General features: G+C 48.8%; 4 protein-coding genes across 5 annotated transcripts; 2 read left to right on the top strand and 2 right to left on the bottom strand.

Moving 5' to 3' along the window:
• Positions 1-15,898: 15,898 nt before the first annotated feature.
• On the bottom strand, positions 15,899-25,944 carry LOC135666255 (uncharacterized). Of its 2 annotated transcripts, XM_065177823.1 has the most exons (6): positions 25,815-25,944; positions 25,298-25,443; positions 23,045-23,401; positions 22,609-22,740; positions 22,231-22,290; positions 15,899-16,049 (listed from the first exon to the last, which is right to left on the bottom strand). In XM_065177823.1, the coding sequence occupies exons 3-6, from the start codon at positions 23,231-23,233 to the stop codon at positions 16,038-16,040; spliced, it is 393 nt and encodes a 130-aa protein (XP_065033895.1). In that variant the 5' UTR covers positions 23,234-23,401; positions 25,298-25,443; positions 25,815-25,944; the 3' UTR covers positions 15,899-16,037. The 2 variants fall into 2 exon arrangements, 1 of the variants encoding a protein (XP_065033895.1); XR_010509727.1 differs by lacking the exons at positions 15,899-16,049; positions 22,231-22,290; positions 22,609-22,740; positions 25,298-25,443; positions 25,815-25,944 and adding an exon at positions 22,828-22,962 and having other exon boundaries at positions 23,045-23,627.
• A 3,970-nt stretch (positions 25,945-29,914) lies between these two features.
• LOC135666280 (uncharacterized) lies at positions 29,915-51,222 on the top strand. The gene is made up of 2 exons (XM_065177846.1): positions 29,915-31,220; positions 51,176-51,222. Exons 1-2 carry the CDS (start codon positions 29,915-29,917, stop codon positions 51,220-51,222), a joined length of 1,353 nt encoding a protein of 450 aa, XP_065033918.1.
• A 6,800-nt stretch (positions 51,223-58,022) lies between these two features.
• LOC135666279 (uncharacterized) lies at positions 58,023-58,991 on the bottom strand. Its single transcript, XM_065177844.1, has 2 exons — positions 58,791-58,991; positions 58,023-58,722 (listed from the first exon to the last, which is right to left on the bottom strand). The coding sequence occupies exons 1-2, from the start codon at positions 58,989-58,991 to the stop codon at positions 58,054-58,056; spliced, it is 870 nt and encodes a 289-aa protein (XP_065033916.1). The 3' UTR covers positions 58,023-58,053.
• A 2,775-nt stretch (positions 58,992-61,766) lies between these two features.
• Positions 61,767-63,865, top strand: LOC135666278 (probable leucine-rich repeat receptor-like protein kinase At1g35710). The gene has a single exon (XM_065177843.1). It carries the CDS (start codon positions 61,767-61,769, stop codon positions 63,735-63,737), a length of 1,971 nt encoding a protein of 656 aa, XP_065033915.1. The 3' UTR covers positions 63,738-63,865.
• The last annotated feature ends 7,268 nt before the right edge of the window (positions 63,866-71,133 follow it).

The following is a 71,133-nucleotide window of genomic DNA, read 5'->3' as shown; positions in this document are numbered from 1 at the left end:
AGCCCATTCTTAACATTTAAGCAAGAGTTACGCTATCCTGAAAAATTTATCAACAAACGGGGTGAGCATAAAGAGCTCAGCAAGTGACTAACATATCCATATCAAAATAGTACAATTTCCAAAGAGATACAGTTTCAAAACACAAAGCAGAATATACGATTTCGTAGACATAATATCATTAGGAGCAGAATCACAATTGTCCTTTTAATCATACATATTTGGTTCCTGACAGATGGGGCATAGAGTAATTGGAGCATATCAGAAACAAAGGAAACATATCGGAGCTTATCAATGGCATATAAAATGTTCCAAAACACATCAACGACATATGGAACATTACGAAGCAAACTCAACAGTGAAGGAAACATTTCAGAGCATATCAAACTCATATGTCGTACAGAAGCTCAAACGTCGTCCTTGACGTTGCAATCATATCATACTTATCCAGAGCAGGAACAGAAATAACTCACCAAGACTCTGGATGTCATATCAAACATATAGAGGGTGTAGTGGGATCTCAGTCAGAATGTGATTCATCCATTTCTGAATGACCACCTGACAAAAGTCTCCCACGTCTGGGAGCTCCATCCACCCACGTCTAGGTGAAGTCAAAGGGGGCCGGCAGAGCATCGCAGGCTCTAAGCAATATCCCACATAGCGGGACCCCACATAGCGGGCAAATAAGCGCATACCAGAATATCCCACATAGCGGGACCCCACATAGCAGGCAAATCAGCGCATACCCTTTACCATTTCTGGCAAAGGTCCAGACAATCCCACACACCAGAGTACAAGAAGGCAGTTTCAACAAATTGCAGCATATAACGGAAGCACACGCGGAACAACCAAACGTACATGTGCCTTTTCAAAAACAATGTGATGCGAGGAACAAATCTCTCACAAAAGTATTCATTTTAGGGAAAGAATTGAAAGCAAGAGTGTACAGGGATTCCAAGCAATCATAACCAGCTCAATTCCAATAAGAAGGTTAGGCGAATTCAAGTATCCAAAGGAAATGGAACAGAATACGCGAAATCGACCAAAGCTCGATTTCGGACAGAATTCCAGTGGCACATCAAACAAATATTTCAGAATAACAAATATGCTCCAATACCCATAAGAAGGCTATGGTTGAACCATATATCAGTCTATATTCGGATGGAACAGATTTCATATGAAACAGGGCTCCCAACACAGAGTTACCTCTGATTTGGTAACATAAGGTCAAAATCACAATCACTGGTTTGCAGACTTTATAGGATCGGATTCAACAGACGATAGGGTGAGCAATTGAACTCCAAAATTTTCAAACTATATGTCAAAAGAGAGAATTTCAAGTCTAGTTTCAAATAAAATCAGTTTGGTACAAATCAGAATTTTCAACAGGGAGTTATAGGCGTTTTAGTTTCGAAAGGTCAGAAATCTTGAACTCTGTTTTACAGCGTCTATAGGCTCTTTTGAAACAAATTTTTGGGTAAGTATTCGGTGTCCAAAATCTACAAAATCGGTGTCAAAAGAAAGACATACGAGTCTAATTTCAAACAAAAATAGTTCCTGCCTGAATTCTCATTCTGTACTAAAACTTAGGACCGAAACAGTGCTTAGGGGTCAGTTTACCGAAAACTTTCAGAATCCATAGTTCTATGTCCAAAGAGGAACATATCAGTTTCTAAATAAAAATCTTCCAATTTATTTTGAATCAACATAAAAACAGAGTCAAATACTTATGTAGGATGGGGTTAGAACACTTGCCTTTGCAAATTTTGACCCGAAGTAACAAGATTAAAGCAAAAACCCTAAAAGCCCCAAATTTTCTTTCTCTTCTCCTTCTTCTTCTTCTTCTTCTTCTTCTTCTTTTCTTTCCCTGATCACCCACGAGCTGCCTCCTCTGCTTCCTTAACAACGAAGGCAGAGAGGCTTAAGCGGTGGAATTTGTCATTTGGTGCATTTTGCAGTTTAGTCCTTGTTTTTATCATATTCACGATTAGGTCCTTAGGGTTTACATATAGGTCCTCAGATTCTTTCTTCTTTTTTTTTTGAACAGATCTCCCAAATCTTACAAATAGGTTACCTCTAATTCATACTCTATTTCTTTTGTCAATTAAAATAGATGCTTACATTATCACCAAAAGTTCATACGAACATTCGGAAATGAGAGGTGTTACACATCTGCCCGAGACCACTACCTCAGCGTGGATCGCTTGAGTCGTGCTCCTCAGTTGCTTATTGCCCGAGACTGCGACCTTTACGCGGCCTGCCCACTTGAGTCACGCTCCTCGGCTTCATCTGCCCGGGACCACTACCTCAGCGTGGATCACCTGAGTCGTGCTCCTCGACTGCTTGCTGCCCGAGACCGCGACCTCTGCGCGGCTTGCCCGCCTGAGTCGCGCCCCTCGGCTACTTGTTGCCCGAGACCGCGACCTCTGCGCGGCTTGCCCACCTGAGTCGCGCTCCTCGGCTTCATCTGCCCGAAACCACTACCTCAGCGTGGATCGCTTGAGTCGTGTTCCTCGGCTGCTTGTTGCCCGAGACCGCGACCTCTGCGCGGCCTGCCCGCCTGAGTCGCGCTCCTCGGCTTCATATGCCTAAGACCACTCCCTCAGCGTGGATCGCCTGAGTCGTGCTCCTCGGCTGCTTGTTGCCCGAGACCGCGACCTCTGCGTGGCTTGCCCACCTGAGTCGCGCTCCTCGGCTTCATCTGCCCGAAACCACTACCTCAGCATGGATCGCCTGAGTCGTGCTCCTCGGTTGCTTGTTGCCCGAGAATGCGACCTGCCCGCCTGAGTCACACTCCTCTGCTTCATCTGCCCGAGACCACTACCTCAGTGTGGATCGCCTGAGTCGTGCTCCTCGGCTGCTTGTTGCCCGAGACCGCGACCTCTGCGCGGCCTGCCCGCTTGAGTCGCGCTCCTCGGCTTCATCTGCCCGAGACCACTACCTAAGCGTGGATCGCTTGAGTCGTGCTCCTCGGCTGCTTGCTGCCCGAGACCACGACTTCTGCGTGGCTTGCCCACCTGAGTCGTGCCCCTCGGCTGCTTGTTGCCCGAGACCATGACCTCTGCGCGGCTTGCCCGCCTGAGTCACGCTCCTCGGCCTCATCTGCCCGAAACCACTACCTCAGCGTGGATTGCCTGAGTTGTGCTCCTCGCCTACTTGTTGCCCGAGACCGCGACCTCTGCGCGGCCTGCCCGCTTGAGTCGCGCTCCTTGGCTTCATCTGCCTGAGCCCACTACCGCAGCGTGGATCGCCCGAGTCGTGCTCCTCGGCTTCATCTGCCCGAAACCACTACCTCAGCGTGGATCACTTGAGTCGTGCTCCTCGGCTGCTTGTTGCCCGAGACCGCGACCTTTGCGCTGTTATGATCGAGAGCACTAAGAGGGGGGGGTGAATTAGTGCAGCGGAAATCTTACAGCGATTAAAAACCAAAAGCTGCGTTCGTTCAATAAAAACTATTATGATGCAAAAGCTAATTCTCAGTTTGTATCTAAGTGCAGTTTGCGTCTAAGCGCAGATTGCGTCTAAGCGCAGTTTGCGTCTAAACACAGTTTGCGTCTAAGCGCAGTTTGCGTCTAAACACAGTTTGCGTCTAAGCGCAGTTTTGCGTCTAAGCGCAGTTTACGTCTAAACTCAGATTTACGTCTAAACGCAGTTTTACGTCTAAACGCAGATTTACGTCTAAACGCAGTTTTACGTCTAAACGCAGATTTACGTCTAAACTCAGATTTACGTCTAAACGCTGTTTTACGTCTAGACGCAGATTTACGTCTAAACTTTGAAACTCGTTTGTATACTCGCAGAAGGCAGTATGCAGTTGAAATCAAGACGTAAACGTGAACTGAGAACTGATGATTGTGAGAGGAAAGCCGATTTACGTCTAAATGCAGTTTTACGTCTAAATGTTGAAACTCGTTTGTAAAATTGTAGAGGACAGTTTGCAGTTATCAATAGGATCAAAATGTAAGTGTAAACTGCAAAGAAACTCTTTCGTAAAAGCACGGAAGACAGTTCTGCAGAATCAAACGTAAACGTAAACTGTAATGTACGAAAATACGAATTTACGTCTGAATGCAGATTCGGAAGAACAGCACTTAGAACTTGTTCGTGAAAGCGCAGAGAGCAGTAGTAATGAAGGAGGTTTGCAGTAATGATAAAGTGCTCAAAAATAAACGCAAACCAGAGATTTAGAGTGGTTCGGTCAGCCTTGACCTACTCCACTTTTGGCTTCCTCCACCGACGAGGTTGCCGACGTCAACTAGGGGCCTTCCTTCAATAGGCGAAGGCCAACTACCCTCTTACAGATTCACTCCTTTTGACGGGCTTAGGAGACAACCCTTTCAGATGTTTTCTCTCCTCTCTTTACAACTCAAACTTGAAGAACAGAAGGAGGAGGAAAACTAGCAGTTTTGAGCTCTAAGAACCACTGAAAAGATCAAGATTTCGGGTAAGTTCTTTTGCTTTTCAGTGCTGAATGGGTGGGGTATTTATAGGCCCCAACCCAATTCAAATTTCGAGCTCAAAACGATCAAATCCCGGAATTCCGGGATCATGCGGTTGCACCTCTTGACTGGAGAGGTTGCACCGCCTGGCAGAGCTCGAAGACCGAGCTCAGGCGGTGCCACCTCTCTGTCAGGGAGGTTGCACCTCTCTGCCAGAGCTCGAAGACCGAGCTCAGGCGGTGCATCTCCTGGCCAGAGAGGTTGCACCTCTCTTCCAGAGCTCGATGACCGAGCTCGGTGATTGCATTGCCTGGCAGAGCTCGAAACTTGAGCTCTGGCGGTGCTACCTCTTGACAGAGGAGGTTGCACCGCCCAGTCTCGCTTGGAGACTGAGCCCTGGGCGGTTGCACCGCCTGGCTGGAGCGGTTGCACCTCCCAGTCTCGCTGGAAGACATAGCCTGGGCGGTGCTACCTCCAACCCTGGCGGTGGCACCTCTTTCACTATTCCAGCTCACTTGGTTTGGCTCCAAACTTGGTCCAAACCAGTCCGAACTTGGGCCTAATTGGCCCCTACTTGGGTTATAGGATTAACACCTAATCCTAACCCTAATTAACGTGCTAACTATGAATTTAAAGACATTTTCTAAGCTATTACAAAGTCCGCAAGTCAAGACTTCTTTTGGCGAGCTTCCGGCAAACTTCCGGCGGTCTTCCGATGAACTCTCGGAAACCATTCTGCGGACTCCCGGCAAGCTCCTAGACTTCACGATTTGTTCTTAGCGAGTTCCAACGAGCTTCTTCGGCAAGCTCCGATCTTTCTCGGCGAGCTCTGCGAACTCCCAACGAATCTTCGGACTTCCGTCGAACTCTCGAACTCGCAACAAATCCTTCGCGCTTGACTCCGACACTTTGTTTCGCTTTATGTCTTCATCGTTATCATAGTTAATCCTGCACAATTAAAACAAAACTTCGATCGAGACAATTAATCCTAAGCAATTAACCAAGTTGTCCGGCATGTCATTGGTCCCTCGACGCTTCGTCTGATTCTTCGGCGCATCGTCCTCTCCTGCGGCCTATTGCCCAATCGGCCAGTTGACTCCGCAACTCCGATATCCTTGGCACAATACCCGCTCTTCTTGGCCCGAAGCCTTCTGTCGATACGTCGACCGATCCACCGGCCCGACGTCCAATCTTCTGACATGTTCCTCCGGCACAACATGATTTTCCTGCTTTAATTGTCTCATCCTGATCAAAGCATCCTGCGTCACTCAAAACGCAGATTAAATCATAAACATATATCAAGTAGTTTCATCATCAAAATACGAGATTCAACAATCTCCCCCTTTTTGATGATGACAACCACTTGATGACGGAGTTAAACTTAACTCCCGGAGTTTAAACAAACTCCCCCTATCAATATGCCATATTGATAGAACCTTGAATTCAAACTGAATTCAAGTCATTGCAATATTCATCATGAATACTTGCAACACGTCAACATGAACATATGCATAAACTTATGCATCACATGTCATGTCATCAACATACTTCTCCCCCTTTGTCATCAACAAAAAGGAGAAGTATCACAATCAAGTGTGTGTGATATTGGTTCATCTCATTGCATGAAAATCATAATATCAAGTTTTATCATCATGCAAGTTTGCTAATATCAAATATCAACATGAAAAATTGCGATGTAAGCTTTTGATATCATAATGCAAACATTTCAAGTGTTTATCAATTATAGCAGTTCATCATATGGTAAGATATCAACGCGTAAAATTACGATACAAGTTCTTGATATCTTAACGCATGATGAAAACATGGCATAATACAAGTTTGGCAATCATAGCATCAATTCATATATCTCTTAATGATGCAAGCATTGCAAATATGGCAATCATATCAATTCATATATCTCTTGATGATGCAAGCCTAGCATCAGTGTTCATAGCATCAATTCATATATTTCTCCCCCTTTGTCATCAACAAAACGGAGAACGATATAAGCAAATTTTAAGCATAAGTGCTTGTTGTTATGTATGTGAAATAAATCCTTGCAAGTAAAAACACTTTCATCCATATTCATCAAATCCATTTCTCAAATATTTTTCACATGATGTGTGTATGAGAGATGTATTTGCTAGTTAATTTCATATGTCAAAAATTAATGATATGAACTAAACTTGATATGGCATATGCTTGTTAAGTTTGGAAGAGAGTGAACTTGATATGTTAGACTCAAGAGAATCCGAAAATGAAATTTGACTCTTTCTTCCATTCGAACAAGGTTTTGCTATAGATATTCAATTACAATCATGAAGGTAAAGCATGCTTGTTATCATGGAAGTTTTGTATTCAAGCACATAATTTTCAACATGTAATTGTGTAAAATCATTATGCCAATCAAGTGATTCGATCATTCAATCAAGAAGGTTCGAAAAATAATTTTAACACGTTCAATCATTAGGACGTATTTTTGCCATAGTTTTTCAAATACAATCATAAAGATAAGACATGCTCATCATCATGGTAGTATGATAGCAAGTTTACCATATACAAGCTAGCAAAAAAAATTTCTACATTTTAAGGCCCGCAAGCTAGCAATTTTGAGATGTTCAAGAAACCAACTCTTGCTTCTTGATATATGCAAATTTGTCAAGTTTTGCTAGATGTGCAAGTTAGCATTTTTGCCTCTTGAGATAGGCAAGACAGCACATTTGCTTCTTTTGAGATAGCAACTTTTCGCTTCTCTTTAGACTACGAGCTAGCAATTTTTACGATGTACAAGTTTCACAATATACAAGCTAGCAAAAAGCTTCGAAAGCAAATGCAAGATAACTTTCTTGTGTAGGCTCATGATTATTGCTTCCTATTGTAATGTGCAAGTTGCAAGTCTTGCTTCTTGAGATATTCAAGATGGTGAAGTTCAAGAAGACAACTTTTGCTTCTTGAAATAAGCAAGTTAGCAATCTTTGCTACTTACGATAGGCAAGCTAGCAATCAAGTTTTTGCATCTTCTTGACTTGTGCAAACTAGCTATCTCCCCCTTTGTCATTGTCAACAAGGGAAAAACCCTTTACATCAATTTCTAAATCATGACAAAGGTAAGTAATCATTCTTATTTGTGCATCATTATAGTTTCAATGCACAAATTCATTAACATTACATTTCAAAAGATTTTATGCACGATACCGAAAAAATCAATAATCATCATGAGCATATCAAACATGATATTCAAGCATTCATGATATATCATTTTGGCAACATGATCATAGATATTCAAACGATGGTATCTAGAATTCATTACATCCTATTATGCATGATTATTAACTCCTCATTTGTATTTCATGCATTATTTCATTTCATCTCATAAGGAATATCAAGAAGAGTTATTGGATGATGAGATAAATATTTTATGAATACACATAATATCATAAGTGTTTCATGTATTCATATTATCACATGAAGCATATTATCATTTTTAAGATTCATAACATGAATAACGTTATATCTATTTCATCAAAATCAATTTCGAGATTCACATAATATCATGAAATCATTAATCTCGATAAGATGGGAAAAGCATTTTCTTTTTAAGTGATTCTTTTAACACATCATAAAAACAAGAAAAACTCATTCATAATTCAAGTGATTTACAAGATATTATAAATGAATTTATCACTTGTATTTCACCAAAATCGAGAACTCTAGAGATAGAAAATGATTGAAGCATTTAATCTGATTGAAGCATGATTCATATTTAAAGTGTAGCATTTGTCAAATCTGAAATCATCAACTATAACTTTAATATTTTCATTGCAACATTAAGCAAGGTTTCATTGAACATAATTTTGAATGATTCTTATAAATGCCTAAAACTTCTTTAGTTTTAATTTATATGATTGACTTTATAATAGCATGCTCAAATCTTTATTCTTATGTCAAAACCATATATCATATTTAATAAACAAAGACAATGAAAAATATCAAGCCTTCCAGACAAAAGCCATGTATCGTCATTGAAAAGCAATATGAAAATTATCAAAATATACATTCTTGCTTCTCAAGCACATAAATAAGATTAATCTCACTAGGTGTAAAATCATTAGATTTCTATCTTGCATTAACATAAGACATGCAATTTTCATTATCATTTTCAAAATTACAAGCATGATCATATTTTTGCATTTTTATTATTAAATTATTAAAAATATAATTTTCAAGAAAGAAAAAAAAGAAAAAAGAAAAATGCGTCATGAAAAGCATCATGTAATTTCGAAGTAAATTAAAGGCATTTTGATTACCTTAGCGTTGTAGGCTGTTAAGGCGTAGTTTGCCGCCTTGCTTTTGTTGACTTTCTCTTCTTCGGAGAAGCTCGATTCATCCCAATTTTTGTTCTTCTTCTTGCGTTTAAAGCAAGTAGTTCGATTCTTTTTGCTTTTTGATTTTCGTTTCATTTGTAGTTTAAGTTCACCATCACTTGAGCTTATGCTCGAGTGGTCTTCAAATGTTCTATGTCCCAAATCCTTCCTGTTCTTTGAAAGGTTGTTTTGTTCATCATTGTCCTCATCACTTGAGTCATCGCTCAAGTGGCATTCATTTGTCCAGAGTTCCAAATCCTTCCTGTTCTTTGGAAGGTGATTGTGTTCAACATGTTCATCATGTGCATTGTGCACCATTTCATATGTGATTAATGAACCAATTAGTTCTTCAAGTGGAAATTGGTTCAAGTTTTTCGATTCTTGAATAGCAGTTACTTTTGAATCCCAAGTTTTAGAAAGTGAGCGCAAAACTTTGTTAACGAGTTCAAAATCCGAAAAGCTTTTACCAAGTGATTTTAAACCATTGACGACATCCGTAAAACGGGTGTACATGTCAACAACGGTTTCGCTTGGTTTCATATGAAAAAGCTCGAAATCATGCAGTAAAATATTAACTTTCGAGTCTTTGACTCTACTAGTTCCCTCGTGCGTGATTTCAAGAGTGCGCCAAATATCGAAAGCCGTTTCGCACAAAGAAACCCGATTGAACTCATTTTTGTCCAAAGCGCAAAATAAGGCATTCATAGCCTTTGCGTTTAAAGAAAAATACTTCTTCTCCAAATCCGACCATTCGTTCGTCGGTTTAGAGGGAAGTTGAAAGCTGTTTTCAACGATATTCCATAAATCCAGATTTAGAGAAATCAAGAAAACTCTCATTCGAGTTTTCCAATAAGTATAGTCCAATCCGTTAAAGAATGGTGGACGAAAGACCGACAAGCCCTCTTGAAGAGCCATTTCTCTCGGGTGTAAATCCGAAATGAGAAATACCCCGCTCTGATACCAATTGTTAGGATCGAGAGCACTAAGAGGGGGGGGTGAATTAGTGCAGCGGAAATCTTACAGCGATTAAAAACCAAAAGCTGCGTTCGTTCAATAAAAACTATTATGATGCAAAAGCTAATTCTCAGTTTGTATCTAAGTGCAGTTTGCGTCTAAGCGCAGATTGCGTCTAAGCGCAGTTTGCGTCTAAACACAGTTTGCGTCTAAGCGCAGTTTGCGTCTAAACACAGTTTGCGTCTAAGCGCAGTTTTGCGTCTAAGCGCAGTTTACGTCTAAACTCAGATTTACGTCTAAACACAGTTTTACGTCTAAACGCAGATTTACGTCTAAACGCAGTTTTACGTCTAAACGCAGATTTACGTCTAAACTCAGATTTACGTCTAAACGCTGTTTTACGTCTAGACGCAGATTTACGTCTAAACTTTGAAACTCGTTTGTATACTCGCAGAAGGCAGTATGCAGTTGAAATCAAGACGTAAACGTGAACTGAGAACTGATGATTGTGAGAGGAAAGCCGATTTACGTCTAAATGCAGTTTTACGTCTAAATGTTGAAACTCGTTCGTAAAATTGTAGAGGACAGTTTGCAGTTATCAATAGGATCAAAATGTAAGTGTAAACTACAAAGAAACTCTTTCGTAAAAGCACGGAAGACAGTTCTGCAGAATCAAACGTAAACGTAAACTGTAATGTACGAAAATACGAATTTACGTCTGAATGCAGATTCGGAAGAACAGCACTTAGAACTTGTTCGTGAAAGCGCAGAGAGCAGTAGTAATGAAGGAGGTTTGCAGTAATGATAAAGTGCTCAAAAATAAACGCAAACCAGAGATTTAGAGTGGTTCGGTCAGCCTTGACCTACTCCACTTTTGGCTTCCTCCACCGACGAGGTTGCCGACGTCAACTAGGGGCCTTCCTTCAATAGGCGAAGGCCAACTACCCTCTTACAGATTCACTCCTTTTGACGGGCTTAGGAGACAACCCTTTCAGATGTTTTCTCTCCTCTCTTTACAACTCAAACTTGAAGAACAGAAGGAGGAGGAAAACTAGCAGTTTTGAGCTCTAAGAACCACTGAAAAGATCAAGATTTCGGGTAAGTTCTTTTGCTTTTCAGTGCTGAATGGGTGGGGTATTTATAGGCCCCAACCCAATTCAAATTTCGAGCTCAAAACGATCAAATCCCGGAATTCCGGGATCATGCGGTTGCACCTCTTGACTGGAGAGGTTGCACCGCCTGGCAGAGCTCGAAGACCGAGCTCAGGCGGTGCCACCTCTCTGTCAGGGAGGTTGCACCTCTCTGCCAGAGCTCGAAGACCGAGCTCAGGCGGTGCATCTCCTGGCCAGAGAGGTTGCACCTCTCTTCCAGAGCTCGATGACCGAGCTCGGTGATTGCATTGCCTGGCAGAGCTCGAAACTTGAGCTCTGGCGGTGCTACCTCTTGACAGAGGAGGTTGCACCGCCCAGTCTCGCTTGGAGACTGAGCCCTGGGCGGTTGCACCGCCTGGCTGGAGCGGTTGCACCTCCCAGTCTCGCTGGAAGACATAGCCTGGGCGGTGCTACCTCCAACCCTGGCGGTGGCACCTCTTTCACTATTCCAGCTCACTTGGTTTGGCTCCAAACTTGGTCCAAACCAGTCCGAACTTGGGCCTAATTGGCCCCTACTTGGGTTATAGGATTAACACCTAATCCTAACCCTAATTAACGTGCTAACTATGAATTTAAAGACATTTTCTAAGCTATTACAAAGTCCGCAAGTCAAGACTTCTTTTGGCGAGCTTCCGGCAAACTTCCGGCGGTCTTCCGATGAACTCTCGGAAACCATTCTGCGGACTCCCGGCAAGCTCCTAGACTTCACGATTTGTTCTTAGCGAGTTCCAACGAGCTTCTTCGGCAAGCTCCGATCTTTCTCGGCGAGCTCCGCGAACTCCCAACGAATCTTCGGACTTCCGTCGAACTCTCGAACTCGCAACAAATCCTTCGCGCTTGACTCCGACACTTTGTTTCGCTTTATGTCTTCATAGTTATCATAGTTAATCCTGCACAATTAAAACAAAACTTCGATCGAGACAATTAATCCTAAGCAATTAACCAAGTTGTCCGGCATGTCATTGGTCCCTCGACGCTTCGTCTGATTCTTCGGCGCATCGTCCTCTCCTGCGGCCTATTGCCCAATCGGCCAGTTGACTCCGCAACTCCGATATCCTTGGCACAATACCCGCTCTTCTTGGCCCGAAGCCTTCTGTCGATACGTCGACCGATCCACCGGCCCGACGTCCAATCTTCTGACATGTTCCTCCGGCACAACATGATTTTCCTGCTTTAATTGTCTCATCCTGATCAAAGCATCATGCGTCACTCAAAACGCAGATTAAATCATAAACATATATCAAGTAGTTTCATCATCAAAATACGAGATTCAACATGCGCGGCCTGCCCGCCTGAGTCGGGCTCCTCGGCTTCATCTGCCCGAGACCACTACCTAAGCGTGGATCGCTTGAGTCGTGCTCCTCGGCTCCATGCCGCCCGAGACCACACCTGCGCGGCCAGCCCGCCTGTGTCGTGCTCCTCGACTCCATAACGCCTGAGACCACACCTGCGCGGCCAACTCGCCTGCGTCATGCTCCTCGGCTCCAAGCAGCCCGAGTCCCATCTCTGCGCAGCCTGCTTGCCCGAGCATGTACCTCGACTGCACGTCGCTCGAGACTACCGCGGCACGCCTAGCCCGCCTTACTCTCTAAACTTGGGTCATACCCCAGGTAACGGATCGGCAACCGCACGATAAGAACAAATACAGAAAGCTGAAGCCATGCCTCAGACCCCCGTTATAACAACCAACGCATAGCTTCTTTCGGGGGGGGAATATGATGAGGGTAAAAATGGCGATCAGTCTCAGGACAACGTCAACTGCTCCAAATGACGTCACGCACCTCGGAACTGATCAGAACGTCGACCGAGGCACATTAACATCCTGCAAAAGCCAAGTCCAACACGCTACGCTACCGCTTCTATCAGACGCTGAGCTAAGCTCCTCGGCCACAACCGGCCCGAGGTCGCCTCTGCGCGGCCTACCCGCCTGAGCTAAGCTCCTTGGCCATAGCCGGTCCGAGGCCTCCTTCCGAGTTAAGCTCCTTGACCGCAACCAGTCCGAGGCCGCCTCCCGAGTTAAGCTCCTCGACCGCATCAAGTCCGAGGCCACCTCTGCGCAGCCTGCCCGTCTGAGTCGCGCTCCTCGGCTGCATCTGCCCGAGACCACTACCTCAGCATGGATCGCTTGAGTCGTGCTCCCCGGTTGCTTGTTGCCCGAGACTGCAACCTTTGCGTGGCCTGCCCACTTGAGTCGCGCTCCTCGACTTCATCTGCCCGGGACCACTACCTCAGCGTGGATCGCCTGAGTCGTGCTCCTCGACTGCTTGCTGCCCGAGACCGCGACCTCTGCGCGGCTTGCCCGCCTGAGTCGCGCCCCTCGACTGCTTGTTGCCCGAGACCGCAACCTCTGCACGACTTGTCCACCTGAGTCGCGCTCCTCGGCTTCATCTGCTCGAAACCCCTACCTCAGCGTGGATCGCTTGAGTCGTGCTCCTCGGCTGCTTGTTGCCCGAGACCGCGACCTCTGCGCGGCCTGCCCGCCTGAGTCGCGCTCCTCGGCTTCATATGCCTGAGACCACTACCTCAGCGTGGATCGCCTGAGTCGTGCTCCTCGACTGCTTGCTGCCCGAGACCGCGACCTCTGCGCGGCTTGCCCGCCTGAGTCGCGCCCCTCGGCTGCTTGTTGCCCGAGACCGCGACCTCTGCGTGGCTTGCCCACCTGAGTCGCGCTCCTCGGCTTCATCTGCCCGAAACCACTACCTCAGCGTGGATCGCTTGAGTCATGCTCCTCGGCTGCTTGTTGCCCGAGACCGCGACCTCTGCGAGGCCTGCCCGCCTGAGTCGTGCTCCTCGGCTGCTTGTTGCCCGAGATCGCGACCTCTACGTGGCTTGCCCGCCTGAGTCGCGCTCCTCGGCTTCATCTGCCCGAAACCACTACCTCAGCGTGGATCGCCTGAGTCGTGCTCCTCGGCTGCTTGTTGCCCTAGATCGCGACCTGCCTGCCTGAGTCACGCTCCTCTGCTTCATCTGCCCGAGACCACTACCTCAGTTTGGATCGCCTGAGTCGTGCTCCTCGGTTGCTTGTTGCCTGAGACCGCGACCTCTGCGCGGCCTGCCCGCCTGAGTCGCGCTCCTCGGCTTCATCTGCCCGAGACCACTACCTAAGCGTGGATCGCTTGAGTCGTGCTCCTCGGCTGCTTGCTGCCCAAGACCACGACCTCTACGTGGCTTGCCTGCCTGAGTCGCGCCCCTCGGCTGCTTGTTGCCCGAGACCGTGACCTCTGCGCGGCTTGCCCGCCTAAGTCGCGCTCCTCGGCCTCATCTGCCCAAAACCACTACCTCAGCGTGGATCGCCTGAGTCGTGCTCCTCAGCTGCTTGTTGCCCGAGACCGCGACCTCTGCGCGGCCTGCCCGCTTGAGTCGCGCTCCTCGGCTTCATCTGCTCGAGCCCACTACCACAGCGTGGATCGCTTGAGTCGTGCTCCTCGGCTTCATCTGCCCGAGACCACTACCTAAGCGTGGATCGCCTGAGTCGTGCTCCTCGGCTCCATGCCGCCCGAGACCACACCTGCGCGGCCAGCCCGCCTGCGTCGTGCTCCTCGACTCCATGCCGCCCGAGACCACACCTGCGCGGCCAACTCGCCTGCGTCATGCTCCTCGGCTCCAAGCAACCCGAGTCCCATCTCTACGCAGCCTGCTTGCGCGAGCATGTACCTCGACTGCACGTCGCTCGAGACTACCGCGGCACGCCTAGCCCGCCTTACTCTCTAAACTTGGGTCATACCCCAGGTAACGGATCGGCAACCGCACGATAAGAACGAATACAGAAAGCTGAAGCCATGCCTCAGACCCCCGTTATAACGACCGACGCATAGCTTCTTTCGGGGGGGGGGGGGAATATGATGAGGGTAAAAATGGCGATCAGTCTCAGGACAACGTCAACTGCTCCAAATGATGTCACGCGCCTCGGAACTTATCAGAACGTCGATCGAGGCACATTAACATCCTGCAAAAGCCAAGTCCAACACGCTATGCCATCGCTGCTATCAGATGCTACCAGGAGTACGGTCCCGCTCCCGGCGAGCGAGCACATCAAGCAACGATAACCTTCCTTATAAAATTCTCGCACTAAGCAGAAGGAAATAAGAGGGAGGAAGATGAGACAAACATCCCACTATACCTCGACTAACTTGATTGTCGGAGGGGTCGGGCCGCACTCTCCCGACCCGACATGTGTGCAGGTACGAAGGCGGAGCCCTCCACCAAACGCCCAGGAGCCGAGCCCCCTTCCCGAAGGAAACAGCGACCCGTCGACGCTCGGACCACCCAAGCGCGATCGCCTCGGTAGCCCCCAGGGTCATCCAACGCGACCCACGATCATTCGGACTCGAACCAAACCGCATCGGCCCCGAGGCCACGGCTTAAAATTGTTTACACTAACACTTGGTTAGGTTCAATTTGAACACCTCTACCATTTATGGCTTGCACAATATTTTTCTAATAATATATTTACAAATATGTGTACCAAATCTAAATCTATGTTTATATAAGAGGACCTCGATAAAATGAATATTCTTTATGTTTTTATTTTCATCACAAGTAAATTTGATTAGGTTTTGCACTAATCTCCAATCTCCATCCGATGTTTAAGAGCGGCAGAAGTCGTGAGATTGTTAAGAAGAACCGTTTAATTCAAAATTATATATCATGGTCTACATCGACTCAAAATATTTATCATGGTATTAAGTTTCAATTATATATTGATACGATATTTAAGCTTTTTTTTCACTTAAGTTCAGTTTACGATCATTCAAACAAAAATCCTATTTATCATGTCATATCGTGACAAATCTGAATTTTAATGTCACTCTAGTGTTTAACTGGTTGACAGCGTTGCTTTTGCATTAGAGAAACCGTCGAAGAAAGGCTGCTGCTTTGAACGACATAGAAACAAGAATACCAATGCACAACTTTATGGCATCGTGTTTTGCTGCGTCTAACTGTGCCCTTAATGCAAGGATTTCCTGGAAAATTTACAAAGATACACCAAATATAGACATACTAAACCAAAAACTACGGACAGAATTATCAGTAATTTTTTTTCTCCTTGATCTAGGAAACTTACCCTGTCGAGTTTGGTAATAAGTTCTGTGGTTTCTGCACTTTGTTTCGCTAACTCGTCACGTAACTCGTCACATATGCACCTAAACAATTAGAAAAAAGAAGTTAAAAGTAAAGCTACTACATTCATCCGGTACAGTACATTAAAAATGAAAGCTACTTGCAATAAGCACATACATAATCATTGATCGATGCTACTGATGGTAGTCCTATTTGTTTGTTCCAGGCATAACAAAGGTGATAAAAAATGAACAAACTCAAATGAAACATTGGATCAACATTAGCACAGTGATCTAGCAACACTCAGACCAGAACGTCATGATGATAAATCAGAATTCAAATCAACATGAACTCTGGTTTTTTGTTACCTACAATTTGAACACCTCTACCATTTATGGCTTAAAATTCCATGCTTTGATGACCAAGCTTGTTGAAACTGCTAATTTCAAATATGGCATGATAAAGTTCAACATGTTCACAAGTACTTTAGGGTGTCTTCATCAAAAATTTCTGAAAAGTTCCTTTGGGAAGAATATTCATGGAAATGATTGCAAATGCATGCGATATGTCTAATCATAAAAGGTCTGTTAACTTCAAAGTGATTATCTGATCAAATAAGTGTTTAGTAAAACAACTTCTTAACAAATATCGGTAGCAGCAAAGCTACTGACATTGGTGGAAATGGCAGTGGAAAAAATACACACTAATTGTTCAATTTTTTCAAGCTAGAAAAGTATCAGTTCTGGAAGTCTGCCATAAATTTTTCATGCATTATGCGTCATTTGCAATATTAGCAGTTCTGGAAGTCTGCCATAAACATAGCTAGAAACACTTGTGGGTGCAATATTTGCTATACTAACAAAAAAGATGCTTGTTGATGCTACCACACAGACTTGTGATCAAATCTATCCAAACTAAATCAATAACTTAAACATAGATTGAAGTTTCTAGACTCATTTTAAACTATTCTCACAGTGGATGTACCGAAAACTCATGCCCAGTTTGTCAATTCACAATACAAATAACTAATATATAGTGAGCATTCAATTACTTAAACTGATATGAAAAAGGTCTCCTGTGATATTTCCGGATATATGAGAATTGAAATGTAGCAAAACAAGAAAAAGTGAAGTTATAGGAATCAAATAAAGGGGAAATAGAAAACTGACATGGGCTTCCCCATTACAGACTCATTGTCTTTTCTTTTCTCCGCTCATGTTTCCGGATAGGCCATGGAAACTTGCCAACCGATTAGGAATATCAACTTCTATTCTCCGCTCATGTTGAATTTTTTTGAAGAATTAACCAGATTCAGATATTTAAAAAGTAGTTAAAATTGCCATCTTTTGAAAATGCCTAATGATAATTCTAGTGCTAACCTTAGATTCCTTTATCCCTGTATAATTTTTAGCTAATTAAAAGCTCTCTACAACTACAAGTATGCACATAATCTCTGACACTGACGGAAAAGCATTTTAACAATGACACACTACGGAAAATAAAAATAAAAAAAGTATTTCTGATGAGCCCGCTCATTTTCATCATCTATTACCTTGCTTCCAAGGATTGAAAGCATATAGTGCTATTGCCCTACAGCCCGACGTACTTCTTTGTGATACAATTGAACGGTGTGTCACGGACAAACTTCGAAACAGGATGTTTGATGTAATGCTTACGTATGTCCGTGTCTTTCTATTTGTTTATGCTTTGCACAGCATATAGATGGACAACCAAAGGTTTAATAGTCTCATTTTAGTTGGGTTTGGTGGCCTCTTTAGGCTTGTAAATAAAGGTTGTGTCATGTAGACACGTGTGAGAGATTATTCGATCTGTAATGAACCATTTTACCCTTTTGTTGTGCAACTGTTCTGAGCTTATAAAGTCTATTTGTAATTTGCATTGTATATGAAGTGTTTTTCGGAAATGTTTGCTTGTGGATTCCGAGTGAGGCGTTTACTCTAACCCGTTTTCTCTTTTGTGGGTCCTAATGGATCATGGGAGGTTTCGGGGAGACTGACCTTTGCGGACGGACACGCAAGGGTGCCGCACGACTTAGGCAAAACTAGCTAAGTCTGTGACAGATGGTATCAGACCGGGACAAGCACCCATATAAACACCTGACATACAAATCTGGGGGACCAAGTGGGGTTGCGTTGAGGGCAGTCAGCACACGCGCGACCGTTTGGGAGAAAACGGGCATGGAGATGTAGGAAAAAGGAGTCGCTCGGAGGAGCGAGCATCTGAGACTGGCATTCGGAGGAATGACAAACCCTTCGCGCAAGAGGCACCACGAGGACAAGCAAGCTGGGAAGAATGTGAAGCGCACAAAGGTTCGAATGGCTGAGTTCGAGCTACGGCTCAACGTTGACAACAACACTTGATGGTGCTCAAGGCAAGTGAGGCGCTTGGTAAAGGATGAGACAATGCAAGGTGGAAAGAGTTGCTCAGCGATCGAAAGAGCTGTGCAAAGCTCACAGAGGTGAGAGGAATTGCTAACTCAAAGAATTCGGTGCTCATGTAAGGGCTTGCATGCGGATGATGGAATGTTCGTGGCCATCCCAAGGCGACCGAAACTCGGTGCCAAGGAGCATTGAAACTTTCTCTTCGGCATGTGAAGGATACGTCCGTGGAAGGCTAAAGTGTGCAGCAAGTTCAGCATGTTGCTAGGGCTTGAGTGATGCAGCGGGGGCTGTATTGACGTAGAGTCGCAATCTAGCAAGTGCGTTTGCAGGAGGCGGAACAATGCACAGTTTGTTCAGCAAATCGGAGTAGTCTAAGGGGATGGTGGTCTCCGAAACGAAGAGAGATGTTGCTACAATATGACAGTTATTTAGAAGGGATAGATCTCGGTTATCCGGAGGGAGAATCATGTGCAACAGATCGCACATGTTGAGGAGGAGTACCTCAAAAACAACAACTCCACGAAGCTCAATGGATCGAGCGAGCGATGAGGAGTCGTTGAATGATCTCACTTAAGAGAATGCATTGGTGGATGCATTGCGAGATCAAGTGAGAGAGCGATCTAAAGCAACATAAATGAAAGCACACTTGGGAGTAGATATGATGATCAGACTCAAGGAAGGGCTGACCCGAGGAATGGTGGGCGTGAGGGCCACCATCAACTCAATGCAAAACGAGGAGCGGAGCAACTTGGGTGTAACTTGGCGAAGTACCCAAGCCGTATGAAGTGAGCCGGCATAAAAGATGGAACATGGAGCGGAGGCACAAAGCTTTCCTTGGACAGAGGTCAAGGACATGAACTCTTGCAAAGGCAAGAGTAGGATTATGTTGTTCCATAGGTCATTCATTCTGACGGAGCGGACTCATCTTGTATGGTGCCAAAGACGAAAAAAGTTTATGGGCACATGCACCTTATCTCAGAGAAGCATTTGATGGAGGAACTAAGGCAACTCAACTTGCGGAGGCGAAGTTGGGTTCAGAATGCCTTGGCACGGGGCAAGAGGATGCGGAGGCAGGTAGTCTTGAAGAATATGCCACAGTGATGCCATTCAAGTTACTTGAAGGAAGCGATGTGCAGCGGAGATTGTGCTTGTAGGGGCAGAGGCCCAGAATCCAGACAATGGTGCACTAATTATAGCGAAGTTGGTGGACTTCGGGAGCTACTAGGCGATGGATTGTCCTAGAGCGATGCTTCAACTAAGTGTGACCCAAGAGCGGGTGGATGAAGGTCGATTGTCAAAGGAGCGAACAAAAACGAAAGTGGAGACCCTGCGATGTATTGGCAGAGGCTACACATAGAGGGTTCACAATTCAAGTTCATCCCACAATGATCAGAATGCAATGGAGATGTCACCAGGAGGCGACATGGTGCAGCGGATCGTGGTGGAAGTAGTTCGTGGCAATGCGATTCACACGACACAGTCCCGTGAGGGACTTTATCATACGGAGGTATGATCGGGAGCTACTGGGAGCTCCACTTCGGTGAACAACACGACGGTAAGAAGAGCTATGGATACAAGGAGTGAAGGCCATGGTACCGTAGAGGCAGGTCTTCCGTGCGTGCATCGAATTTTGAATCGGATGGTCATTAGCATATGGAGGCTGTGTACCACCGAGGGAAAAGTTCGAATGCAAGTACCAGTGAGTCCCATTGGGGGGACTTGATCATGCAGAGGTATGATCGAAACAACTGGAGAGTTGGACTGCTCCAGAGTCATATTCGCTTAAGGGAGCCCGACAAGCCAAAGGACAAGGTCGAGTAAGCGAACGTTGCTACCAAGGAAGCTAAGGAGAACATAATCGGTGCAAATCCTACAACATGATGGCAAAAGCCATGCATGAGAGTTGCAGTCTGTCTTTCCATCAACCAAAAGGGATCTGCTTGGAGAACACAGAAGTGTTGAAGCAGGGAGTCGAAAGGGGCGAGGAAGCGACGATGAGTCCAGAGGGACTTAGCTACCAAAAATCAAGTATCAGTTAGAATGGAGGTGGACTCGGTGAAAAACCACATAAACATATCTACTGATCGTGAAGAAAATGGATGCAGATGCGAGGCGACGGATAGTAGGGCCATGGGCATGGTAGCGCCATGGTATCGCAGAGGCGGGACTTCCGTGAAAGTCATTGATCCCTTGCTCTCATGGAGGGAGAGCGCTTGGCCGTGAAAGGGGCCGAGGAGGTAGAGCATGCAGAGGCTAACTCCAAGTACCGAGATAAGGCTGAAGGGCAGAGGCCAAGGAACTTCGTAAGACCGGTGTCAATGAGCTTCTCATCGAGATAGCCGAAAGTAAAGGACTTCGGGTCATATAAGAGTGCAAGACTAAGGAACGAAGCAGGCAATACGCGGTACTGTACCTTTGCTACTCAGTGGAGTAGGCGGCAGGGTTGATGGAGAAGATGATACAATCCCAGAGGCGACCAAAACTATTAGAGACTTACTCCATGTTGGGGGTGAAAACTTCCTATATTCTAGAAGTTCGATGGTATTGAGAAGGTGAGTCACAGTAGTTAACTCAATGCAAGGAGTGCAAACACTTTGAGTGCTTCAGACGTGTGAGCAAAGAACATGCGAAGGCTAGTAACCAGCTCGATGCATGAAGTACAACAGTTGAGGAGGTGGGCGAAGTCAAGTAACCTTTGCCTTCTCAACTCTTAAGAGAATGGGCGAAACCGAGTACTCCAATTCTCTTATCTATCCAGCAGAGGAGCTCTGCACAGGTTCAAAGACCCTTCGAAGATAACGGAAGACAATAGTTGTCAAATCCTTACCAACGGTGATCAGTACTACTAAGAACAGATTATCCGCTTCATTTCCCAACAGAATGTCATCGAAAGCAAAAGTGATGCGAATATACTTGGAAGTGACAACTAAGTTAATGAAGAGTCAATGGACAAATTTTATGGAGGAAGGGACCCAAAACTTCAGAAAGTTTGGAGGCGATGCTCGTTAAAGCTCCAATAAGCATCCACCCAGTTCAAGCAGCATGAGGCATTTGAGAGACTAGCGCATAGTAAGGATGGTCTTTTCCTTCATCTGAAGGATCCGTAGGAATCAACAAGGATCAACACAACTCAGCCAACCCCACACCAGAGTCAAAGTCATTGGCAAGTTGAAACAGCATATCATATCAAAAGTTCGACTACTCAACAACAACAACGGAGAGCAACTGGGAGCCAAGAGGCGCATTGCAGCTAGAGCGGAAGATTGAAACCTCAACATAGGCGAGGAGTTGTAGTGTCCACAAAGGCTTCGACGAGGACGTCGAAGGGATGAGTGGGGGAGATTGTCACGGACAAACTTCGAAACAGGATGTTTGATATAATGCTTATGTATGTCCGTGTCTTTTTATTTGTTTATGCTTTGCACAGCATATAGAGAGACAACCAAAGGCCTAATAGTCCCATTTTAGTTGGGTTTGGTGGCCTCTTTAGGCTTGTAAATAAAGGTTGTGTCATGTGGACACGTGTGAGAGATTATTCGGTCTGTAATGTACCATTTTATCCCTTTGTTGTGCAACTGTTCTAAGCTTGTAAAGTCTATTTGTAATTTGAATTGTCTATGAAGTGTTTTTCGGAAATGTTTACTTGTGAATCCCGAGTGAGACGTTTACTCTAACCCGTTTTCTCTTTTGTGGGTCCTAACGGATTATGGGAGGCTTCGGGGAGGCTGACTTTTGCGGACGGACACGCAAGGGTGCCGCACGACCAAGGATTGAAAGCATATAGTGCTATTGCCCTACTGCCCGACGTACTTCTTTGTGATACAACTGAATAGTGGGTGAGATGCAATCAAGTGGAGCAAACCTGCGAGCCCTTCATTTCCAACTTGAATTTCCAGATATTAGAATCTTGAATCATCTCACTCTGTGTTAAACATCACACACAACAAAATGTCAGCAAATGTGAACTACAAAGCAACAAAACCTAATAATACTCGAGAAACATAAAAAGAGGTCAAACCCTCTGCATCTCGGGCTTGGACACAAAGGACTGGGCGACACTCTCCAAGCTCTCATTCAAAACCTCCGTGATGGTCGATGTGATGGCCTCTGCTTGCTTCGACGGGACCCCTTCCTTCTCCAACCTCCAGACCTACACAAGCAAATACACAAATGTCAGCAAATGTGAACTACAAAGCAACAAAACCTAATAATACTCAAGAAACATAAAAAGAGGTCAAACCCTCTGCATCTCGGGCTTGGACACAAAGGACTGGGCGACGCTCTCCAAGCTCTCATTCAAAACCTCCGTGATGGTCGATGTGATGGCCTCTGCTTGCTTCGACGGGACCCCTTCCTTCTCCAACCTCCTGACCTACACAAGCAAAAACACAAATGTCAGCAAATGTGAACTACAAAGCAACAAAACCTAATAATACTCAAGAAACATAAAAAAAGGTCAGACCCTCTGCATCTCGGGCTTGGACACAAAGGACTGGGCGACACTCTCCAAGCTCTCATTCAAAACCTCCGTGATGGTCGATGCGATGGCCTCCGCTTGCTTCGACGGGGCCCCTTCCTTCTCCAACCTCCTGACCTACACAAGCAAAAACACAAACACCTGTAGCGCAACCGAGACCCCCTCCCATCAATCAAACACCGACAAGGTAGCGCAGTACCAGAGCGAGCGTGTCGATAAGGCAAGCCCTACTCCCGTTGCTCTTGACGAGTTGCGAAGAGAAGCGCTGCAGCAGCGACAAATTGGACCGAGGGCACCCGACTTGCGCCGCCGGCAGCCGCATCAGCGACCAGCAACGAAACCCTAACGCGGCGGCGCCTCTACTGCAGGTGATAGCCGCCGCAGACATCTGGATCGCGAAGTGAGAACTCGTCCGTCCGATTCGAGATCGAGGGGGATGAAAACGAAAAAAGGAATTATATTGTCGCGCCCGCTATCGACAGCCTTTCTTCTTCCTGTTGCTTAGGCCGCGAAGAGAAGGGTTTGATTTGGCTTCGAGGCCCCCTTGGCGCGATTGCTATGATGACGAAGACCGCGGAGCAGAGAGTTGGCAAGGCAAGCATCATAAGTTCATGTTCATAGCATCACACGTCTAATAATATTATTGTCATCCTTTTTTAGCTTATAATAAAAAATAATAATGCTGTCACAGTTGAACAAAGAAACTAATTAAAATAAAACATATTTCTCTATTATAATTAATTGATTGTATAAAATATTATGATCATATCTAATAAACATAATACAATAATTATCAACATGAATTGTAAAAAATGCGGTCATATCTAATAAAATTTTATTTTATTGGATTGTAAAAAATATTACCCTCATCTCTTATAAATATAAACAATAATTATCTACATATGGATCTTAGCAGATTTTAATAATTTTTAATATTAGTAAGATTGATGTAAATACTCTTAACTCGTCACTTAAATCTAACACTTTTTCAACAATTTTCATATAATTCATTTATCTTTCCCATCTTTCCTTTCTTCTTCTCGACTTAATTGAAACATAAATCATGATCAACCAAGTCCTCTTAGGTGTTTACATAAAAATAAGAAATATCTTATGAAAATATCATGGAATAAGGATTGATCATATTCATGGGGATTATGTAAATATCTCATTCAAAGTTCGAAACAATTATGACTTTTTCCGAGATTGGAGACGGTTACTAATTCATGATCTGACATGACATGATCAGAATGAAAACTTCATTCTCGATTCTGCGAGAATTTTTATTAAAGCGTTTCACTAGATGATTAGGGAACATATGTAAGAGATAATTTTAAAATATTCAAAATTCTTAATGTGAGGTTGTAAGTAACAAAAAAAAAAAAAGTTACAAATAGTAATCTCCAAAGATAAGAGTATGAGTGGTAATTGAGGGGTTCTATTTAGTAAAATTATATTTTATGTTTTAAAAATAATTATATAAAGTAAGTGATTACCAATAGCAAAAAAAAAAAAAAATAGCAATCTCCATCTTTTATTATCATTAAATTTATTTATTTATTTATTATTTTTAATTTAAACTTCTTGAGCAATCCTCTACTTCTCCTCACTATCATCAATTGTCGCCCATACTTATATCATCTTAAATATTTCTAATTTTATCTTTTATTGAATATTGGTGAATAAATCTTTTTTCTCTTTTCTAACTTTCCCAATAATAGGCACCGATTCTCTCCTAATTATTCACACATATTTATATTATCTTAAATATACCTATTTTATATTTTATTAAATATTGGCAAATGAAAATATTTTTTTCTTTTCTAACTTTTCTAATAAGAGGGCAGCTTCAAAAATATAATAAGATTCTGAGGTGAATCCTGTATACCACTATTAAATCAATATCTTAGATTAAAAAAAACTATTGAATGATATTATTTTATATAAAAATATTTTTAATATAAAAAATTATCATTGATAAGCAGAAATATAACAAGAGTACAAATCTAAATTTACATAATCATAAAGAATTATTTTTGTTGCGACAAACAATTTTATTGTTATTAGTGTTGATAAGAAATTATTTTAGAATATGTCAGAATATATCCCTATGACAAGATCCATAATAATATTTTAACCCTGATAATGTACATAATACATTTATTCTTGTGTCAGACCTAAAATTTCTAAACTTATCACCAATTTATAATGCTCATTAATAAAGTCCATATTATAAAGAAGTTTCAATGGATAAACTTTACATGTTATCACTAGAAAAGTAAAATACATGCAACAGATGACAAAACTTTAAACTCGAGTGCTAAGTGCTCCAGCGCTGCTTACATTGGCCTTGTGGTTACTATCAGCAATGGCCAAACTCATATGCAGCATCTAGGTAGAATTGAGCTTATTAAAGATGGAATAGAAAGAAACAAAGTTCAAACAATCGCACCTGAGTTGTTAGTCAATAGAAGGTTTTACTTGGGTGGCTTGCGAGAAGGATACAAAATATCATCAATGTTTTCCTTTATTTAGTTCCCCACTTTGTTCAGGTTCGTAGCTACACCTGAGGCCACCACCCTAGCATTCTTTCTAAACCTACACATTGACAAAACTTTCAGCATTTCTTTACTCAGAGTTGGACATGGAATATGTATGAATAGAATTAAAACTAAATACTTTCTTGTCGAAGAATTCATCCACTGAATGCTAAGCTGGTTGGTGTGCGTGTGGCTCAGAATGTAGTGTAGTATCTACTTGATATCTTACAAGTGAATCCCTAGAAACGCAGTTCCATGATGACAGGCATTATAGAACTGGCGCAATCGAGAAATAATAGATCAGTGTTACTGAGATGGCACAGGGTATCTATTCGGTCAAAGAGAGGATCACTGTCAAATGACCAACCATATTTATAGTTCATATCACTCGAATTGAATTGCTTTCGTGCATCTCAAAGCACGCATTACCTTGATTTCTGCATCTAGCCTCTGACCTGTGGGCGCTAGCCGTCTGCCATTCCTCTCCTTTGCCTTGTAACAGAAGAAATCGTTCGCTTCCTAAATGCCTGTGTGCAACGATATCTAATCAGTATCAAAGCCTTGTAGAAACAGCCAGATGATACAATGAGTTGAGGTTCCCCCAACCTGCAGTTTGCTGTGGTGAGTGGTTGACAGCCTCGTGCGCCATCACAAGTACACACCCTGGAAAGGCAGGCGAAGGCAAGTGAAGCCCATCGACTCCGACAGCTCATTAGGTGAGAAGGAAGGAGATATAAAATACTCCATTGGGACAGAGAGACGCCCCTATTCTTTCTTCTCTGGTCCCATTAAAGTCAGCAGCGCCACTTCCATCATGGGGCGTCTGAACCCAGGCAAGCTTCATGGGGCCTCACCCCAGTTTCCTTGGAGACCGTTCATGACTGCAGCAGCAGACTCCATTTCCACGCCTAATTTGCTGCTGCATCTCCACATTTCTGCCGACCTGAGAGCCCATTAAAGAAAGTAGAAACTGCGAGGAAATGGTCTCTTAAGAGACCCTCTGCTGCCACTTTCATGGCAGTAACGAATGCTTTTTTACTCCAGTTTGATTCACCGCCTTTTCATTGCACAAGTTCTTCGACTGGGGAGAACATCTGTCGACCCTCGTCGATTCTTTCACGTAAGAGATGGATAACATGCAGCCGCTGTGCCTCGTCTTCCTCTTCCTCTGCTCCACCCTGTTGCTGCAGTGGTCGCAGGGATGTCACCCCCACGACCGTTCGGCCCTTCTCACCTTCAAGGCCGGCATCACCGCCGACCCCTCCGGCCTCCTCCGCTCCTGGGACTCGGCCACGGACTGTTGCTCCGCGTGGGACGGCGTGGCCTGCGACGCTGCCTGATAAGGGTAAAAAACTGACTTGACATAACCCCCGGATTTGACGTAATACACCCCCCCCACGTCGGACGCCCAGTACGACGCGCTGCCCCAGAAATAGCATTAACGACGACACGACACGCACTCATACCCGCCGTACCCGAACGACCTCCTCGGCTGACCCATCACGACCGGCCGAGGCAGTCAAAGGCGCCAGCTGACACCCCCCATACCCTACGGCAGCTCGGCTCTCCACGCAACGCCCACGGCGGCGACAGACGCCGTCAGAGGTACGGTCATGCTCTGGCAGGATGGCCCATCAGGTAACATCAACCCCCCTTATAAATACCCCCCCCGGCTCCCAGCACAAGGGGGATCTCGAACCCAATACAATACTCCTTCCCACTAACTTGATCGTCGGAGGGGTCGGGCCGAGATACCGACCCGACCTGTGTGCAGGTACCCGACCACCGTCAACCCGATTCGTCAAGGCGGAGCTCTCAAGCAAGACCCTCTGCATCCGCCATCTCAAGCCCTACAAAGGGAGACACGACCGATCCCAGGCATTTGGGGCCCTGAACCAGCCGCGTCAACCCCAAAGTCGCGGCCAGAACGTTATTTACCGTAACAGATTGGCGCTAGAAGGAGGGCCGGCGTCCAAATGTCAAGCGATCAGCAAATTTACCCCGGCGGATCCTCAAATGCGGAGCTCCCCGCCTTAGGGGAACGGCGTGACGCGCCCCGCAGCGGTGTCAGAACGCTACTGGCGACTGTTCAACAACCCGGGCTTGTCACCCCCTGGCGGCGCACCCGCCAACTCCTCGCAAGTGTCGCCCGAGGCCTTTCATGACCTCGCCCACCAGGTCCGTGTTAGGATCGAGAGCACTAAGAGGGGGGGGGGGTGAATTAGTGCAGCGGAAATCTTACAGCGATTAAAAAACGAAAGCTGCGTTCGTTCAATAAAAACTATTATGATGCAAAAGCTAATTCTCAGTTTATATCTAAGTGCAGTTTGCGTCTAAGCGCAGATTGCGTCTAAGCGCAGTTTGCGTCTAAACACAGTTTGCGTCTAAGCGCAGTTTGCGTCTAAACACAGTTTGCGTCTAAGCGCAGTTTTGCGTCTAAGCGCAGTTTTCGTCTAAACTCAGATTTACGTCTAAACACAGTTTTACGTCTAAACTTTGAAACTCGTTTGTATACTCGCAGAAGGCAGTTATGCAGTTGAAATCAAGACGTAAACATGAACTGAGATCTGATGATTGTGCGAGGAAAGCCGATTTACGTCTGAATGTAGATTCGAAAGAACAGCACTTAGAACTTGTTCGTGAAAGCGCAGAGAGCAGTAGTAATGAAGGAGGTTTGCAGTAATGATAAAGTGCTCAAGAATAAACGCAAACCAGAGATTTAGAGTGGTTCGGTCAGTCTTGACCTACTCCACTTTTGGCTTCCTCCACCGACGAGGTTGCCGACGTCAACTAGGGGCCTTCCTTCAATAGGCGAAGGCCAAACTGCCCTTTTACAGTTTCTCTCCTTTTGACAGGCTCAGGAGACAACCTTTACAGACCTTTCTCTCCTCACTTTACAACTGAAAACTTGAAGAACAGAAGGAGGAGACTTAAAGGCTTTACAACACTTTTGAGCTCTTAGAATCACAGAAAAGATCAAGATTTCGGTGTAGGTCTGTATCCTTTCAGTGTTGAATGGGTGGGGTATTTATAGGCCCCAACCCCATTCAAATTTGGAGCTCAAAACGATCAAATCCCGGAATTCCGGGATCAGGCGGTTGCACCTCTTGACTGGAGAGGTAGCACCGCCTGGCAGAGCTCGAAGTCTGAGCTCAGGCGGTTGCACCTCCTGACTGGAGAGGTTGCACCGCCTGGCAGAGCTCGAAGACTGAGCTCAGGCGAATGCACCTTCTCTGTCAGAGGTGGTTGCGCCTCTCTGCCAGAGCTCGAAGACCGAGCTCAGGCGGTGCATCTCCTGATCAGAGAGGTTTCACCTCTCTGCCAGAGGTGGTTGCACCTCTCTGCCAGAGGTGGTTGCACCTCTCTGCCAGAGCTCGAAGACCGAGCTTAGGCGGTGCATCTCCTGGCCAGAGAGGTCGTACTTCTCTTCCAGAGCTCGAAGACTGAGCTCGGTGATTGCATCACCAGGCAGAGCTCGAAACTTGAGCTCAGGCGGTGCTACCGCTTGACAGAGGAGGTTGCACCGCCTAGTCTCGCTTGGAGACTGAGCCCTGGGCGGTTGCACCTCTTGGCTGGGGCGGTTGCACCGCCCAGTCTCGCTGGGAGACTTAGCCTGGGCGGTGGCACCTCCCTGCCTGGGCGGTTGCACCTCCCACAGCTACTTGGGTTCGAATGGGTTGAACCATTCGACCCAACTTGAGTTCTTCAGGGGCCCAATTGCCCCAGGATTAAGCTAATGGGATCACCTCCCATTTCTAACTTAATCACCGTGCTAACTACGATTAAATCTAAGACAATTTCTGCAGCTTTGCTTCGGTACGTCAATCGCTTCTTCCGGCGAGTTTCCGGCGAACTTCCGTCGATCATCCGATGAACCCTCGGTGATGCTTCTGCGGACTTCCGGCAAACTCCTGGACTTTGCGACGATCCACTTGGCGAGTTCCGACGAGCTTCGCTTGGCAAGCTTCTGGACTTCTCGGATCTGTTCTCGCAGAACCTCCGACGACCGTTCGTACTTCCGTCGAACTCTCGAACTCCCAACGTGATCATGAACTTGACTCTGGCGCAACTCCTGCTGCTTGTCTATCTTTCATCGTAGTTAATCCTGCACACTTAAAACAAAACTTCGATCGAGACAATTAATCCTAAGCAATTAACCAAGTTGTCCGGCATGTCATTGGTCCCTCGACGCTTCGTCTGATTCTTCGGCGCATCGTCCTCTCCTGCGGCCTATTGCCCAATCGGCCAGTTGACTCCGCAACTCCGATATCCTTGGCACAATACCCGCTCTTCTTGGCCCGATGCCCGAGTCCACGGCCCGAAGCCTTCTATCGATACGTCGACCGATCCACCGGCCCGACGTCCAATCTTCTGACATGTTCCTCCGGCACAACATGATTTTCCTGCTTTAATTGTCTCATCCTGATCAAAGCATCCTGCGTCACTCAAAACGCAGATTAAATCATAAACATATATCAAGTAGTTTCATCATCAAAATACGAGATTCAACAGTCCGAACTCTGACAAGCATGGTGCAGACCATTATCTCCCAACGAACCCCTCCGCGTGCGGCGAGGCCCTCGCAGCAACAGGAGACTCTCGCCCGGACCCACGCACCACCCCCAGAACTTCCGGGCTCGCCTCGAAACCCCACAACCCGACCGGGGAGCAGGGAAGCCGAGGACACGGTGAGCCACCCCGAGCCCGAGGCCCCGACTGCTGACTCGACGAACGCCCTACGGGCCCAACTGCGCCTCGTCAGTCAAAGGCTGGACGAGGTACAACAGGAGGTTCGTAAGTCAAAAGGAGAACCCGGGACGGACGGACACCAAGGATCTCCGTTCACCCCCGAGATACAGGATCAGGCGATCCCGCCGCACTTCTGCCTCCCTGCCCTGGACGCGTATGACGGCGCAACCGACCCCGCGGACCATGTGGCCGCTTTTCGGGCCCAGATGGCGCTGTTCGGGACTTCAGACGCCCTGATGTGCCGGGCATTCCCGACGACCTTGCGAGGACCAGCCCGCGCATGGTATAGCGGCCTGAAGCCAGGGACCATCGCCTCCTTCGACCAGCTCGCCAAGGATTTTGAGCTTAACTTCCTAGCATACTCCCGACCGAAGCCATCTATGGCGTTGCTCTTGGGGCTCAACCAGAAGGAGGACGAGCCCCTTTCTCACTTTGTGAATCGGTTTACGACGCAAATCCGTGGACTATCGGATGCTCACCCCTCTCTCTTGATGCAGGCCTTCATGACCGGCCTACGGCCCTCCAGGTTCTTCTGGTCGCTCGTGGAAAGGCCCCCCGTCGCGGTCCCTGAGATGCTCCAACGGGCCAGCCAGTTCATCGCCGCAGAAACTTGGATGGTGGGAAAGCGAGAAGAGCACAGAAAGGTCAAGTCGGAGCCGCCCCGACACCAGCAACCCACCACCTCCCGGCGAAAGTTGGACAGGCCTGACCCAAGGCCTCCTCTTCCCGCCTTGAACTCCTCCCGGACGGAGATATTCCTACACGAAAGGGGGAAGGGGCTGCTCAGGGACCCCCACCCGATGAAGAACCCGCGGGAGCTCGCAGACCGCTCAAAGTACTGCCGATTTCATCGACAGCACGGGCACGACACGGAGCAGTGTTACGAGCTAAAAAGACAAATCGAGGAGCTCATCCTCAGAGGCCATCTCGGCCAGTACCTCCGGTCGAGCAAAGAGCAGTCTCCTCGTCCGGAGGGCCCTGTTGAGCGACACATCGATGTCATAGCCGGGGGCCCCGCATCCGGAGGAAGTTCTATGTCGGGCAGGAAGGCCTATGCCCGGACCGCCCCCGACGAAGCCTCGGGGCGTGAGCCTTGTTGGGAAATTATTGGGGACGACATCACATGCGCAGCGGAAGAACAAGAAAACAAAAATCCCCGATTCCCAAAAAGATGTTCGTCGTCGTGCGAAGATTGGTGCGCAAAAATCCACAAAACACAAAACTGCGTATAGAGATTGTGTTACATAGGGAGATCGTATATCCCTGTTTCCTTGCAGATCCTTAGGAGAGGGTGAAGGAGGTCAAGCGTCCTCCTCTCTAGCGGTGATCCACACAGCAGGGTTGTGACGACCCTCCTCAAAACTCCAGGCCTACTCTGAGGTGGAGAGGGAGAGGAGAATAGGAAGGGCAAGTAAAGACTCTAGCCTATGAGGCTGTGAATCCCTCCTATTTATAGAGATCCCGTGTCAAACCCTAATGGGTCCTTCCCTAGTGGGTATTGGATCTGCATCCAATAAGACAAGGGCTCCATCGGATATCTCATATCCGAACCTCTACTCATCGCAATGCCTACCATATGTGTGTGACCCTCTAGGCCCAATATCGAGCTGGCCGTGAGTCATACCTGTCAGAACTCCTTCTGACTGAGTGAATTATTATCTCTGTAATAATTCACTTGACTCATCGACTACGGACGTACTAGGCCACTACGCTGTAGTCCCCAGACGATACAGGGGAATCCAATCCATTGGACCTGTCTATCCTCAGTTACCATATACCTATAGTCCCTCATCCATCTAATATCCCAGAGACCGTATATCGAGCATGGTGCTGTCAGACCCATACGGTTTCTACTCGAGTCTCGCTCTAATCGGATTCTCCCGGAGAACTCTTTCTCTCTCAACCCGAATGACCCTGGCCAGGGATTTATCTGAGCAAGAACACATGGGATATTCCTCTCATGATGCCGAGAGTGGATGATCCTCTGTCGACACTCAATAGCCCTCGTAAGGTCGACTACCACTCTCAATGACCAGCTGTACTAGATCTGGGAACAGCCAAACCTATAAGTCTGGTATCAAAGAGTGGAGCACTCATATAGGACATCCTTGGTGTCTCAAGTCTAAGGACCAGATACACCACTAGAACTACGGAATCGCTGTCTGACAATAAGGCATCATCAACCATCCAGCATTCCGTAAGCGGATCAATCAGTGAACTCATTCTCCAATGAGCACCTGTACTGTATCCCTAGTGTCCCTATACGAGCAGCTATGAGACTAGCTGCATCCATCATATGGACGGGTATACAGCACACCAGTCTATCCGGTTATCATGATGTCCCTCTCGAGTAACCTATGACCGGGATTATTTAGGATATGTGTTTAAAGGTGAATCGATCTCATTATCGTGATCTCATCACGATCCGATTCCCATTGCACAAATCCAATGATATCACAATATATATGCATTTATGCAATAGTTATAAAGTGATATACGCCAAAATATAATAAGCAAAAAGATTCTGTATCAAGTCACACGTGCCATCACTCACGTGATTGGCTTGCTGGGCACCTATGACTAGCAATCTCCCACTTGACCTAAAGCCAATCACCTATGTGTCTGATCCCCATCAGACCCCTGTGACGCTCAAAGACAATCTGAGACAACGGCTTTGTCAGTGGATCTGCAATGTTATCTTCGGATGGAACTCTTTCCACTGCTACATCTCCTCGGGTTACGATCTCTCTTATAAGCTAGAACCTCCTCAGAACATTTCTGATGAGACCCGGGTTCCCTTATTTGAGTAATCGCCCCATAGTTGTCGCAATATAAGGAAGTCGAGTTCTCGCTATTCGTAACGATTCCCAAATCTGTGATGAACATCTTCACCCAGACTCCCTCTTTTGTTGCATCCGATGCAGCAATGTACTCCGCCTCTGTTGTCGAGTCAGCAGTGGTATCTTGCTTGGAACTCTTCCAGCACACTGCTCCTCCATTCAAGGTGTACACATACCCTGAATTTGACTTGCTATCATCGACATCAAACTGAAAACTTGAGTCAGTGAAGCCTTCAACCTTAAGGCTATTACCTCCATATACTAGTAAAAGATCCTTAGTCCTTCTCAAGTACTTAAGGATACACTTTACTGCTTTCCAGTGCTCCAAGCCTGGATCCGCCTGATACCTGCTCGTGACACTCAGAGCATGCGCTATATCAGGCCTAGTACATAGCATGGCATACATGATAGACCCTATTGCTGAGGCAAAAGGTATCATATTCATGTTTGCCCTTTGGAAATTTCCATGCCAAACCTTTTGACAATGGTTTCTATGTACCTGGACTGGGACAAGCCAAGCATCCTCTTGGATCTATCTCTATAGATTCTAATCCCCAAGATATATGATGCTTCCCCTAAGTCCTTCAAGGAGAAGTCTCTAGATAACCAAGCATTTACTGTGGATAGCATTCCTATGTCATTCCCAATGATGAGGATGTCATCCACATATAACACCAAAAAAGTGATAGCGCTCCCACTTACCTTTCTGTATACACAAGGCTCATCTTCGTTCTTAACGAAGTCATAAGATCTGATTGCCTCATCAAATCTTATGTTCCAACTTCGGGAAGCTTGCTTTAGTCCATAAATGGATCTAAGCAACCTACACACCTTATCTGGGCAGTTCTTGGACACGTATCCCTCAGGTTGCATCATATACACCTCCTCCTCGAGGTTCCCGTTGAGGAATGCGGTTTTCACATCCATCTGCCAGATCTCATAATCATAGTGTGCTGCAATAGCCAATAGAATTCTGATGGATTTTAGCATTGCTACGGGTGAGAAGGTTTCGTCGTAGTCAACACCTTGCCTTTTGACGATACCCTTTAGCCACTAGCCTTTCTTTATAGGTCTCTACCTTTCCATCTACTCCGATCTTTTTCTTAAAGATCCATTTGCAACCGATGGGTACAATACCTTCGGGCGCATCAACTAGGTTCCAAACCTTATTGGAGTACATAGAATCCATCTCAGAATTCATGGCTTCTTGCCACTTCCCGGAGTCTATACTCATAATAGCCTCCTCATAGGTCTGAGGATCAATATCCTCTACATCCTCTGCTCTAATATGTCCCACATATCTCTCAGGAGGATGGGATACTCTATCAGACCTGCGTAAAGTTGAAACTTGTGTATTAGGTACCTGAACAGACTCGGGCTGTAGAGTGGTGCTTGAGCTTGGTTCTCTAACTTCGCTCAACTCTATCATTCTCCCATTGTCTCCGCCAAGAATGTGTTCCTTCTTAAGGAACACTGCTCTCTTAGCTACAAAGACCTTTTGGTCCTCGAGATGATAGAAGTAATACCCACAAGTTTCCTTGGGGTATCCCACAAATATGCATCGCTCTGTCCTTGATTCTAACTTATCGGGGTTGTGTCTTTTAACGTGGGCAGGGCAGCCCCAAATCTTAACAACCTTAAGATCAGGCTTCTTCCCTTTCCATATCTCATATGGTGTAGACACTACCGACTTAGTTAGAACTCTGTTCAGAAGGTAAGATGCGGTTTCTAGGGCATATCCCCAGAATAAGATGGGTAGGTCAGCGAAACTCATCATGGACCGTACCATATCTAATAGCGTACGATTTTTCCTTTCAGAGACACCATTGAGCTGAGGTGTATAAGGAGGTGTCCATTGGGATAATATCCCATGGTCCTTGAGGAACTGAGTAAACTCTGTACTTAAGTATTCACCTCCTCGATCTGATCGAAGAGTTTTGATATTCTTTCCAGTCTGGTTCTCCACCTCATTCTTATACTCTCTGAATTTCTCAAAAGCCTCGGACTTGTACTTTATTAAGTACACATATCCATACCTTGAGAAATCATCAGTAAATGTAATGAAGTAGGAGTAACCTCCAATGGCATGAGTTGACATGGGTCCACATACATCACTATGTATGAGTTCCAACAACTCATTGGCTCTCTCTCCAGTTCTACTAAATGGAGATTTGGTCAGTTTTCCACGAATGCAAGGCTCACAAGTTGCATAAGACACATAGTCGAATGTGTTAGGATCGAGAGCACTAAGAGGGGGGGGGTGAATTAGTGCAGCGGAAATCTTTTAGCAATTTAAAAATGAAAGCTGCGTTCGTCCGATAGAAACGATTTCGATGTAAAAGCCGATTCTAAGATTACTTAAGATTAAGCGCAGTTTACGTCTAAGCGCAGTTTATGTCTAAACTCAGTTTGCGTCTAAATACAGTTTGCGTCTAAACGCAGTTTTGCGTCTAAACACAGTTTTACGTCTAAACGCAGTTTTGCGTCTAAACTCAGTTTACGTCTTAAACGCAGTTTTATGTCTAAACGCAGTTTGCGTCTAAAAGTAGTTTGTCTAAAACACAGTTTTATGTCTAAACACAGTTTGCGCAGTTTGCGTCTAAACACAGTTTTGCGTCTAAACTCAGTTTACGTCTAAACGCAGTTTTACGTCTAAACGCAGTTTGCGTCTAAACGCAGTTTTACGTCTAAACGTAGTTTTACGTTTAAAAGAGGTTTACGTCTAAAACACAGTTTTATGTTTAAACACAGTTTGAGCAGTTTACGTTTAAACGCAGTTTTACGTCTAAACGCAGTTTGCGTCTAAACACAGTTTTACGTCTAAACGCAGTTTTACGTCTAAACGTAGTTTTACGTCTAAACGTAGTTTTACGTCTAAACGTAGTTTGCGTCTAAAACAGTTTCAAAGGGATCTAAACTCAGAAGCTAGTTCATAAAAGCACAGAAGACAGTTTTGCAGAATCAAAACACAAACGTAAGCTGATCGTACGAAAAACACAGATTTACGTCCGAATGCAGATTCGAAAAGATCAGCACTTAGAACTTGTTCGTAAAGGCGCAGAGAGCAATAGTTATGTAGGAGGTTTGCAGCAATGATAAGGAACTCAAAAATAAACGCAAACCAGAGATTTAGAGTGGTTCGGTCAGTCTTGACCTACTCCACTTTTGGCTTCCTCTACCGACGAGGTCACCGACGTCAACTAGCTGCCTTCCTTCAATGGGCGAAGGCCAACTGCCCTTTTACAGTTTCACTCCTTTTGACGGGCTCAGGAGACAACCCTTACAGATCCTTTCTCTCCTCTCTTTACAACTCAAGACTTGAAGAATAGAAAGAGGAGAACTTTTGGACTTTACACAAGTTTGAGCTCTTAGAATCACATAAAAGATCAAGAATTCGTAGTGGATCTGTATACTTTCTGTGCTGAATGGGTGGGGTATTTATAGGCCCCAACCCAGTTCAAACTTGGAGCTCAAAACGATCAAATCCCGGAATTCCGGGATCAGGCGGTTGCACCTCTTGACTGGAGAGGTTGCACCGCCTGGCAGAGCTAGAAGTCTGAGCTCAGGCGGTTGCACCCCTTGACTGGAGAGGTTGCACCGCCTGGCAGAGCTCGAAGACTGAGCTCAGGCGGTTGCACCTTCTCTGTCAGGGGTGGTTGCACCTCTCTGCCAGAGCTCGAAGACCGAGCTCAGGCGGTGCATCTCCTGACCAGAGAGGTTTCACCTCTCTTCCAGAGGTGGTTGCACCTCTCTGCCAGAGGTGGTTGCACCTCTCTGCCAGAGGTGGTTGCACCTCTCTGCCAGAGCTCGAAGACCGAGCTCAGGCGGTGCATCTCCTGACCAGAGAGGTTGCATCTCTCTGCCAGAGCTCGAAGATCGAGCTCGGTGGTTGCATCACCTGGCAGAGCTCGAAACTTGAGCTCTGGCGGTGCTACCTCTTGACAGAGGAGGTTGCACCGCCCAGTCTCGCTTGGAGACTGAGCCCTGGGCGGTTGCACCTCTTGGCTGGGGCGGTTGCACCTCTTTCACTATTTCAGCTCACTTGGTTTGGCTCCAAACTTGGCCCAAACCAATCCGAACTTGAGCCTAATTGGCCCCTACTTGGGTCATAGGATTAACACCTAATCCTAACCCTAATTAACGTGCTAACTATGATTTTAAAGACATTTTCTAAGCTATTACAAAGTCCGCAAGTCAAGACTTCTTCTGGCGAGCTTCCGGCAAACTTCCGACGGTCTTCCGATGAACTCTCGGAAACCATTCTGCGGACTCCCGGCAAGCTCCTAGACTTCACGATTTGTTCTTAGCGAGTTCCAACGAGCTTCTTCGGCAAGCTCTGATCTTTCTCGGCGAGCTCCGCGAACTTCCAACGAACCTTCTGGCGAGCTTCCGAAAAACCCTTCGACAAGCTCCCAACTCATCCTCGGCTAGTTCCGGTAGCATTCCCGACGAACCTTCGGACTTCCGTCGAACTCTCGAACTCGCAACAAATCCTTCGTGCTTGACTCCGACACTTTGTTTCGCTTTATGTCGTCATCGTTATCATAGTTAATCCTGCACAACAAAACAAAAACTTCGATCGAGACAATTAATCCTAAGCAATTAACCAAGTTGTCCGACATGTCATTGGTCCCTCGACGCTTCGTCCGATTCTTCGGCGCATCGTCCTCTCCTGCAGCCTATTGCCCAATCGGCCAGTTGATTCCGCAACTCCGATATCCTTGGCACAATACCCGCTCTTCTTGGCCTGATGCCCGATTCCATGGCCCGAAGCCTTCTGTCGATACGTCGACCGATCCACCGGCCCGACGTCCAATCTTCTGACATGTTCCTTCGGCACAACATGATTTTCCTGCTTTAATTGTCTCATCCTGATCGAAGCATCCTGCGTCACTCAAACCGCAGATTAAATCATAAACATATATCAAGTAGTTTCATCATCAAAATACGAGATTCAACAATCTCCCCCTTTTTGATGATGACAACCACTTGATGACGGAGTTAAACTTAACTCCCGGAGTTTAAACAAACTCCCCCTATCAATATGCCATATTGATAGAACCTTGAATTCAAACTGAATTCAAGTCATTGCAATATTCATCATGAATACTTGCAACACGTCAACATGAACATATGCATAAACTTATGCATCACATGTCATGTCTTCAACATACTTCTCCCCCTTTGTCATCAACAAAAAGGAGAAGTACCACAATCAAGTGTGTGTGGTATTGGTTCAACTCATTGCATGAAAATCATAATATCAAGTTTTATCATCATGCAAGTTTGCTAATATCAAATATCAACATGAAAAATTGCGATGTAAGCTTTTGATATCATAACGCAAACATTTCAAGTGTTTATCAATTGTAGCATTTCATCACATGGTAAGATATCAACGCGTAAAATTACGATACAAGTTCTTGATATCTTAACGCATGATGCAAACATGGCAAAATGCAAGTTTGGCAATCATAGCATCAATTCATATATCTCTTAATGATGCAAGCATTGCAAATATGGCAATCATATCAATTCATATGTCTCTTGATGATGCAAGCATAGCATCAGTGTTCATAGCATTAATTCATATATTTCTTAATGATGCAAGCATTGCAAATATGGCAATCATATCAATTCATGTCTTTTGATGATGCAAGCATAGCATCAGTGTTCATAGCATCAATTCATATATTTCTCCCCCTTTGTCATCAACAAAACGGAGAATGATATAAGCAAATTTTAAGCATAAGTGCTTGTTGTTATGTATGTGAAATAAATCCTTGCAAGTAAAAACACTTTCATCCATATTCATTAAATCCATTTCTCAAAAAATATTTTTCACATGATATGTGTATGAGAGATGTATTTGCTAGTTGATTACATATGTCAAAATTCAATGATATGAACTAAACTTGATATGACATATGCTTGTTGTTATGTATGTGAAATAAATCCTTGCAAGTAAAAACACTTTCATCCATATTTATCAAATCCATTTCTCAAAAAATATTTTTCACATGATATGTGTATGAGAGATGTATTTGCTAGTTGATTACATATGTCAAAATTCAATGATATGAACTAAACTTGATATGACATATGCTTGTTAAGAAGAGAGTGAACTTGATATGTTAGATTCAAGAGAATCCGAAAATGAAATTTGACTCTTTCTTCCATTCGGACAAGGTTTTGCTATAGATATTCAATTACAATAATAAAGATAAGACATTGCTCATCATCATGGTAGTATGATAGCAAGTTTACCATATACAAGCTAGCAAAAAATTTCTACATTTTAAGGCCCGCAAGCTAGCAATTTTGAGATGTTCAAGAAAGCAACTCTTTCTTCTTGAAATATAAGTTTTGCTAGATGTGCAAGTTAACTTTTTGCTTCTTGAGATAGGCAAGATAGCATTCCTTGGTGATGTTCAATATAGCTAAGTTCTACATCATGCAAGCTAGTGAATTTTATAACATTTTAGAACATGCATAATCACCAAAGCATCATAATTAGAGGGCACAAGTATTGCATGTATAATTGCATATCATAAATGTTTCATATCTTGATGGTATCAATTTTGTCAAATTATATCCTACCATGCATGATCAAAACTTCTCCCCATTTTATCATTGAAAACAAGAAGGAAGTAGGGGGAAGAGCATAAAAGTGTTAAATATTTCAAGGCATTTATATCATAGATCAAGTCATGATTCGTGATTCATCATAAAGCAAGTTAGTTTTCAATCATCACATAAGGCATTTAAGGAATTTTTGAAACATAGGAGAATGATTAATTTAAGCATACAATGTTTCAATCCAATCCAAGTCATGAATATCAATGCTTTCATATTGTGAGTATCAATTCATGAATACCACAAGATATTATTTGTGACTTCAATTTTGCAAGATCAAGATTATGATTTAAATAAAACTTATTCAAATCAATTCATAATCAAGTCATTAAAATTAATTTCGAGATTCACAAAATATCATGAAATCAAAAGACAAGTTGCATTTCATTTGAAGAACTCCTTTTTGATAAATGTAGGGAGCATAATGAACGATCTTGATTTATAAAGAGCTTCATGTTATAATTATCAAGATCATGATTTTAATAATTATTCTCTTTAGCAAAGAATCACAAAAGCACTTTATTTTTGCATAAGAATTCTCATTGTATTATGATTTATAAATTCTTTTTCTGCACATGAATCATAGGAGATATGTATGTGAAACAAATCTTTGCAAGCAAAGACACTATCATTCATATTTCAAGATGGAATTTATAAGCAGGAATCATTTCATCAAATCCATTTTAGAAAAATATTTTTCATAAGTGTATGAGAAAATCCGATTGTTAGGATACCAATTGTTAAGTGAATCCGAAAATGAAATTAGTACTTTCATGCATTCGGATAAGATTTTGCTATAGATTTTCAAGTTCAATTATGAAGATAAAACATGCTCATGATCATAAAAATTTATGTATCCAAAACATATAATTTCCAACATGTTATAGTGTAAAATCATCATGGCAATTAAGTGATTTGAACATTGAATCAAGAATGTCCGAAAAATAATCTTAACACGTTCATGCATTCGAGCACATTTTTGCCATAGTTTTTCAAATATACTCATGAGAATAACACATGCTTATCATCGGCTTAAAACCTCATGCATAAAATTGTTAATCAAAATATTTAATTTCATCATTATGCATTTCTTCAAATCAAACATGATCTTTAATTAAAGTCGAGAAATAACAATGGAAATCAACGTAATACACATTTTTACTTCTTAACCATGATTTCATATTTTCAATCAAGATCATTTTATTTATTTATTATAGAATATGCAATATTATCATTTTCGAAATTACTAGCATGATCATGTAATTTTCAAGAAAATTAATTCTAAACTAAAAAGAAAATACATCATGAAAGCGTCAAGTAATTTCAAAATAAATCAAAGGCATTCTAATTACCTCAACGTCGTAGGCTGTTAAGGCGTAGTTTGCCACCTCGCTTTTGTTGATTTTTTCTTCGTCTTCGGAGGAGCTCGATTCATCCCAATTTTTGTTCTTCTTCTTGCGTTTAAAGTAAGTAGTTCCATTCTTTTTGCTTTTTAATTTTCGTTTCATTTGTAGTTTAAGTTCACCATCACTTGAGCTTATGCTCGAGTGGTCTTCAAATGTTCTATGTCCCAAATCCTTCCTGTTCTTTGGAAGGTTGTTTTGTTCATCATTGTCCTCATCACTTGAGTCATCGCTCAAGTGGCATTCATTTGTCCGGAGTTCCAAATCCTTCCTGTTCTTTGGAAGGTGATTGTGTTCAACATGTTCATCATGTTCATTGTGCACCATTTCGTATGTCATCAACGAACCAATTAGTTCTTCAAGTGGTAAGTTGTTTAGGTTTTTAGCTTCTTGTATTGCAGTTACTTTTGAATTCCACTTCTTAGAAAGAGAACGCAAAATCTTGTTTACGAGTTCAAAATCCGAAAAACATTTTCCAAGAGCTCTTAAACTATTGACGACATCCGTGAAACGGGTGTACATGTCGCCTATAGTCTCGCTTGGTTGCATTCGAAAAAGCTCAAAATCATACAATAAAAAGTGAACTTTCGAGTCTTTGACTCTACTAGTTCCCTCGTGCGTGATTTCAAGTGTTCGCCAAATGTCAAAAGCCGTTTCGCACGTAGAAATCCGATTGAACTCATTTTTGTCCAAAGCGCAAAATAAGGCATTCATAGCCTTTGCGTTTAAAGAAAAATACTTCTTCTCCAAATCCGACCATTCGTTCGTCGGTTTAGAGGGAAGTTGAAAACCGTTTTCAATGATATTCCATAAATCCAAGTTCGTAGAAATCAAGAAAACTCTCATTCGAGTTTTCCAATAAGTGTAGTCCAATCCGTTAAACAACGGTGGACGAAAGACCGAAAAGCTCTCTTGAAAGCCATGAAGAGCCATTTCTCTCGGGTGTAAATCCGAAATGAGAAAAACCCTGCTCTGATACCAATTGTTAGGATCGAGAGCACTAAGAGGGGGGGGGGTGAATTAGTGCAGCGGAAATCTTTTAGCAATTTAAAATCTTTTAGCAATTTAGCAATTTTACGTCTAAACGCAGTTTTACGTCTAAACGTAGTTTTACGTCTAAACATAGTTTTACGTCTAAACGTAGTTTGCGTCTAAAACAGTTTCAAAGGGATCTAAACTCAGAAGCTAGTTCATAAAAGCGCAGAAGACAGTTTTGCAGAATCAAAACACAAACGTAAGCTGATCGTACGAAAAACACAGATTTACGTCCGAATGCAGATTCGAAAAGATCAGCACTTAGAACTTGTTCGTAAAGGCGCAGAGAGCAGTAGTTATGTAGGAGGTTTGCAGCAATGATAAGGAACTCAAAAATAAACGCAAACCAGAGATTTAGAGTGGTTCGGTCAGTCTTGACCTACTCCACTTTTGGCTTCCTCTACCGACGAGGTCACCGACGTCAACTAGCTGCCTTCCTTCAATGGGCGAAGGCCAACTGCCCTTTTACAGTTTCACTCCTTTTGATGGGCTCAGGAGACAACCCTTACAGATCCTTTCTCTCCTCTCTTTACAACTCAAGACTTGAAGAACAGAATGAGGAGAACTTTTGGACTTTACACAAGTTTGAGCTCTTAGAATCACAGAAAAGATCAAGAATTCGTAGTGGATCTGTATACTTTCTGTGCTGAATGGGTGGGGTATTTATAGGCCCCAACCCAGTTCAAACTTGGAGCTCAAAACGATCAAATCCCGGAATTCCGGGATCAGGCGGTTGCACCTCTTGACTGGAGAGGTTGCACCGCCTGGCAGAGCTAGAAGTCTGAGCTCAGGCGGTTGCACCCCTTGACTAGAGAGGTTGCACCGCCTGGCAGAGCTCGAAGACTGAGCTCAGGCGGTTGCACCTTCTCTGTCAGGGGTGGTTGCACCTCTCTGCCAGAGCTCGAAGACCGAGCTCAGGCGGTGCATCTCCTGACCAGAGAGGTTTCACCTCTCTTCCAGAGGTGGTTGCACCTCTCTGCCAGAGGTGGTTGCACCTCTCTGCCAGAGGTGGTTGCACCTCTCTGCCAGAGGTGGTTGCACCTCTCTGCCAGAGCTCGAAGACCGAGCTCAGGCGGTGCATCTCCTGACCAGAGAGGTTGCATCTCTCTGCCAGAGCTCGAAGATCGAGCTCGGTGGTTGCATCGCCTGGCAGAGCTCGAAACTTGAGCTCTGGCGGTGCTACCTCTTGACAGAGGAGGTTGCACCGCCCAGTCTCGCTTGGAGACTGAGCCCTGGGCGGTTGCACCTCTTTCACTATTTCAGCTCACTTGGTTTGGCTCCAAACTTGGCCCAAACCAATCCGAACTTGAGCCTAATTGGCCCCTACTTGGGTCATAGGATTAACACCTAATCCTAACCCTAATTAACGTGCTAACTATGATTTTAAAGACATTTTCTAAGCTATTACAAAGTCCGCAAGTCAAGACTTCTTCTGGCGAGCTTCCGGCAAACTTCCGACGGTCTTCCGATGAACTCTCGGAAACCATTCTGCGGACTCCCGGCAAGCTCCTAGACTTCACGATTTGTTCTTAGCGAGTTCCAACGAGCTTCTTCGGCAAGCTCTGATCTTTCTCGGCGAGCTTCGCGAACTTCCAACGAACCTTCTGGCGAGCTTCCGAAAAACCCTTCGGCAAGCTCCCAACTCATCCTCGGCTAGTTCCGGTAGCATTCCCGACAAACCTTCGGACTTCCGTCGAACTCTCGAACTCGCAACAAATCCTTCGTGCTTGACTCCGACACTTTGTTTCGCTTTATGTCTTCATCGTTATCATAGTTAATCCTGCACAACAAAACAAAAACTTCGATCGAGACAATTAATCCTAAGCAATTAACCAAGTTGTCCGACATGTCATTGGTCCCTCGACGCTTCGTCCGATTCTTCGGCGCATCGTCCTCTCCTGCAGCCTATTGCCCAATCGGCCAGTTGATTCCGCAACTCCGATATCCTTGGCACAATACCCGCTCTTCTTGGCCTGATGCCCGATTCCATGGCCCGAAGCCTTCTGTCGATACGTCGACCGATCCACCGGCCCGACGTCCAATCTTCTGACATGTTCCTTCGGCACAACATGATTTTCCTGCTTTAATTGTCTCATCCTGATCGAAGCATCCTGCGTCACTCAAACCGCAGATTAAATCATAAACATATATCAAGTAGTTTCATCATCAAAATACGAGATTCAACAGAATGGATCTAGATATCCATCATTTAGCAACTTTTGAATCATTTTTTCATGGATGTGACCTAGCCTACAATGCCACAGGTATGCACTGTTCAACTCATCTCGTTTCCTTTTGGACACATTTATATTCATGATATGTGGAGTGGTGTCTAACATAAATAAACCATTATGCAATGTTCCTTTCGTGATGATCTTATCATCTAATAATATCGAACAACCATTGTTCTCAAAAATAAATTTATATCCACTAACTGTTAAACATGAAATGGAGATAATGTTTTTGATAATAGAAGGAACAAAATAACATGCATCTAATGCAATAAAAGCTCCACTAGGCAGATGTAGGGCGACCTCGCCAACAGCTAATACAGCAACTTTTGCTCCATTACCCATCTTGAGGTCCATCTCGCCTCTCTCTAGTCTCCTAGGCCTTGCCAGAACCTGCAACGAATTGCATATATGATAAGCACTACCGGTATCCAATACCCATGTGTTATCATAAGAGTCTGACAAATTGAGACTGATCATGAATGTACCTGAAGCTTTATCAAGCTTTTGTTTCGCCCTTTCTGCAAGGTACTCTTTGCAGTTTCTCTTCCAGTGCCCATCTTTACCACTGTAGAATCACTGGCCTTTGTCCTTTGTTGGGTCTTTCTTAGCAACCTTTGCTTTACCTGGTTTGCCCTTGCCCTTTCTCTTCTTAAGGGACCTTTCTGCTTTCCTTTTCTTTTTGGTCTCACCAGTGTAGAGAACTGGCTTCTCTTTCTTAATAGTACTCTCTGCCTCCCTCAACATATTGAGGAGCTCTGGGAGAGTCACCTCAAGCTTGTTCATATTAAAATTCATTATGAACTGTGAAAAGGAATCTGGTAGGGACTGAAGCACAATGTTCACACACAAGTTATCCTCTAGGACCATTCCTAGACCTGTGAGTTTCTCTATCCACTCAATCATCTTTAGGACATGGTTCTGAACCGATGTCCCCTCAGTCATCCTAGCGCGGAAGAGGCTCTTGGATATCTCATATCGCTGAGTCCTTCCCTGTTCCTCAAATAATTTGCGGACATGTAGGAGAATGGATCTGGCATCCATCTTTTCATGTTGTCTCTGTAACTCTGGAGTCATAGAGCCCAACATATAGCACTGAGCAAGAGTGGAGTCATCAATGTACTTCACGTAGCGAGCGATCTCATCCTCGCTTGCCCCTTCTTCGGGCGTAGGCATCACTGTATCAAGGACGTACACGATTTTCTCCGCTGTGAGAACAATTCTCAAGTTATGGAGCCAATCCGTATAATTTGGACCAGTGAGGCGGTTGACATCAAGTATGCCACGTAAGGGATTTGAAAGCGACATTTTCTGAAAATAAAGATGTAGCAAAAATGAATAACATGCAGATTTTGCAAGAAATAAACTATCAAGATATGGACTTCTATCTTAATATGCTCCCACTATTTTACTAACGAGTCACGCGACACCCTAAGCACGTGAAACGGAAGTCTCCGGCATACTTCTAATGAGGATCAGGATCCAATCAGCGTCTTAGTGTAACCTCGAGGGACTCGACCAATCACACTAAGCCTAAAAGGTAGGCAACTCTTGCCGATCACAACTCCTTGTGATTCCCGTCCTGTTCGGCCTCCGAATCACCATGGCCTCGAGGGACTCGACCAACCATGATGCTCGGTTAAGTCAACACCTTCGTTACAAGATGAGTCTGATTTGATGATATACCCTCGAGGGACTCGACCAAGCATACCATGCCCTCAGGTCACCGGTGACATCTCTATGTTGTAAGCAAGATAGCGAATCGCGATATAGGTGAGTCTCGAGAGACTCGACCAACTAAACCTACACCGGGAATCGGTTCTGTTACGGTGAGTAACTTTTTAAGCCGTGGCCTCGGGGCCGACGCGGCTCGGTTCTGGGGCTCGGAATGTCGGGGATCTCGGGCTTAGCTCCCTCGGGGTCTCCCGGTCGGGATCGGTCGTTCGGGGCGGTAGATCGGGTCGGCAGCTCCGCAGCAGCGCCAGGAAGAGGTCACTTCGTCTTCGTTCCTGCACACAGGTCGGGTCGGAAGCTCGGCCCGACCCCTCCGACGAACAAGTTAGAGGAAGATGTGGAGGGGGTTTTGGAGGACGAAATGCCTCCATACAAGTGTGGTTTGTGAGTGTGTCCTCCTCCTCTCCTAATGGATGAGAGGGTATTTATAGGGGAGTATTCTGCAGGATGCACCTCGGTCAGCATGTTCGGCCTGCCTTTTGCAGGATGTACCTCGATCAGCGTGTTGGACCTCGGTCAGCGTGTTCGGCCTGGCTTTTGCAAGATGTACCTCGGTCAGCGTGTTGGACCTGGCTTTTGCAGGATATTAGTGTGCCTCGGTCAGCGTTTTGATCAATTCCGAGGTGCATGATGTCATTTGGAGCAGCTGAGACTGTTTGCCATTTTTTCCCTTAACATATTCCCCCTCGGAAAGAAGCTATGCGTCGGTCATTGTAACGGGAGTCCGAGGCATAGCTTCAGCTTTAGGCGGGTTGGCCGCGTGGGCGCAGTCCCGGGGAGCTGGAGGTCGAGGAGCACGACGCAGGTGGGTGAACCGCGCGGGTGTGTCCTGAGAGCTGGAGGTCGAGGAGCACGACGCAGGCGGGTGAACCGCGTGGGTGTGTCCTGAGAGCTGGAGGTCGAGGAACACGACGCATGCGGGAAAACCGCGCAGGTGTGTCTTGGGTGGCGTAAAGCCGTCGAGCCGAGGAGTGGCCGGGTGTGTCTTGGGTGGCGTAAAGCCAAAGAGCCGAGGAGCGGCGAGGTGTGTCTTGGGTGGCGTAAAGCCGAAGGGCCGAGGAACGGCCGAGCATGTCTTGGGTGGCGTAAAGCCGAAGGGCCGAGGAACGGCCGAGCATGTCTTGGGTGGCGTAAAGCCGAAGAGCCGAGGAGTGGTGAGGTGTGTCTTGGGTGGCGTAAAGCCGAAGAGCCGAAGAGCGGCCGAGCATGTCTTGGGTGGCGTAAAGCCGAAGAGCCGAGGAGCAGCCAGGTATGTCTTGGGTGGCGTAAAGCCGAAGGGCCGAGGAACGGCCGAGCATGTCTTGGGTGGCGTAAAGCCGAAGGGCCGAGGAGCGGCGAGGTATGTCTTGGGTGGCGTAAAGCCGAAGAGCACGACGCAGGCAGGCAGGCCGCGCAGGCATGGTCTCGGGTGGCGTAAAGCCGAAGAGCCGAGGAGCATGACGCAGGCAGGCAGGCCGCGCAGGCGTGGTCTCGGGTGGCGTAAAGCCGAGGAGCACGACGCAGGCGGGCAGGCCGCGCAGGCGTGGTCTCGGGTGGCGTAAAGCCGAAGAGCCGAGGAGCACGACGCGGGCAGGCAGGCCGCGCAGGTGTGGTCTCGGGTGGCGTAAAGCCGAGGAGCACGACGCAGGCGGGCAGGCCGCGCAGGCGTGGTCTCGGGAGGCGTAAAGCCGAAGAGCCGAGGAGCACGACGCATGCGGGCAGGCCGCGCAGGTGTGGTCTCGGGTGGCGTAAAGCCGAGGAGCACGACGCAGGCGGGCAGGCCGCGCAGGCGTGGTCTCGGGAGGCGTAAAGCCGAAGAGCCGAGGAGCACGACGCATGCGGGCAGACCGCGCAGGCGTGGTTGCGAGGGCCATGCGGCCGAGTGACACGGCGCCGGACGAGGTGATAGGCTCGGCCGAGAGACAACTTAAGCGGGGAGGTCGCGCTGAGGTGAACTCGACGGCGAAGGGCCGAGAAGCTCGGCGCAGGTAGGCTGCAGCCGAGTGACACCGCTCAGAGGGGCAGGCCGCTCTGAGGGGAGCTCGGGAGAGTGTGGCCGAGGGGTTCGACGCAGAAGGGCCGACCGTGCAAGCGTGTCTCTGGAACATGGGGCCAAGGAACACGACGCAGGCGGGCAGGCCGCGCAGGTCTGTCTCGGGAACATGGGGCCAAGGATCACGACGCAGGCGGGCTAGGGCCGCGCAGGTGTGGTCTCGGGTGGCGTAAAGCCGAAGAGTCGAGGAGCACGACGCAGGCGGGCAGGCCGCGCAGGCGTGTTCGCGAGGGCCATGCGGCCGAGTAGCACTACGTGCGTCGGGCTAATCGCGCAGGCGTGGTCACGAGGGCCATGCAGCCGAGTAGCATGACGCAAGCCGTGGAGGTAGGCTGGGGTCGAGCGACAACTCAGTCGGGCAAGCCGTGCTGAGGTGGACTTGATAGTGCATGGCCGAGGGGCTCGGCGCAGGAGTGTCGACCGCGCAAGCATGTCTCGGGAACATGGGGCCAGGGAGCACGACGCAGGCGGGCAGACCGCGCAGGTCTGTCTCGGGAACATGGGGCCAAGGAACACGGCGCAGGCGGGCTGGAGCCGCGCAGGTGTGGTCTCGGGTGGCGTAAAGCCAAAGAGCCGAGGAGCACGACGCAAGCGGGCAGACCGCGCAGGCGTGGTCGCGAGGGCCATGCGGCCGAGTAGCACGACGTGCGTCGAGCTGATCGCGCAGGTGTGGTCGCGAGGGCCATGCGGACGAGTGACACGGTGCAGGGGGACAGACCACGCAAGTGCGTCTCGGGCATTATGCAACCGATGAGGTCGGCTCCGGCCGATGAGGTCTCGGACAGGCCGTGGCCGAGGAAGTCTCGGGCCGAGAGATTACTCAGGCGGGCAAGCCGCGCATGGGGCCGAGGTAGCAGGTTGCGCCGTCAGCCGAGGAGCTGGCGCGGGCTGGCCGCGCATGGGGCAGAGGCAGTAAGCTGCGCTGTCAGGCGAGCAGCTGAGGCGTGCTGTCGCGCATGGGGCCCAAGGGTCAAGGCAGCGGGCTGCACCGTCAGCCGAGCAGCTGACGCGGGCTGGCCACGCATGAGGCCGAGGAGCCGAGGCAGCGCATGAGGTCGGCTCGGGTAGAGGAGGTCTTGGACAGGCTGTGGCCGAGGGAGTCTCGGGCCGAGAGGTTACTCAGGCGGGCAAAATGCGCAAGGGGCCGAGGGGCTGAGGCAGCGCATGAGGTCGGCTCGGGTAGAGGAGGTCTCGGACAGGCTGTGGCCGAGGGAGTCTCGGGCCGAGAGGTTACTCAGGCGGGCAAGCTGCGCAAGGGGCCGAGGAGCCGAGGCAGCGTGCAGCGTGTTTGCTGCGCATGGTGCCGAGGGGCCGAGGCAGCGTGTTGCTGCGCACGGGGCCGAGGGGCCGAGGCAGCGGGCTGCTTGCTGCACATGAGGCCGAGGAGCCGAGGCAGCGCATGAGGTCGGCTCGGGTAGAGGAGGTCTCGGACAGGCTATGGCCGAGGAAGTCTCGGGCCGAGAGGTTACTCAGGCGGGCAAGCTGGGGCCGAGGAGCAGAGGCGCGCGGGTTGGTCACGCGCATGGGGCCGACGCGGGCGGGTTGGTCGCGCGCGTGGGGCCGAGGGGTCGAGGAACCGAGGCGCGCGGGGTGCCGACGCGGGCGGGCTGTTCGCGCGCGGGGTGCCGACCCGGGCGGGCTATTCGCGCGCGGGGTGCCGACCCGGGCGGGATGGCCGCGCGTGTGTCAGCCGAGGAGCTCTCGGGCATACCGCGCAAGTGCGCCTCGGGCATTATGCGACCGAGGTGGCAGGCCGCTCTGAGGTGAACTCGACAGCGTATGGCCGAGAAGCTCGGCGCAGGCGGGCGGACCGTGCTTGGGGCCGAAGGCCGAGGCAGCGTGCAGCGTGTTGGCTGCGCATGTGGCCGAGGGGCCAAGGCAGCGGGCTGCTTGCTGCGCTTGGGGCCGAGGGGCCGAGGAAGCGTGTTGCTGCGCACGGGGCCGAGGCGCCGAGGCAGCAGGCTGCTAGCGCGGGCTGGCCGCGCATGGGACCGAGGCAGCAGGTTGCGCCGTCAGCCGAGGAGCTGAGGCAGCGTGTTGCCGCGCACGGAGCCGAGGGGCCGAGGCAGCGTATTGGCTGCGCACGGGGCCGAAGGGCCGAGCGGCGCCGAGAGGCCGAGGTAGCGTGGGGCCGAGGCAGCAAGCTGCGCTGGCTGGTCGCGCGCGGGGCGCGGAAGCGGGCGGGCTGTTCGCGCGCGGGGTGCCGACGCGGGCGGGCTGGTCGCGCGCGTGGGGCCGACGCGGGCGGTTCGGCCACGCGCGTGGGACCGAGGGGTCCAGGCGCGAGGGGCCGAGGCAGCAAGCTGCGCTGGCTGGTCGCGCGCGGGGCGCCGACGCGGGCGGGTTGTTCGCGCGCGGGGTGTCGACGCGGGCGGGCTGGTCGCGCGCGTGGGGCCGACGCGGGCGGTTCGGCCGCGCGCGTGGGACCGAGGGGTCCAGGCGCGAGGGGCCGAGGCAGCAAGCTGCGCTGGCTGGTCGCGCGCGGGGCGCCGACGCGGGCGGGCTGTTCGCGCGCGGGGTGCCGACTTGGGCGGGCTGGCCGCGCGCGTGGGGCCGAGGCAGCTCGGCGCAGGCAGAGACCAGCCCTCGCTGCTTCTGGTGCAGGTCGGTTGCAGCGGAGCAACCAAAGAGAAAGCTAACGTACCGTCATTCCGGGCCCTCCTTCTAGCGCCAAAATGTTACGGTGAGTAACTTTTTAAGCCGTGGCCTCGGGGCCGACGCGGCTCGGTTCTGGGGCTCGGAATGTCGGGGATCTCGGGCTTAGCTCCCTCGGGGTCTCCCGGTCGGGATCGGTCGTTCGGGCGGTAGATCGGGTCGGCAGCTCCGCAGCAGCGCCAGGAAGAGGTCACTTCGTCTTCGTTCCTGCACACAGGTCGGGTCGGAAGCTCGGCCCGACCCCTCCGACGAACAAGTTAGAGGAAGATGTGGAGGGGGTTTTGGAGGACGAAATGCCTCCATACAAGTGTGGTTTGTGAGTGTGTCCTCCTCCTCTCCTAATGGATGAGAGGGTATTTATAGGGGAGTATTCTGCAGGATGCACCTCGGTCAGCGTGTTCGGCCTGCCTTTTGCAGGATGTACCTCGATCAGCGTGTTGGACCTCGGTCAGCGTGTTTGGCCTGGCTTTTGCAGGATGTACCTCGGTCAGCGTGTTGGACCTGGCTTTTGCAGGATATTAGTGTGCCTCGGTCAGCGTTTTGATCAATTCCGAGGTGCATGATGTCATTTGGAGCAGCTGAGACTGTTTGTCATTTTTTCCCTTAACAGGTTCCTACTCATAACGATGGAAGGCCACGTGGGTCAATCTAATTGCCTCACGTTTATCGACTTAATATTATCGAGCGATGTTTCTCTAATTTGGTCTCCTAATATGACATGTCACACATATACATATTTAATATATATCTACATCGCATGCAAATATATATACATATCTAGTATGTGTATAAGTAATCACACCAGATGATCATGGACCACAACCTAATATGATTAGGCCCGAGCCAGTAGGCCTAATCACTCACATCAAGATCTATGTGTGCAACGGTGCATCTCCATGCCCTGTGATCGTCCATCTCGTCCTCGTCGGTTCCGTCGACATCTTGATGCATCTCCATGCATCACGATCGTCCGTCTCGTGGGTCCCGCTATCGCATCCACGCTCCCGCTGCGCCTCCTCATGTGATTACAACTTAATCATAGGCACACAGGCCCGACAATAAACGAGAAATATAATGGAGGTTCGCAGACCTCAATAATAATAATCACAAGTACACACATCATACATCACATATATAAATAATCATCATCATGTAAGACTACTAGATAATAATAAAAATAATAATCAACTAAACCTTTTAATTAATTAATATTTTTCTGAAATCAGGGACATGTAGGGAATTTCTCAATTCCTAAGGGTATTTTCGTAATTTGGAAAAGACAGAAACTGGAATTTCTCAAATTCCGAGGGGCAAAACTATCTTTTGCCCAGAAAACCCTAATACCCTTTACCCCTTTCGCTGCTGCCGCCGCCGCCACCCTGCCGGCGGCAGCCTGTGCGGCGGGGCGAGGGCACTGCCCTCGCCTGCAGGCGGCACGCCCACTGGCGGCGATGCCGCTGCCTCCGCAGGCGGTGCTGTACCGCCGGGCGGCCGCCCCTGTGGGGGGGTTTCGCCCGCGGGAGCAGCGGCGGCGCCTCTGCCCGTGGGCTGCCAGCCCCGCCAGCAGCAAGCCTGCTGCAAGCAGACCGCCGTCCGGCTGCTGCAGGCACAGCGCTTGCGCATGCGCCGGCGCTGTGCTGCCTGGCTGCGGCTGCGGCTACCGCTGCAGGTGGCTGCAGGCATGCAGATCGAGGGCAGCAACTGTTGCTGCCCTTCCTCGCTTTTGCGTCAACGATTTTGACGTCAATATTCTTCCTAAACACAACACACGCAGTTCAAAACCAATCATTCGCACGAACAACCTGGCTCTGATACCACTGTTGGGAAATTATTGGGGGCGACATCACATGCGCAGCGGAAGAACAAGAAAACAAAAATCCCCGATTCCCAAAAAGATGTTCGTCGTTGTGCGAAGATTGGTGCGCAAAAATCCACAAAACACAAAACTGCGTATAGAGATTGTGTTACCTAGGGAGATCGTATATCCCTGTTTCCTTGCAGATCCTTAGGAGAGGGTGAAGGAGGTCAAGCGTTCCTCCTCTCTAGCGACGACCCTCCTCAAAACTCCAGGCCTACTCTGAGGTGGAGAGGGAGAGGAGCGACGACCCTCCTCAAAACTCCAGGCCTATTCTGAGGTGGAGAGGGAGAGGAGAATAGAAAGGGCAAGCAAAGACTCTAGCCTATGAGGCTGTGAATCCCTCCTATTTATAGAGATCCCGTGTCAAACCCTAATGGGTCCTTCCCTAGTGGGTATTGGATCTGCATCCAATAAGACAAGGGCTCCGTCGGATATCTCATATCCGAACCTCATATCCGAACCTCTACTCATCGCAATGCCTACCATATGTGTGTGACCCTCTAGGCCCAATATCGAGCTGGCAGTGAGTCATACCTGTCAGAACTCCTTCTGACTGAGTGAATTATTATCTCTGTAATAATTCACTTGACTCATCGACTACGGACGTACTAGGCCACTACGCCGTAGTCCCCAGACGATACAGGGGAATCCAATCCATTGGACCTGTCTGTCCTCAGTTACCATATACCTATAGTCCCTCATCCATCTAATATCCTAGAGACCGTATATCGAGCATGGTGTTGTCAGACCCATACGGTTTCTACTCAAGTCTCGCTCTAATCGGATTCTCTCGGAGAACTCTTTCTCTCTCAACCCGAATGACCCTGGCCAGGGATTTATCTGAGCATGAACACATGGGATATTCCTCTCATGATGCTGAGAGTGGATGATCCTCTGTCGACACTCAATAGCCCTTGTAAGGTCGACTACCACTCCCAATGACCAGCTGTACTAGATCTGGGAACAACCAAACCTATAAGTCTGGTATCAAAGAGTGGAGCACTCATACAGGACATCCTTGGTGTCTCAAGTCTAAGGACCAGATACACCACTAGGACTACGGAATCGCTGTCTGACAATAAGGCATCATCAACCATCCAGCATTCCGTAAGCGGATCAATCAGTGAACTCATTCTCCAATGAGCACCTGTACTGTATCCCTAGTGTCCCTACACGAGCAGCTATGAGACCAGCTGCATCCATCATATGGACGGGTATACAGCACACCAGTCTATCCGGTTATCACGATGTCCCTCTCGAGTAACCTATGACCGGGATTATTTAGGATATGTGTTTAAAGGTGAATCGATCTCATTATCGTGATCTCATCACGATCCGATTCCCATTGCACAAATCCAAGGATATCACAATATATATGCATTTATGCAATTGTTATAAAGTGATATACGCCAAAATATAATAAGCAAAAAGATTCTGTATCAAGTCACACGTGTCATCACTCACGTGATTGGCTTGCTGGGCACCTATGACTAGCAAGCTTGAGCCCGAGATCACCTTCCCAGCCGGAGCCACTGAGCGGCCCCACCACGACGACGCCCTGGTGATATCGGCCAGGGTAGCCAACGCGCGAGTGAGAAGAATCATGGTCGACACGGGGAGCTCGGCCGACATACTCTACTTTGGCGCCTTCCAGAAGCTGGGCCTAGCCAGGGAAAATTTAAGCCCGATGTGCTCGGCGCTCACCGGCTTCACGGGAGATTCGATATCACCTCTGGGAGCCATTACCCTACCTCTGACTCTGGGGACCCCGCCGAAATCAAAGACTGCCATGACCACTTTTCTAGTGGTCGACCTTCCCACCGCTTATAACGCCATACTTGGTCGGCCGACCCTCAACAAGGTCAGAGCCGTCGTCTCGACCTACTACCGGACCGTCAAATTCCCGACACGGGAGGGAGTCGGGGAAGTCACCGGAAGCCCCCAAGAGTCCAGGCGCTGCTACCTTACCTCCGTCTCATTGGGCAAAAGGACCAGGGGAGAGGCGCCTCTAGAAGATCCCCGGGAGGCAAAAAAGCCGGCCCCTCACCCAGAGCCGAGGGGGTCCACTGTTGACATCCCCTTACGGGAAGCACGGCCGGATCAGACGGTCAAGGTCGGATCAGAGCTGCCCGAGTGGGAACGGGAACAGCTCGTCGGTCTTCTGCGGGAGAATGCCGACATCTTCGCCTGGTCTCCATCGGACATGAAGGGAGTCGATCCCAAGGTCGCGGAGCATCATCTCAATATCCCACATGACGTCCGTCCAGTAAAGCAAAAGCCCCGGCGCCACGCACCTGACCGGCAACGTGTCATACAAGAAGAGGTGGACCGACTCTTGGCGGCAAGCTTCATAGAAGAGGCCAAGTATCCTCAGTGGTTGTCCAATGTAGTTCTCGTGAAAAAACACAATGGAAGCTGGAGGATATGCGTTGACTACACCAGTCTCAATGATGCGTGTCCTAAAGACTGCTACCCCCTCCCGAAGATCGACCAGCTGGTCGACGCGACAGCAGGGCACGCGCGCCTCTCTTTCATGGACGCCTATTCAGGATACAACCAGATCAGGATGGCACCCGAAGATAGGGAACACACGGCTTTCCTCACCGATCAAGGGATATACTTCTACAAGGTCATGTCGTTCGGGTTGAAAAACGCCGGAGCCACATACCAGAGGACGGTAAACAAAATGTTTGCCCCCCAAATCGGGAGGAACATGGAAGTCTATGTGGATGACATGATTGTGAAAAGCAGAGAAGCCGGAACACACCTTGCCGACCTGGCCGAGACCTTCGCCACGCTACGCAAATTCGGCATGCGGCTCAACCCCACAAAGTGCGCTTTCGGCGTCACCTTCGGGAAGTTCCTAGGGTTCATTGTACACCAGAGAGGAATCGATGCCAACCCAGAGAAAGTACAGGCAATAATCGATATGCAGTCCCCCCGGACAGTTAAAGACCTGCAGCGACTCAACGGTAGACTTGTTGCCCTGTCTCGCTTCCTCGCCCGATCGGGCGATCGTTGCCTCCCTTTCTTCAAGGCGCTCAAAGACCCGAAGAACTTCCAATGGACATCGGAATGCGAGGAGGTTTTCAAACAGATGAAGCGGCACTTGGCCAGCCTCCCTCGACTCGCTTCCGTCATTCCCGGCGAGAAGCTGGGACTCTATCTGGCGGCCTCCCCGCACGCAGTTAGCTCTGTCCTCGTCAAGGAAAGCTCCGGCACACAACTCCCGATCTACTACGTCAGCCACGTCCTGAAAGGACCTGAGGAGCGTTACACGCCGATAGAAAATCTCGCACTCGCCCTGGTGCTCTCGGCTCGGAAGTTGCACCCCTACTTCCAGGCGCACTCGGTGGAAGTCGTCACCGACCAGCCTCTTCGGCAGATCTTAACAAAGTTTGATGTTGCAGGTCGGCTCCTCAGATGGGCGGTGGAGCTCGGAGAACATGATATCAGCTACGTGCCCAGAACCGCCATCAAGGCTCAGGCGGTAGCCGACTTCATCGTGTAATTGACTCGGGTGGACAAAGACCTCGAGCGAACTCCTGAGGCTTGGACCCTACACGTGGACGGCTCGACCAGCTCAAAGGGTGCCGGAGCTGGGCTGGTCCTTCTCGCTCCCGACGGACGCTCATTCGAACGTTCCCTCCGCTTCGGGTTTAAAGCCACCAACAACGAGGCGGAGTACGAAGCGCTCCTAGCCGGATTAAGGCTGGCCCTCGAGATGCAGGTGGCCGCAATACACGTCCTCACTGACTCGCAACTCGTGGCCGAACAACTCAGCGGTGGATACGAAGCTCGTGACGCGACCATGGCCAAATATCTGGCGCGGGTAAGGGATCTAACCGCGAAATTCCCTTACTTCACATTATCTAATGTTCCGAGGGAGGAAAACGGACGAGCCGACGCGCTCGCTAAGCTGGCGTCAAGGCGAACCCCCGAAGCATGGCCGGAGATAGAGGAGCTTCCCGCTCGCGCCATTGAGGTAGCAACCACGGCCCCAGGCGGCGCGCCGACCACGTGGGTGCAAGAGCTGCTGAGCTTCAAGCGAGATGGAACCCTCCCTCTCGACGAAGTCGCGGCTCGGCGTCTGCGCCGCACACACGCGTGGTACACCGAGGAAAGTGGCCGGCTTTACAGACGATCCTTCACCTACCCCCTACTGAGGTGTTTGGAGCCTGACGAAGCCCAGACCGTCCTGGCTGAAACTCACGAGGGGATCTGCGGCGAACACATTGGCGGGCGGACCCTGGCGCACAAGATACTACGCCAAGGCTACTACTGGCCAACCATGTGTCGAGACGCAAAAGCTTACGTGCAGCGGTGCAGCTCGTGCCAGCAACACACCCGCGCGCCCCGACAGCCTGCGGTCTCCCTTAGTCCCATCGACTGCGCATGGTCGTTCGCCCAGTGGGGACTAGACCTCCTCGGCCCCTTTCCACCGGCCTCTGGGCAGTGGAAGTATATAATCGTGGGAGTAGACTACTTCACAAAGTGGGTCGAGGCCGAGCCACTGGCCACAACGACGGAACACCAGATGGAGAAATTCGTTTGGAAAAACCTTGTGACCCGGTTCGGGTTGCCCAGAGCCATTGTCACCGACAACGGACCTCAGTTCGCCGGCACGAGGTTCCGGGAATTCTGCGCCGGTCATGGCATTCAACTGAGGTTCAGTTCGGTGGCCCACCCTCAGACGAACGGGTTGGCCGAGGTAACCAACCGATCCATCCTGGATGGCCTCAGAAGAAGAGTGTCCGCGGCTCGATCGACCTGGACGGACGAGCTCCCCAGCGTGCTGTGGTCACTGCGCACCACCCCCAAGGCTGCGACTGGAGAATCCCCCTATAGCCTGACTTTCGGAACCGAGGCCGTCCTACCGCCCGAGATGACTGTCGCTACGCTTCGGACGAGGAGCTATGACTAGGAGGCCTCGAACCAGGGACTTCGCGCCAACCTCGACGTGCTCGAGGAGCGACGCGCCGATGCACACCTGAAGGCCCTCTCTCACCAGAGAGCCGTCGCAAGGGTCTACAACAGAAAGGTGCGACCCAGGCCAATCAGGTTAGGCGATCTGGTCCTACGAAGGGCCGAAGTCAGCGACCCAACCCGAACGAGGGGGAAGCTGGCCCCCAAGTGGGAGGGACCTTACCGGGTTACCAGCGTGGTTCGACCAGGTACTTATCGACTCACAACAATGGACGATTCCTCCCTGCCGAGGACATGGAACGTCCAGAACCTTAGAAAGTTCTTCGTCTGAGGCCAATGCCCCAGCTCCCAAGATTGAAGTTGTGCAATTTTCGGAGCTTAAAAGACACTGGAAAAAGATTCTTTTATTCATGAAGCATGGGATTACAAGGCCCAACTTTCGAAGCAGAAAGACGTACTGGGAGGAAGTTTTCTTTACAAAGCAAGGGGCTACAACCGCAACCAGATCCGAAGGTCACGAAAATTACAAAATACGGAAGCTGCTCGGCTGAGCTGACCTCCAGACCGCCCTAACCGTCAGATCCTCCCACGCCATCATCAAAGGGAACTTCCTCCGGCATGTCCACATCCAAATCCTCAGGATGCGAGACAAACGGATCCGCCTCCACTTCCAGCCCGGGATGGCTCGTCTGGAACCGGCCAAGGGCGATTCGGTACCCGTACTCGTAGGTAACCTGCCCCGACCGAGCCAGCCCGAGCTGGAAGCCCGGGGACTGTTTATAAGCCTCGATTACCTCCTCTTTCTCCGGCCGCCGCTCCCGCTCGGCCGCCAGGGCTTCTGAAGCCCCCTTCACGTCAGCTAGTGCGCCCTCCAGCCGCTGGGTCAGGACGGCTGCCTCGTCTCGGGCCAGACGAGTCTCTGACTGTGCTCCCTCCAGGAGTCCCCGGAGATTGCCTTTCTCCTCCTCGGCCGCCTTCGCCTCGGACCTTAAGCGAAGGACCTCGGCCTCCAGCGCCAACGCACGCTTGTCGGCCGCCCTTGCCTCAGCTCGGAGATGCATCGCCTCCTCCTCGAGCTCCGAGGAACGCTGCTCGGCCGCCGCAACCACCTCCGGAGCCGCCCCGGCCCGCACCTCCTCGAGCTGTTTGCGCAGCTCGGCGTTGCGGTCGCACAGAATTCCAAGGGCCCGACCCGCGTCGCGAACCCGGTCTGCCAGTGCCATCGCGTAGTGCTGGCCCTGCAAGAAGAAAGTCAGAACGACCCTCGGGAGCACCACAAGCAGGAAGCTGGTAGCGGAACACTTACCCACAACAGCGACTTCACCGACTTCCCGAACAGGACGTCGGACGGCAGAGTGTACATCTCGCGGGCCAGATCAGGGTGCAGCCCCCCTCGGACAAACGCGGCCGCGGTCTCCCCGTCGGCCCAGACCCGGGTCCCGCAGGTCAGCCCCGCCCACCAAGCTACCAACCGGTCAGAAGGTTGGCCCTCAGAAAGTTCGCCCATCAGGCGTGCATGATAGAAGTCGTTCGGCGGGCCCGCCGGAAGACGACACAAGTCCCGGATCGAGGGATCCCGAGGCGCCTTTCCTGTGACCACGTTGCTCGGGCCTGCCTCGCCTCGACCTCGCCCTCCTCGCCTATCGTGTGAGCCCGACTCCGCCGCCTCTGCGCTCTCCTGAGCCCTTGGGGGAGTCGGTTTCTTCGGAGCTACGACCTTTGCCTTCTTTCGAGGACGGGCATCCTCGAGATCCACCGGCGCCTCTCTAGTGTCAGCGCTCGGGCCGACCTGGCGCCGCGGAGATGCGGCGGACGAAATGCGTCATCCACGCACCACGGCAAGTTTCACCATCCCTGCACAAACACAACGACCTCGGTTAGTATTCCAAAAAAGAAAAGCAAAATTGGAAGGCCCACCGCCACCTTCTCAGGGCATACCTCGAGGTACTGGGCTCAAGCCCGCCTCGACCAGCCACGCCTCGGTCATCTTTCGGATGACTCGAGAAGAAGGGAGGATCTCCTTCAATCTTCGAAGGGCTCGGAGCTCCCCCTCGTCCAAGGCCGGGGCAGTATTATCGACTGCGCGCGCCGCCCACCGGAGCCCGAAGCTCCAACTCCTCGGATGACAAACGTAGAAGAAGCGCTCCTTCCACCCCTTGTTGCTGGAAGGAGCCCCACTGACACGGAAACCCGGTCGGGCGAACAAATAATAGCCCCCCGACCCTCTGGATAGACGGAAACAGGAGAGGAAAAGGGACCGGCTCGGGGCGATCTGGGCATAATAGCATTCCCCAAGGAATGCCACCAGATAGCGCCAAGAATTCGGCGCCATCTGGGAAGGGGAAATGCGCCACCACGAGACGCAGGCGGTAATGACGGGGTGGAACGGAAGGTGCAGCCCGGCCTCAAAGGCGTCTACTGTTAGGGCAAAGCCCTTGGGTATAGGGTCATACGCTCGCTGCCCCGGCTCAGGAGCAATGAGCGTGAACTCCGCCGGGATACCGTAACGGTCCCGGAGGAGGCCGAGCGACGACTCGCTCACGGTGGAGTCGAGGTCGTGCGGCCACATAAGCGATTCGAGGGCTTTGGTGGCCCTTTCCTCGGACGACGAGCGGGAGCTCGCCAACGCCACCCCCTCACCGGCGGCACCGGGAAGAGGAGGCGGAGAAGGAAGGGATGAAGGAGGGGAAGCCATCCTTACCGAGCTTTTGGGAAGGAAGGGCGGCTGAAGAAGTGCCGGACTAGGACACCCAAAGGAGGGATTGAAGCAAAAGCAGGTACCAAGAAGTGAAAGGGACCGACGGAGCGATACTTATAGCCTGTTTCCCGCCGAAACGACGACCTTTCCCCTCCTGAGCCGCGCTGCGAAGACGCAAAGGTCGCATCGCCATAACTTCGGCCGGTGCGGCTCTTAAATGCGGTGCGGTATGAAGTACGGAGCCCCTAATCATATCAACCTCGAAAACCGACGACGCCCGAAAGGCACGGCCCTTTGACCTTTCCCAGGCAAAAGGCGACCCGGCCGCCCGTGCCCGCACAACGGTCAAAACGACCTAACGCTAATCGAAAGTCAAGTATCGCTTCGGTCATGTTACGCCCGAACCCACCACCTCGGTCGCGGCCCACCCGCACCGAGCGCCTCGGTCAATCTACCCCGAGTCACACCTGCACGGTCACCCCGCCTGCGTTGTGCTCCTCGGCTCTCCGGCTCTGCGCCACCCCGAGCCACACCTGCGCGGTCACCCCGCCTGTTGTGCTCCTCGGCTCTCCGGCTCTGCGCCACCCCGAGCCACACCTGCGCGGTCAACCCGCCTGTTGTGCTCCTCGGCTCTCCGGCTCTACGCCACCTCGAGCCACACCTGCGCGGTCACCCCGCCTGTTGTGCTCCTCGGCTCTCCGGCTCTGCGCCACCCCGAGCCACACCTGCGCGGTCACCCCGCCTGTTGTGCTCCTCGGCTCTCCGGCTCTGCGCCACCCCGAGCCACACCTGCGCGGTCACCCCGCCTGTTGTGCTCCTCGGCTCTCCGGCTCTGCGCCACCCCGAGTCACACCTGCGCGGTCACCCCGCCTGTTGTGCTCCTCGGCTCTCCGGCTCTGCGCCACCCCGAGTCACACCTGCGCGGTCACCCCGCCTGCGTTGTGCTCCTCGGCTCTCCGGCTCTGCACCGCCCCGAGTCACACCTATGCGGTCACCCCGCTTGCGTTGTGTTCCTCGACCCTCAACTTCGCATCTCCCCAGTCATGCCTGCACGATCGCACCACCTGCATAGTGCCTCTCGACCCTCATCGACCCTAATGGCCCCTAGGCCGACCCCGCTCAGCCTCCCGACCAAGTTGCGTATCCCGGCTAAGCTCTGCTCGGGAAGTACTCGCGCGACCGATCCAACTACGGCACGCCTCTCAGACCCACCTGAACAGCACGTTGAAGCAGGGAACCATGCATCGAACTCCTTACGCGTAAAGTCGATGCATAGCTCCTTTCGGGTGGGGCATATGATAAGGGTAAAAAACTGACTTGACATAACTCCCGGATTTGACGTAATACACCCCCCCACGTCGGACGCCCAGTACGACGCGCTGCCCCAGAAATAGCATTAACGACGACACGACACGCACCCATACCCGCCGTACCCGAACGACCTCCTCGGCTGACCCATCACGGCCGGCCGAGGCAGTCAAAGGTGCCAGCTGACACCCCCCATACCCTGCGGCAGCTCGGCTCTCCACGCAACGCCCACGGCGGCGACAGACGCCGTCAGAGGTACGGTCATGCTCTGGCAGGATGGCCCATCAGGTAACATCAACCCCCCTTATAAATACCCCCCCCGGCTCCCAGCACAAGGGGGATCTCGAACCCAATACAATACTCCTTCCCACTAACTTGATCGTCGGAGGGGTCGGGTCGAGATACCGACCCGACCTATGTGCAGGTACCCGACCATCGTCAACCCGGTTCGTCAAGGCGGAGCTCTCAAGCAAGACCCTCTGCATCCGCCATCTCAAGCCCTACAAAGGGAGACACGACCGATCCCAGGCATTTGGGGCCCTGAACCAGCCGCGTCAACCCCAAAGTCGCGGCCAGAACGTTATTTACCGTAACACTGCCACTGGCCGCGTCGTCAACGTCTCCCGCCCTGGCCTCTCCCCCGGGCCCGACTTCATCTCCGACGCCTCCATTGCCGGGAGTCTCTCGCCTGCCCTCGGCGACCTCTTCTCCCTCCGGTTGCTCGATCTCAGCAACCTCAAGCAGCTCGCCGGCCCCGTTCCACCCGCCCTCGGCCGCCTCTCCCGCCTTGAACACCTCCTCCTCGACTCCAACCAACTCACCGGCTGCATCCCCTCCGCCTTCGCAAACCTCACCCGACTCCGGAAGCTCTCCCTCGGCAACAACCGCCTCTCCGGATCGCTTCCCCCTTCCATGTTCACCTCTCCATTTCTTTCCGTGGTCTCTCTTTCCAACAACAGGCTAACCGGCGGCATCCCGGCATCCATCGGGCGGGTACCTGCAATGGAGGCACTAGACCTCCATGGCAACCACCTCACCGGCTCCATCCCCATGGAGATCGGATTGCTGCGAAGGCTCACTGTTCTTGATCTTTCAGAGAACAAGATCTCCGGCGGCATCCCCAGCTCCATAGGCAAGCTCAAAAACCTGGTGGTTCTCTACTTGAACCAGAACCGCATCACGGGAAGCATTCCGCCTTCCATCGCCGGTATGGTCTCGCTGCAGTTCTGTAGGATGTCGGAGAACCAGCTCACCGGGAGCATCCCGGATTCGATCGGCGGCCTACCTAGCATCGAGAGACTGATACTGGAGAACAACAAGCTCACCGGTCAGCTGCCCGCCGCTATAGGACGCCTCGCCACGCTCACGGACATCTTCTTCTCCAACAACCGATTTACCGGCAGGATCCCTTCCAGCTTCGCCAACCTGGCCAATCTGCAGACGTTAGACCTGTCGCGGAACCGCCTCGGTGGTCCAATCCCCGCCGAGCTCTCCCGGCTGCGGAACCTCCAAGAGCTGGATCTCTCCTTCAACTCCCTGATGCACTTGGGCAGGCCGCCGAGCTGGCTCGGCCAGATGAACATATTCAAGCTTGTCCTGGCGGACACAGGGATCTCCGGTCCGCTGTCTGACTGGCTGTCGTCGGCGTCGTCCATCTCGATCCTCGACCTTTCCAGCAACGGACTGGTGGGGGATCTCCCGCCGTGGATCGGCAACATGACCGGGCTCTCGTTGCTCAACCTCTCCAACAACACTCTGCATTCGGGGATCCCGGAGGGGTTCAAGAACCTGACGCTGCTGATGGACCTGGACCTGCACTCCAACGAGCTGTACGGCCGGCTGCGGCCAGTGCTGGCGAAGGGGACGCAGGACCCCTTGGGGCACTACCGGACGCTGGATCTGTCACGCAACCGGTTCACCGGGGGGCTTGACGAGGGCGTGGGGGAGCTGGCCGCGATGGACACAGTAGAGAGGCTAGTGGTGTCGCACAACCCAGAGCTTGGCGGCGGGATACCGGCGTCCATGGCGAGGCTGGCGGCGCTGAAGGAGGTGAGGATGGCGGGGAACGGGCTCTCCGGGATCATACCTGAGGGCGTGCTGGACCTCGCGCGACTGACCGAGTTCGATGTGTCAGATAACAGGCTCAGCGGTCGGATACCGCGCCATCGGGCTCCCTTGACGGCGGAGGGCTTCAGAGGAAACACGGGGCTCTGCAGCGCGCCTCTCCCGCCATGCAAGCTGTGGTAACGAGCCAAAGTACACAGGAAGGAGTCTCAGATTTAATTTCCCGATGTCAAGGTGACGGAGAACAAAACAAAACTTTCTTGTTTGACAATTCATGGAAACGTAAGAACGGCTTGCACTTTTTTCTTTTTCGTTTTTTGGAGTCCAATTGTCTATTAAGGTGAGGAATCTTAATATATCAAACTATATAATATAATATAAGGCTACATACTTACATAATTTATAGAGATTGATGAATATATCTATATACTTGAGCTCCTCCAATCGAACAATATCCATGTGTTGTGTCAGTCGACGTAATAAAATCTGGTTCAAACCGTTTTCAGTTAGATTTGATTAAAATAAGATAGTTTGAATCGTAATCGATTCAAATTTATTTAATCGATTCGATTAATTCGATTCAATTAATCAGTTTATAATTAAAATAATTATATATATATATATATATAAAATAAATTAGTTCAATTCAATTGATCCGAACTGAAATCTTGGTTAGGTTCAATTTGAACAACCTCTACCATTTATGGCTTGCACAATATTTTTCTAATAATATATTTACAAATATGTGTACCAAATCTAAATCTATGATTATATAAGAGGACCTCGATAAAATGAATATTCTTTATGTTTTTATTTTCATCACAAGTAAATTTGATTAGGTTTTGCACTAATCTCCGATCTCCAACCGATGTTTAAGAGTGGCAGAAGTCATGAGATTGTTAAGAAGAACCGTTTAATAGTCAAAATCATATATCATGGTCTACATCGACTCAAAATATTTATTGATAGGGGTAAAAAATTGATTTGACATAACACCCCGGATTTGACGTAATGTACCCCCACGTCGGACACCCTGTGCGGCACACTGCCCCAGAACGTGCATTAACAACGACACGACGCGCACCCACACTCGCCATACCCAAACAACCTCCTCGGCTGACCCCTCATGGCCGGCCGAGGCAGGGGAAGGCGCTGACTGACACCCCCCATACCCTGCGGTAGCTCGGCCTTCCACGCAACGACCACGACGACAGACGCCATCAGGGGTACGACCCTGCCCCGACAGGATGGCACATCAGGTAACATCAAACCCACTTATAAATACCCTCTGGCTCCTAGCAGGTAAGGGGGATGATCTCATCCAAAAAACTCCTCTCCACCATCACTGACTTGATCGTCGGAGGGGTCGGGCCGAACCACCAACCCGACCTGTGTGCAGGTACTCGACCGCTGCCGAACCCACTTGACGCCGTGGAACTTTCCAGTCAGATCCCCTACATCAGTCACCACAGCACCCCCGGGGAAGCCGCGTCTGATCCCAACCATTTGGAGCCCTGAACCAGCCGCGTCGACACAGAGGTCACGGCTAAAAAAGGTTACTTACCGTAACAGATTGGCGCTAGAAGGAGGGGCCGTCCAAATGTCAGGCGATCAGCGAATCCGCCTCGGTGGATCCTCAACTACCGAGCTCCCCGCCTTGGGGGAGCATCCCCCGCATAATGAAATCCACGACGACCGCCCCGCGGCGGTATCGGAGCGCTACTGGCGACTATTCAATGACCCAAGCTTATCACCCCCCGACGGCGCGCCTGCCGGCCCGTCGTCGGTATCACCCGAGGCTTTTCACGACCTCGCCCACCAAGTCCGAACCCTGACAAGCATGGTCCAGACCATCATCCCGATCGTCTCCCAACGGACCCCTCCGCACGCGACCCGGCCCTCGCCACAACGGGAGACCCCTATCCAGACTCACGTACCACTTCCTGAGCTCCCCATCTCACCTCAAAACCCCGCAGCTCGGCCCGGGAGCTGAGAAGCAGAAGACGCGGCAAGCCGACCCAAGCCCGAGGTTCCGACCGCCGACTCGACTAATGCCCTACGGGCTCAGCTACGCCTTGTCAGTCAAAGGCTTAACGAGGTACAACAGGAAGTCCGCAAGTCAAAGGGAGAGCTCGGGGCAGACGGACGCCAAGGATCTCCGTTCACCCCCGAGATACAAAACCAGGCGATCCCGCCGCACTTCCGCCTCCCCTCTCTGGATGCGTATGACGGCGCCACCGACCCGGCAGACCACGTGGCCGCTTTCCGCGCCCAGATGGCGCTATTCGGCACTTCCGACGCCCTGATGTGCAGGGCATTCCCAACGACTCTGCGCGGGCCGGCCCGCACGTGGTACGACGGCCTGATGCCTGGGACCATCGCCTCCTTCGACCAGCTCGCCAAGGATTTCGAGCTTAACTTCCTGGCGTACGCCCGACCTAAATCGTCCATGGCATTACTGTTGGGAAATCATGGGGGGCGACATCATATGCGCAGCGGAAGAACAAGAAAACAAAAATCCCCGATTCCCAAAAAGATGTTCGTCGTCGTGCGAAGATTGGTGCGCAAAAATCCGCAAAACACAAAACTGCGTATAGAGATTGTGTTACCTAGGGAGATCGTATATCCCTGTTTCCTTACAGATCCTTAGGAGAGGGTGAAGGAGGTCAAGCGTCCTCCTCTCTAGCGGTGATCCACACAGCAGGGTTACGACGACGCTCCTCAAAAACTCCAGGCCTGCTCTGAGGTGGAGAGGGAGAGGAGAATAGGAAGGGCAAGCAAAGACTCTAGCCTATGAGGCTGTGAATCCCTCCTATTTATAGAGATCCCGTGTCAAACCCTAATGGGTCCTTCCCTAGTGGGTATTGGATCTGCATCCAATAAGACAAGGGCTCCGTCGGATATCTCATATCCGAACCTCTACTCATCGCAATGCCTACCATATGTGTGTGACCCTCTAGGCCCAATATCGAGCTGGCCGTGAGTCATACCTGTCAGAACTCCTTCTGACTGAGTAAATTATTATCTCTATAATAATTCACTTGACTCATCGACTACGGACGTACTAGGCCACTACGCCGTAGTCCCCAGACGATACAGGGGAATCCAATCCATTGGACCTGTCTGTCCTCAGTTACCATGTACCTATAGTCCGTCATCCATCTAATATCCCAGAGACCGTATATCGAGCATGGTGCTGTCAGACCCATACGGTTTTTACTCGAGTCTCGCTCTAATCGGATTCTCCCGGAGAACTCTTTCTCTCTCAACCCGAATGACCCTGGCCAGGGATTTGTCTGAGCAAGAACACATGGGATATTCCTCTCATGATGCCGAGAGTGGATGATCCTCTGTCGACACTCAATAGCCCTCGTAAGGTCGACTACCACTCCCAATGACCAACTGTACTAGATCTGGGAACAGCCAAACCTATAAGTCTGGTATCAAAGAGTGGAGCACTCATACAGGACATCCTTGGTGTCTCAAGTCTAAGGACCAGATACACCACTAGGACTACGGAATCATTGTTTGACAATAAGGCATCATCAACCATCCAGCATTCCGTAAGCGGATCAATCAGTGAACTCATTCTCCAATGAGCACCTGTACTGTATCCCTAGTGTCCCTACACGAGCAGCTATGAGACCAGCTACATCCATCATATGGACGGGTATACAGCACACCAGTCTATCCGGTTATCACGATGTCCCTCTCGAGTAACCTATGACCGAGATTATTTAGGATATGTGTTTAAAGGTGAATCGATCTCATTATCGTGATCTCATCACGATCCGATTCCCATTGCACAAATCCAAGGACATCACAATATATATGCATTTATGCAATAGTTATAAAGTGATATACGCCAAAATATAATAAGCAAAAAGATTATGTATCAAGTCACACGTGCCATCACTCACGTGATTGGCTTGCTGGGCACCTATGACTAGCAATCTCCCACTTGACCTAAAGCCAATCACCTATGTGTCTGATCCCCATCAGACCCCTGTGACGTTCAAAGACAATCTGAGACAACGGCTTTGTCAGTGGATCTGCAATGTTATCTTCGGATGGAACTTTTTCCACTGCTACATCTCCTCGGGTTACGATCTCTCTTATAAGCTGGAACCTCCTCAGAACACTTCTGATGAGACCCGGGTTCCCTTATTTGAGTAATCACCCCATAGTTGTCGCAATATAAGGAGATCGGCTCCTCGCTACCCGGCACGACTCCCAAATCTGTGATGAACTTCTTCAACCAGACTCCCTCCTTTGCTGCATCTGATGCAGCAATGTACTCCGCCTCTGTGGTCGAGTCAGCAGTGGTATCTTGCTTGGAACTCTTCCAGCACACTGCTCCTCCATTCAAGGTGTACACATACCCTGAATTCGACTTGCTATCATCGACATCAGACTAAAAACTTGAGTCAGTGTAGCCTTCAACCTTAAGGCTATTACCTCCATATACTAGTAAAAGATCCTTAGTCCTTCTCAAGTACTTAAGGATACACTTTACTGCTTTCCAGTGCTCCAAGCCTGGATCCGTCTGATACCTGCTCGTGACACTCAGAGCATGCGCTATATCAGGCCTAGTACATAGCATGGCATACATGATAGACCCTATTGCTGAGGCATAAGGTATCATATCCATGTTCGCCCTTTCTTCTGGAGTCTTTGGGGACATACTCGTAGAAAGCGATATCCCATGTCTCATCGGTATGAGACCTCTCTTGGAATTTTCCATGCCAAACCTTTTGACAATAGTTTCTATGTACCTGGACTGGGACAAGCCAAGCATCCTCTTGGATCTATCTCTATAGATTCTAATCCCCAAGATATAAGATGCTTCTCCTAAGTCCTTCATGGAGAAGTGTCTAGATAACTAAGCCTTTACTGTGGATAGCATTCCTATGTCATTCCCAATGATGAGGATGTCATCCACATATAACACCAAAAAGGTAATAGCGCTCCCACTTACCTTTCTGTATACACAAGGCTCATCTTCGTTCTTAACGAAGTCATAAGATCTGATTGCCTCATCAAATCTTATGTTCCAACTTCGGGAAGCTTGCTTTAGTCCATAAATGGATCTAAGCAACCTACACACCTTATCTGGGCAGTTCTTGGACACGAATCCCTCAGGTTGCATCATATACACCTCCTCCTCGAGGTTCCCGTTGAGGAATGCGGTTTTCACATCCATCTGTCAGATCTCATAATCATAGTGTGCTGCAATAGCCAATAGAATTCTGATGGATTTTAGCATTGCTACGGGTGAGAAAGTTTCGTCGTAGTCAACACCTTGCCTTTGACGATACCCCTTAGCCACTAGCCTTGCTTTATAGGTCTCTACCTTTCCATCTACTCCGATCTTTTTCTTAAAGATCCACTTGCAACCGATGGGTACAATACCTTCGGGTGCATCAACTAGGTTCAAAACCTTATTGGAGTACATAGAATCCATCTCAGAATTCATGGCTTCTTTCCACTTCCCGGAGTCTATACTCATAATAGCCTCCTCGTAGGTCTGAGGATCAATATCCTCTACATCCTCTGCTCTAATATGTCCCACATATCTCTCAGGAGGATGGGATACTCTATCAGACCTGCGTAAAGTTGATACTTGTGTATTAGGTACCTGAACAGACTCGAGCTGTAGAGTGGTGCTTGAGCTTGGTTCTCCAACCTCGCTCAATTCTATCATTCTCCCACTGTCTCCGTCAAGAATGTGTTCCTTCTCAAGGAACACTGCTCTCTTAGCTACAAAGACCTTTTGGTCCTCGAGATGATAGAAGTAATACCCACAAGTTTCCTTGGGGTATCCCACAAATTTACATCGCTCTGTCCTTAATTCTAACTTATCGGGGTTGTGTCTTTTAACATGGGCAGGGCAGCCCCAAATCTTAACAACCTTAAGATCAGACTTCTTCCCTTTCCATATCTCATATGGTGTAGACACTACCGACTTAGTTGGAACTCTGTTCAGAAGGTAAGCTGCGGTTTCTAGGGCATATCCCCAGAATGAGATGGGTAGGTCAGCGAAACTCATCATGGACCGTACCATATCTAATAATGTACGATTTCTCCTTTCAGAGACACCATTGAGCTGAGGTGTATAAGGAGGTGTCCATTGGGATAATATCCCATGGTCCTTGAGGAAGTGAGTAAACTCTGTACTTAAGTACTCACCTCCTCGATCTGATCGAAGAGTTTTGATACTCTTTCCAGTCTGGTTCTCCACCTCATTCTTATACTCTCTGAATTTCTCAAAAGCCTCGGACTTGTACTTCATTAAGTACACATATCCATACCTTGAGAAATCATCAGTAAATGTAATGAAGTAGGAGTAACCTCCAATGGCATGAGTTGACATGGGTCCACATACATCACTATGTATGAGTTCCAACAACTCAGTGGCTCTCTCTCCAGTTCCACTAAATGGAGAGTTGGTCAGTTTTCCACGAATGCAAGGCTCACAAGTTGCATATGACACATAGTCGAATGGATCTAGATATCCATCATTTAGCAACTTTTGAATCCTTCTTTCATAGATGTGACCTAGCCTACAATGCCACAGGTATGCACTGTTCAACTCATCTCGTTTCCTTTTAGACACATTTACATTCATGATATGTGGAGTGGTGTCTAACATAAATAAACCATTATGCAATGTTCCTTTCGTGATGATCTTATCATCTAATAATATCGAACAACCATTGTTCTCAAAAACAAATTTATATCCACTAACTGTTAAACATGAAATGGAAATAATGTTTTTGATAATAGAAGGAACAAAATAACATGCATCTAATGCAATAAAAGCTCCACTAGGCAGATGTAGGGCGACCTCGCCAACAGCTAATACAGCAACTTTTGCTCCATTACCCATCTTGAGGTCCATCTCGCCTCTCTCTAGTCTCCTAGGCCTTGCCAGAACCTGCAATGAATTGCATATATGATAAGCACTACCGGTATCCAATACCCATGTGTTATCATAAGAGTCTGACAAATGGAGACTGATCATGAATGTACCTGAAGCTTCATCAAGCTTTTGTTTCGCCCTTTCTGCAATGTACTCTTTGCAGTTTCTCTTCCAATGCCCATCTTTACCACAGTGGAAGCACTGGCCTTTGTTCTTTGCTGGGTCTTTCTTAGCAACCTTTGCTTTACCTCGTTTGCCCTTGCCCTTTCCCTTCTTAAGGGACCTTTCTGCTTTCCTTTTCTTTCTGGTCTCACTAGTGTAGAGAACTGGCTTCTCTTTCTTAATAGTACTCTCTGCCTCCCTCAACATATTGAGGAGCTCTGGGAGAGTCACCTCAAGCTTGTTCATATTAAAATTCATTATGAACTGTGAAAAGGAATCTGGTAGGGACTGAAGCACAATATCCACACACAAGTTATCCTCTAGGACCATTCCTAGACCTGTGAGTTTCTCTATCCACTCAATCATCTTTAGGACATGGTTCTGAACCGGTGTCCCCTCAGTCATCCTAGCGCGGAAAAGGCTCTTGGATATCTCATATCGTTGAGTCCTTCCCTGTTCCTCAAACAATTTGCGGACATGTAGGAGAATGGATCT

The sequence above is a fragment of the Musa acuminata genome, unplaced genomic scaffold, assembly GCF_036884655.1.
Source record: "Musa acuminata AAA Group cultivar baxijiao unplaced genomic scaffold, Cavendish_Baxijiao_AAA HiC_scaffold_1077, whole genome shotgun sequence".
Lineage (NCBI taxonomy): Eukaryota > Viridiplantae > Streptophyta > Magnoliopsida > Zingiberales > Musaceae > Musa > Musa acuminata.
The sequence above is the reverse complement of the archived record's forward strand: the minus strand, read 5'-3'. Positions and strand labels throughout refer to the sequence as shown.

What these genes read in the sequence shown, in the direction of transcription:
- LOC135666255 (XM_065177823.1), bottom strand. Translation starts at nt 23,233, where the DNA reads ATGTCTGCGGCGGCTATCACCTGCAGTAGAGGCGCCGCCGCGTTAGGG. An exon ending in TTATCGACACGCTCGCTCTG is followed by an intron (nt 22,741 to 23,044) that starts GTACTGCGCTAC and finishes TTGCTTGTGTAG; the next exon opens with GTCAGGAGGTTGGAGAAGGA. An exon ending in CCAAGCCCGAGATGCAGAGG is followed by an intron (nt 22,291 to 22,608) that starts GTTTGACCTCTT and finishes TGTTTAACACAG; the next exon opens with AGTGAGATGATTCAAGATTC.
- LOC135666280 (XM_065177846.1), top strand. Translation starts at nt 29,915, where the DNA reads ATGGTGCAGACCATTATCTCCCAACGAACCCCTCCGCGTGCGGCGAGG. An exon ending in CCCCGACGAAGCCTCGGGGC is followed by an intron (nt 31,221 to 51,175) that starts GTGAGCCTTGTT and finishes TGGCTTTTGCAG; the next exon opens with GATGTACCTCGGTCAGCGTG.
- LOC135666279 (XM_065177844.1), bottom strand. Translation starts at nt 58,991, where the DNA reads ATGGGCGAACTTTCTGAGGGCCAACCTTCTGACCGGTTGGTAGCTTGG. An exon ending in CGGTGAAGTCGCTGTTGTGG is followed by an intron (nt 58,723 to 58,790) that starts GTAAGTGTTCCG and finishes TTCTTCTTGCAG; the next exon opens with GGCCAGCACTACGCGATGGC.
- LOC135666278 (XM_065177843.1), top strand. Translation starts at nt 61,767, where the DNA reads ATGGCCCATCAGGTAACATCAACCCCCCTTATAAATACCCCCCCCGGC.